Raw genomic sequence first — 66,440 nt, forward strand, 5'->3', positions numbered from 1 at the left:
CTGCTGGGCACAATTGTCCTTAAAATGTCTGGTATTTACACACACACACACACACACACACACACACGTTTTGTCATTTCCCCCAACCCTAATCACGTGCCAACAGGTACAGGAGTATTGCGCAGAAGGACGCTGTGCTAGGTGTTAGACTTAAGTTGTTATGAAACCAGGAAAGGAGATATGCCAAGGTTTATTTCTTGAGTGGGTGAATTTTTCCTCAAATTTTCTTCTTGTCAATAACCAGGATGTCAGTGAGCTGTAATTATTGGCATTACCTGTGAGTCGGGGGCATTTAACTAAAATGTTGGTGTGATACTGGTAATTACCTTGTGGTTCCTGATTTGCTAGAGGGCTTTTGAAACCTTAACAGGAGGTCCTACCTAAAGCTACTTACTTCCAAAGTAGGTGCATTCATATGAGAAGACACAATCTGGTTTTCTAGATAAGGCACTGGAAGATACATAGGGGATCTTACCTGGCCCAGTTTGTTTTCTGACTTGCTGAGTGACTGGGTAGATCACTTCTCTGTGCCTTGGTTTCACACAAACACTGTGAGGATGAGTCAGAATCGAAGTGGTGCTCTCAGTGCTGACTTTAGAACTGTAGGTACAGTCACTATATGGTCGTGACGTAGTACAGAGAGGAATGGTCTTGAAAAACATGTTGCAGATCATAGTGTCACACATGATGCAAAGGCCCAGATCCAAATATCACCAAATGAGAGTTTTACACGTAGAGAAAAAGCACTGTGTAAAGGAAAGAACTTTTGGATTCTTAAAAATAAATAAATAACACCATATAGCTAAGTGGAATTAAAGCAAACACAGAAGCCAAACCTAGTAATAGTAAAGAATGGTTCTTCCAAATTTCAGATGATCCTCTAGAATATAGACTCATCTCTGTATTCTGGAATAAGTGGTCATGTTGCTCTTTGAGGAGGAGCAATTTCCAAGATTCTTTATTGAGCCCTTTATTTATAGTCTTCTTTAAAAAAAATATGTTTTTATTGATTTGAGAGAGGAAGGGAGAGGGAGAGCGATGGAAACATCAATGATGAGAGAGAATCATAGATTGGCTGCTTCCTCGCATCCCCCACTGGGGATTGAGCTTGCGACCCGGGCATGAGTCCTGACCAGGAATCGAACTGCAACCTCCTGGTTCATGGGTTTACGCTCAACCACTGAGTCACACTGGCCAGGATACTTATATTCTTTTTGAAATTATGCCAGAGAGGGAAATTGTTTCATATTCTAAAAACCAGCAAAAGAAAACTGGAGGTGGAGGTGTGGCAGAGATAATGGTGGAGAATGGATGTGACCATTGTAACAAGTGCCCAGAATTTGCCTCGGGGCACCATGCTGAAAGTTCTCACAATCCAGTTCTTACCACACAGCTTTGAAGTGGCCCAAGACCTTCACTTTTGCCCCCTTTGAACATCCTGTGAAGTGAGGTGAGGAGGAATGGAAAGTGTTGGAGGAAGCTTTTGTTTGGTTCATTACTAAAGACACAAGCGGGACACTTTCAGATGGAATCACACATGAAGCTAGCCCAGTGTCCTGCTCAAGCAGTGAGCAATACTTACACCACATCTGGACAGGAAGATGGAAATTTACTTTCGGAAGCACATGGACTTTGAGTCTTCAATGGGAGCAGTAAGCAGGACTTGCCAAAGGCGAACAGTCTGGTGTTTAAAAGGCATATAAGAACGCAGCTTGTGTTCATGCCATTCTGTAACACCTACTACTTATTCCCCCGCCTTTAAAAAGCCCATTGAAACACAGAGGTGACTGACTCTTCATAAGGAGCTATCTCTTGTTTACCATTAATTCCCCAGTAGCCCATGGTTTAGCAGCTCACACAGGGTAAGCGCATAAATACTGGATGGAGAGAGGGATAGACAATAGATGGATGACGAACAAAAAAATGGTAACCGGGGTAAATCTATATAAAATAGATCAAGTGGACAGGCCTCCATTCATTCAACACATTGGTATTGAGTACCTGCTATGTGCCAGGCACTACCCTTGTTGCTGGGGAGACATTCTCTGATCATTGACCCCAGGAACCATTTACGCTGCAATGTCATGAGCCGACACCTTTATTTCCCCATTGGGCTTAATTACCTTCCCATCCTGGTATCCATTTACAGGCAGACCTGATGGTTCTAATTTCAAGCATTTTCACTTTCCTGAGAATACTCCATCTGCCAACCAACCATCATCTTGGTTGTTCTCTTTCCCTCAGAAGAACCTTGATTAATCAGATCAAATTCATAAGGTCTTGTACATAAGCTTTAAATTACAGTCAAAAGAGAGAGATTAATTACCTTCAAGGGCATTGGTCTGTGTTCCCTTTAGCAGAGGCAGCATAAATAATGACCATGGACCTATAGAACCATGCCTCAGGCTGTGCAGTCTCACGTCACCAAGATGGGATCAGTTCCATCATTCAACTGTTCTCGCTGAAACAAGAAACTCAACGTTTCAGAAGCATTTCCAGTTTTAAAGTCCCAACAAAAAGATTTCTGATCAACACTAAATCGAGGAGAAAGTTCAGTGAACCAGAATATCCCACTTCTTAAGGCTTCCAGGTGATGGGGGTGACAGAGAGGTTGCTGTGGAAACTTGCCAATTTTTTTTTTTCACCACAGGACAGCATCTCCACCCCTGACACATTTGGCAGAGGAACATAAGGAAACTTGGCATTTCTTGGCACAGGCTGGCTAGGGGCTTTCAGGGTCCCAGCAGAAAACTCATAGTTCTGAAAATGTTGCTTCGGCCTTATCTGTGACACATTTGGCTTTGGGTGTCAGATGCAGCACCTACAGGATTACACCCGGTCATGTGTTTTGCAGAAGAGCATCTTGCCTGCTCACGTGTCTGTGCTCTGTCTCACGGAGCTCCCAGGCAGTCTCCACATGCGCCTTCTCCCAGCCCCTGCCTCCACCACACGCCCCCAGCCTGGCGCTGCTTTGGTTTCTCATAGGTCAGACTGGGACGGGGTGGAGTTAGTAGTGGACTTTAGGATATAGAAGGAGAGAGTGGTTTCTCTCTGAGGAACACTGGTAGTCATTGTTCCCAGTGTGATTCGTCAAATATTGTCGTGTCCCACATGAGCACAAAAACCTAGGCCAAAGTGATTTCTAGATTAGGTGTTATTTAGCCATGTTTGATGGCACTTTTTTGTCAGGCATCTGCACAATTCACCGGACTGGCAGAAAGTTGATCTAGATCTACTATATTTGAGTGTGCACATGCACACACACACACACACACCGGTAGGAACCAATCCCAGCATCAGCATTCTTGCAGAGGGAGGAAGCCTGTGGCCATCTTATTTACCTGGAGATAAGCTCTGGTAAAACTGAGCTGCCCCGTGATGGGGGTCCCTTGATTCACCTACCTCCAGCCCCAAGGCCCCTTCAGGCTCTGGCCTATAAGCCTGGTATCTATATTTCCCTAGTCCCATCCTTGAGCCCCAGGGGTGTCAAAGGCTTTTCATACTGCTGCTACACTTCTCCTTCCTTCTACTTGGTGTGAGAGACTGGCTGGGAAATGGAATTTCAAAGCCAAAATGTTGATATCCGGAACATAGTGTGAAAGAATGCTAAATATCTACAAAATTCTGAAAGTCCAATCCATGGGGTCACCATACCTCCAAGGCAAAGCGTTTGGCAAAGGAGCAAGAGTCTTGATGTATTCAAACAATTACTAACTGTTCCACATGCCCCTCTCCTCATCTGTAAGATGGGGACAATAAATTCTACTGGGTAGGGAGTTGTTAAATGAGCTAATGCTTGGAAAGCAGCACAGTCCTGGCAGACAGCATTCAATCTGTGGAGACTGTTATTCTGAACTTCGGAGGGCGGAAAGGGAAGGAATGGGGTAGGTTGAACTTCAGCCAGGTGGTATTGGTGGGCACCAGGCTCAGGTGACAGCCTTTTGTGGCTGTCTGTGTCCCTGGCTGTGTGGCATTCCCCCAGCCATTCCAGAGGAAGGGGCTCCGGAGTAATGGGTCCCCAGGAATGTGCTGTAGTCTGTGGCTGGGGGAGGGGAAGGGCGTACCTTGTTTACCAGACGTTTGGCAATAACATTGACATCTGATTTTAATACTTGAAATGATGCTTAAAATGACAGGAAATTTCAAAATTTGCCTATCTTTCTTGGGGGAAAGATGCTGTGTTTCTGTCCTGGTGAAACCCAAATTCTATGGAAGCATCTTTAGCAGAACCAAGTGGGAGAAGCTTTGGGAGAACTACTGTTCTGGGGGCCCTGGTGCTGCAGGATGTGGCACCTGGCAGGGAATCTGAGATGAACCGCCATCGTAGCTGTGACCACATGGGAATGAGGAAGAGGGTCCAGGACAAGTCCGATGTGGGAAAGGGCTGATGGGCTCACCGTAGGAAGATATTGGAGCAGGAAGGAGAGGTAGGTGTGCAGTAGCATCACTTCATCCTCAACAAATGACTTCCTCTGAGAAAATGCCCAGCCTCCTTTCCTGCCACCCCCACCCCCAGCCTACAGACAGCTGCATGGAGGTCAGCTGCAGGACTGGGTTTGTAAAAGCCTGTTTTCCACTCTGAGGTACTGCACAGGTCAGCCGGTCCATGCTAGCTCTCACTGTGCATTGAGAAGTGAGGACACAGAGTCAGACAAGATTCCAGGAGCTCACCTGCTTTGTCATCTTTCTATTCTCCTTGGATACCCTACAGGGAGGCCCCAGTGGACCTTAGAGGCTTCCTGAGCCACCAGCAAAATAGTAGAGTAGGCAGACTGTGCCGCCCACAAACATATGCTTGTTCGAAGAGAACTCACAAGGTGAGCAAAACATAGCCAAAGGGAGCAATTTGCTAACGCTGGGATTGCAGGGCTAACGATAACCAATGTGTACTAAGCATTTACATTGTGCAGATGACTGTTTTAAGAACTGAATCCTCACAAGATCTCTATGAAGTAGGTACACTATTATTCCCACTTTACAGGTGAGAAAATGGAGGCACCGAGTTTAAGTAACTTCTGCAAGTTCACACACCTAGTATTGGGCAGAACTGGGATTGGATTCAAGTTAGTCTGGCTGTATAGCAAATGCTTATAACTAGTGTACTTGGCTCAGCCAATAGCTCTGGCCTTACACTGCAGGGTCTGCCTCCATTGCCACAGGTAGGTTGAGAATTCTGCCTGGGTTCCCACTTCCTGCAGCTGTTGGTGGTGAAACTGTACCAGGTATTGCACCTCAGTTCAGCAACCTTGGTACTTGAGTTCTGGCTAAGAAATAATTCAAATCCAAGACTCAAACTAGAAGAGAAAGTTTATTTAGAAAGTGACAGAGGTAGAAGAAGTGAGTCTTAGAAGAAATGGGTTCATAAAACAAAAGAAGGGCCCTTGGAGCTTAGGAGAAAGAGAGAGGCAAAAGGGAAACACAAAACCACGCCTGGGGAAGGGAGTAGGGAAAGGCACCAGCATGCTCCATAGAGAGGGCCATGCTGGGTTCTCTGTCCTCAGGGCTTTTAAGGGATTTTAGGGGAAGTCCGGGGGAGGGGGGGTCTCAATAGAATATTCATCCGCTTTCCAGGCTGTCCTTTCAGGGTCCTGGTTTCCACTAACTGGTTGGTGCCAGGGCAGGGGGGTCATTAGCCAATGTCGCTGGTCCTGAGGCAGCCATGGCATCACTTGGCTGGTTTTGCTGCTTTTCTGGATCTGGAGCTGAAAAGCAACTGAGGCCTGGATGTCATCCCTAGGGGTTAATGCTTAAAGGAGTCGTCATCCAAGGACCCATATGGGAGTCACATGAGGCCACTCTTCAGCTCCTTGGTCCTCCTCCAAGAGGGTCTACCACATGACCAGAGACACGCCAGGGGAGGGGAGCCGGGGAGGGTCCAAGCCGCATGACCATCAGTATGAAAGGTGAGGGGTCTAATCCACAACCAGCAACATGCTAGGGGAGGAAAGGCTGACCTGGGGACCAGGTCCTAATTTTCCCAGTTTTGCCTGTTGCTGGGCACTCACTCGGGGCTTTCTGCTCTGGTGACCACCTTCTCAGCTCATGTCTGTCAAACTGCCCACCACACAGTCGCTAAAAGAAGTGAAAACAAACGACAGGGAGGGAGGGAAGTGAACTTCCCTGGGAAGGGAAGGAATGATCTATGAATGGCTATTAAAATAAGTAAAAGCGTCATTATGTCTAAGAAAGGAGAGAATGCAGTGAGCGCATAGACATAAATTAGGGGAATAAAAAGAGAGAGGATTGATCAGACCCAGACTGTCAAACCTCAGAGGGAAGGTAGGGGAGGGTGGGGGTAAGGGGGAGAGATCAACCAAAGGACTTGTATGCATGCATATAAGCCTAACCAATGGACACAAACCACAGGGGGGTGAGGGCATGAGCGGTGGGGGGGGGGGGTGAGGGCAATGGGGCGATAAGGACACATATGTAATACCTTAATCAAAGAAAAAAATGAAAGAGGGAGAGAGAGAGAGAGAGAGAGAGAGAGAGAGAGAGAGAGAGAGAAGAGAGAGACTGTGGAATACTAGGATGAATTCATAGACAGAAAACTCCAGGCAGGATCTGAATGTTGTGAGCACATGAGCATGACTGAGAAAGTCACTGCCTCAGCGGAGGAAGACAGGCTGCTCGCTGCAGCCACCGGAGGCGGCCGAAGAAGGTCCAGGGAGGAGAAAGCAAGCCGCTACCTTAGAAACTGATAGTTGTTCTTTAGGTCCCGACTCAAAATGTGATCATAGTCTACATGTCAGGTCTACATAGGCCAGGGGTTGGAAACTTTTTCCTCCCAAGGGTCACTTGGATGTTTATCATATCATTTGCGTAACATAATTCACTGAATATAAATGGATGTTGCTATGAAAAACGCTCCTAGATTTATTGAATTTTGAGTCCTGCCTGCGGTTGCCTTGGCAGGGCCCAGACCCAGTGGTTTCATGGGCCGTATACGGCCCACAGGCCTGACGCTCCTCACCCCTGACATAGACGATGGTAGGCAAGCTGACTCGAAGGGGCTTTCTAAACGTCACCAAAACTCCTAGCAAAAAAAAAAAAAAAAAAGTAACAAAAGTAACAAAAGCATACAAGTTTCTTGTGCTTGTGATTAAACCAGTTAACAAATCCCGTGAAATCTACTAGAAGGTACTTTTAAGATATTTCCTCTCTGTTTGGGCACCAAAAGTGACCGGGTGCCTGCCTCAAGTAGCAGAACACATATACAAAGCTCAAGGGAAAGGCAGTGTGCTTCGTGACCTTGAGGGAGTGACCTTGAGGCACATCATTGGGAAGGTGACTTAAACTGTACACAGAGTGCTAAAAATTAGAATGGCTTAGGCTATATTTGTCAGGCAAGAGGAAAATCTATTACTGATTTTCTTTAGTGTTCTTTTCATCTAGTCCTGAAGATGCCAGATTGACTGGAAACTTTCAATTAGGCTGAACGATATGGAATTGTTGATATTCAACTGTTTTTTGAGCTAAAAAAGCAGCAGACAACGGGGTGACTGGTGCCCTAAATGGACTGTCTCAAGCCCTCACAGGAACGGGGAGTAGGAGTAGGAGGGAGCTGTCCAGGTGGCTGGGGCATCCAGGCTCATGTGGAAAGAGATGTCCTATAAGGAGCTGGCACAGACAGGTCAAGGGCAGCCTGCTGGTGTGCACAGGCAAAGGGCAGCATGACGCATAAATTTATGCCAGTGCATCTAAATAGGAGCTCACTCAGTCTCCCGCACAGACTGGGCTGAATGGCAGTTCATTTCCCTAGAACCTGCAAACTTTTCTGCAGAGGCTGTCGCCTTCTGCCTGATGCATGCTCCCAGGAGTCCTCCGGGAAGCAAGTTGATCGGCAGCTGCTGCCTGTCCAGAATACCAAACAGCCACAGCAGTGCAGACTCCCAACTCTCTGCTGCAGCCGCTACCCCGGCACCAGCTCCATCCGCTGTCTAAAAGCCCTTTGTCTCCATCCATTGTGGCTTTTCTACAAACCCACTTGTTTCAAGGTGGTAGAAATAAGCCCACAATTCAACAACATGTTTCTAAAAGTTTCTCCATGACAACGCAGGGCCGCAGGCTGCCAGCTGGGAGTCAGTCAGTGAATGGCCCTGGGGGCAGACAACATGGAGACAGCACAGGGCAGCCTGAGATGCCAAAACTGCCTCGGCAGTAAGGCAGTCCCGGGTTAACCTGCCCCAGATTCTGGGAAGCAGCGAGTACATACATGTCTATGGATGCCCAACAATAATAATGCATAAGCCTTGACTTTAGCACAGAAGACAAATAGCCCAGAGCAACGTGGACTTCCTTTTGTTTCTTAAATGATGTTTTGCATCTGAACAAGAGCTGGGCATAATGAGACTGCAGAAAAGGGCTGCCAGTGCTTTGTGATGGACAGTTTCTTTATAAATCTCAAGTGTTGTCCAGATGGTGTGTCTCGACAGATGTCACCTCCCCTGACCCCCTCCCGGCCGCAGCTGATCTCACGTGGCCAGAGCCCGTGAACCAGGATCTCTCCCCCCCCTCTCTGATATTTGATGACAACAGTAACCTTGCACGGAATATCGGGCAGCAGAGATGGCTGCTCAAGGCCCACGGAGCAGCTTCCTAGGAGACAGCGTGTAGCTGGTAGTGGGTGTGGGTCATCAAGAAAAATCACAGCCCTGGCCGGGGTGGCTCAGTTGGTTAGAATGCCATCCCGTGTATGGGAAGGTCTCAGGTTTTATTCCCTGTCAGGGCACAAACCTAGATTGCGGGTTGGACCAATCAATGTTTGTTTGTTTGTTTGTTTTTCTCTCTTTCTCCTTCATTTCCTCTCGCCCTCTCTCTCTCACTTTCCTTCTCCCCCTCTCTCTCCCTTCCTCTGTCTCTAAAATCAATTTTTTAAAAAGAAAGAAAAATTATAAACAAATGAGAAAGCCAAAGGAGCAAGGTAGGGGCTTATCTGGGAGTTGGAAACAGAAGTGAAGACAGGAGCCAAACCAGATGGCACCGATTTTCCTTCCCAACTCTGCCCTTTTATTTAGTTTCTTTATGACTAACTGAGAAGCACGGCCTCCAGACTTGCGAGCAGCCTTTAGTGGGAGTCAGGGGCTTCCCCTGCCTTCCTCATACTGCACCCCTACTCCCAGCCTCCAGCCTTCACTCCACCTGTTTAAACAGAGCCCTCTTCACTGGTTGGTGGTTCAATGATTTGGTTTCAAAACAAGGGACACTAAAGGCTCTCAACTCCAACGGAATGAGAAGGACATACACCAGAGGCACTGAAATCAGACCATTTGCCACCAGTTCAGGCACCAAGCAAATCCAACTTTAAGGTGCCTTGAGCCACCTATCCCCATACTCCTGGGATTTTCACATAGGACCAGGGGTCCCTCCATCTCGGTTCCCCTTTACTCTTCTGATGGGGTCAATGCTGAGCTCCTGCTCTGACATCAATACCCTCTTTCGCTGCAGGGTGGGGTGGTGGACGTCTCCTTTGGGCAGCTTTCTATGGTCAGTTACTCTCCACACAGAGTTGACAAGGGGTGCATGTCAGCTTTGACTCTGGGGTAACTAATTCATGGCTGTGGCTACTCTATGTCATAGAGGGTTATTTTTATCTCCTAAGTTACAGGACCAGTTACATAACTTGCTGTCCCAGTGCAAAATGAAAATGCATGGCCTCTCATTCAAAAATCATGAACAATTTCAAGACAGAGCATTAAACCAAGTACAGGACCCTGCTGAGCCCAGCGTCCAAATCGTTGTACCTGGTAGAAGAGGCTGTAGCCGAACATCAGGAGATAAAATTTCTAGAGTTTTAAACTTTGAGAGGAATTAGGACTTTCACCGTGGCAAAGCCAGACTCATTAGCCAGAAGAAATTCAGACACTCTATCTTGCTGTTTTTCTTTACCTAATTCCCCTTCAGCTCCTTCCCTACACATGAGTACAACGGTTGGGGAGTGTTTTTCTATGACCCTCAGACACGGGTGATAGGACACAGCCTTTCCCAAAGTGGGAGAGCCTGGTTTCTGCCCATTTCACTGAGAATCAGCACTCTTGCAAAAATTGTTTAGTGGTTAAAATTATAGAGTCAGACACACCTGCCCTTAGGGCCACCTTGGGAAAAATTATATAATTTCCCTGAGCTTCTGTTTCTCCATCTATAAAGTGGGGTCAATAATGGTACCTACTTCACAGGTTGCGCTGAGGAGTAAATGAAATAAAGCTTTTATGATTATTCTCTCTCTCTCTCTTTGAATGTTTGGTTTGCATTTACTGTGAAGTGATTACCACAATAGGCTCAGCTAACGTATCTTCTCATATAGATACCATAAAAAGAAAAGAAAGAAGAAAAAAGGGAAAATAATATTCTCCTTGTGATAAGAATGCTTAGGATCCCCTCTCTTAGCTTTCTATATGTTGTACAGCAGTGTTAGCTGTAGTGATCACGTCGTACAATACATCCCTACGACTTATTTATCTTATAACTGGAAGCATGTATCTTATGGCCACATTCCTCTACCCCCTCCCCCCACCCCTATACCTCTGGTCACCACACATATGATCTCTCTGAGTTTGGGTGTGTTTCGTTTGTTTTTGTTTTAGATTCCTCATAGTGAGATCATATAGTATTTGTCTCATTCTGCCTGACTTATTTCACCTAGCATAATGTCCTCAAGTCCCACCCAGGTTGTCACAAATGGTACAATTTCTTCCCTTTTTATGGCTGACAATAATGCCCTGTGTATATACAGTATATACCACAATTCCTGTATCCATTCAACCAGCAATGGACATTCAGGTTGCCTTCATGTCTTGGCCACTGAGAACAATGATGCCATAAACATGGGGGTGCAGACATATTTTTGAGTTAGTGTTTTTGTTTCCTTTGGACAGTCCCACAAGTGGAGTTGCTGGATCACACAGGGGCAGGCAAAAGTAGGTCTATAGCTGTTCACATGGGAAAAGACCTGCATGTTATGATTATAATAATAAAATAATAAAATCTGTGTTTCACGTACTCACAACTATGAACCTACTCTTGCCCACCCCTGTATGTTCTACTTTTAATATTCTTAGGATCCTCCATACTGTTTTCCATAGTAGCTGCACCAATTCACACTCCCACCATCTGTCCATCTCCACATCTTCCAAAGCATTTCTCTCTTATCTTTTTGATGATGCCCGTTCTACAAGGTGTGAGGTGATATCTCATTATGGTTTTAATTTAATTTAGTCACTAATGACTAGTGATGATGATCATCTTTTCGATGTTAGCCTCTTGTATATCTTCTTTGAAGAAATGTCTATTCAGGTCCTTTGCCCATTTTTTAATTGGGTTATTTTTATTTTTGCTATTGAGTGGTATGACTTCTTTATATATTTTGGGTCTTATTAGATATATGGTTTGCAATTTTTCCCCCCATTCCGAAGGTTGTCTTTTCACTTCGTTGATGGTTTCTTTTGCTGTGCCTGAACTGGCTCCCGCACACACAGGGGAGGCTGTGCAGCCTGAGCCGCGCTCCCTGGGGAGGCAGCACGGCTCTGAGGCCATAGGCAGCCCCTGGGGAAAGGCTTAGTGGCACCCCAGGGTCTCCGGTGCTCCCTGAGGGGGCATTGGGCCATGTGCTCCATAGCAGCATCTCCCAGCCGATGGGCCCTCACTCCATTGAGATCTGGCTCAAGGGGCCTCTTAATCTTCTTTTTTAAGTAGGTGGTTCTAAAAGTTGAGCTCGGTTGAAACAAAGGTAACCAACCATGAGCTGAATTATTTTTTTTAGTTTCACTTTCAGAGAGAAAATGCTGGAAAGGATGCAGGGAGCCTGGCTAGAGGTCTCCACGTTCAACCCAAATCACAGACTCTAACAGTCAGTCCATTGGGGTGGGGATCATTCACCCTCAAGCTCTGGGGGTACCTGCTCCATCAAAGCTGAATAAGGGCAGTTCTCTTCCTAATTCTCAGACAAAATTAAGTCAAAACATAAAACTGTCGATTTTAGATTTCTTCCAGTGCGGTTTTTCTTAAGACCTTGGTGCATGCCTCCCAATAACTATACTAGAATGTAGTGCAAAATGGCGACCACTTCAAACCAACATATACTGAGTATTTTAAAGTTTAAGATCACAAGGATTCATGACTTCCACCTGCTTTGTTACCTGGACAAGACGAACATGAACTTTGGAATAGTCATCTTGCAGCAACATTAGCTAATGTGAATCCATGAGCTGAGGGGATTAGTGGCCCTAGAGTGTGGCCCTGTTTGATGGCTTATTTGAGAGTGGCCTCCCCTTCTACCCCACCTTCCCCTGTGCTCCCCTGGGGAGGAAATCAGAGCATGGAAATCTGCACTTAGGAAGCCTAGCCTTTTATATCCCTCCACAAATGTGTGGGATTCTGACTCAAAGACCAGGTAATCTACTTGTCACAGTACAGGTCATGCCTGGGACAAATGTGGGGGTTGAATGCCCTGCTCTGAGGTGGTGGCACCTTCTTCTCCAAAGCACCAGCCTCATTCTTCTTCAAGGGGGCTAAAGGACACAGCCCCCTTACTCTGGGGGCGACCTCAACCCCTACAGACCTACTTATAGCCCAGACTGAGCGTCCCTGGGCCCACTGAGCCCTAAGGAGAGCGGACGGTGTTTCTGAGCCCGCTGAGCAGTGGCATCACAACTGTGCGTGTGTGGAGGTCGGTTTGGGGGTATGGATGGTGCTGTGCATCCGGTCCCCGAAGCCGAGACTAATGGGTGGGGAGGCAGGCAGACTGCTGTTCTCAGCTTTCAGGCTTCAATGAGAACTGCGGTTTGTACAAAGAAGCCCAAAGAAGGATCTGGCAAAAGAGAAGCAAGCACTAATAAAAAGCAGCATCTAATGGATGCCAAGGCCGATGCTCTTGGGAAGTGTCTTCAAGGAAAGGCTGGCCTGGGGCCAGAGCTCCAGCTTTCAGCATCGGCTGCGAAGGCCTTGGTCCATCGGATGGTGCAGAGTTCCCTCTCCACAGTGACCAGAGACAGTCACCAGACTGCCCCCTCCCAGGCTTGTAAACAGACCTCCATAGCTATATATAAATCAGAAACAAGTGATAAAGGAGTTTGCACACCTTTTCTAATTAAAGTTGATTATGGATCCTCTCGCCCCAGCCTCACACTGTTTACCAAGAGGCTCTTTTCTTCCCTAGATTTTCAAGGCAAAAATAAACTAGTGAGGGTAACTTCTGCTGCACCTCACAGACCTCGGCAAGAACCAAGGCAGTTTGCAAGTGTGTGATACTACCATTGATTTATTCAACATTTACTAAATGTCTACAGTATTCCAGATTCTAAGAAGAGAAGGCAGGTGATGTTGTGGGCCCTGCCCCAAGGGGCTCCCAGTCTGGTGCGGGTTGCAAACAAGCCAACTAGTCTTTTAAAGGACCCTCTGACAGGTGCTCCAGTGAGGACATGGATAAAAGCTCACAGGCAGTGCTGGTCCTAGGAGTGTCTGAGAGAGCTTCCTAGGGAAAATGGAATCTACGCTGAGGGCAGAAGGCTGGAGGAGGCTTGCTTTTCTTTTGCATGATCGTCCACAGGTAAGTGGATGGTCCAGGCTCAGTAGGTGGTCCCACGGCACAAGGCTGTCCAGGGTCCAGCTTCCTTCTCTCTTGCCTTGTCTTCTAGGGTGTTTTCCTCATATGCATGATCAAAGCTAGCCCACCAGCACCACTTCCACACTCCAGGAGAAAAGAGGACATAGGCGGCCAACAATTTCCTCTTGTAGAAAGAAGTTGCATTGATCACCTTTGCTTCCATCTCACCAGCCAGAACTTAGTCCAGTGACCACTTCTGGCTGCCAGTGTGGCTGGAGACTATAGGCTCTGGCTAAGAAGCCATGTGTCAACCTAAAACTAAGAGGGGATAATGGACACTGTGAGCAATTAGAAATCTCTGTCGCAGCAAGGAGAGAATGGTCTATGGAATAGCAAATACCACAGTCAAGGGCAAAGTCCGAAGAGAGTGCAATGGATTTGGGGAAGGATATGCTATGCATTATTTGTACTAAGTAACTTATCTACATTATTACCTTTAAACCTCACCCTATATAATAAAGAGCTAATATGCTAATTAGACCAAATAGCCAAATGACCTTCCAGATGTCCTTCCTGATGACCTTCTGGATGAAGCTGGGGGCTGTGAGGGCCGGCCAAGGTTGCGAGGGCCGGCCAAGGCTGCGAGGGCTGACCAAGGCTGCGAGGGGTGAGCCCCTTGCACGAATTTCGTGCTTGGGGCACCTAGTAATCCTATAAATAAGGACTGTCACCATTTTCATCTTACAGAAGAGAAAAGTGAGGGTCAGGGAGGTTAGGGGATTTTTCCAAGGTCACACAGCTGTAATGGCAGAGCTAAGATATTAATCTAAGTCCACTCAGCTCCAGACCTGTTGGTCTCTCCACAAGGCTGCACTTCCTCTCTGTAAAGCCACCTAGAAGGTAGGAGAGGCTATGGGAGACTCCAGGAGTCACTGGCAGAACGGTGCCAACAGTGGGGCATGCAGGGAGTAAACGAAGACTAGGAGGCAGGAAGGGGATTGATAAGAGCTGGCAGGTAAATCCAAGAAGCAACCTCTGATAGAGCCAACCATTTTTGGGTCTAAGAGAATCAACGTTCAGGTTTTGCTTTGAGACCAAATTATTCTTAGTACAAGTAGTTGCATTCTAGAATTTCAAGATGCTCAGATGTGAGGATGATCTTGATTCCCAAGCTGATCAAGGGGTTGACTTTGAAGGATCATTCACAGACATCTCCAATCCCGCCCAAAGATGGAGCCCCTCCCACAGCATGCCTGATGGCTGCTCAGCCTTGCCAACACCTCCAGCTAGAGTCCCTGTCAGAAAACTCTGGCTCCCGTGGTCCCCTTCTAAAGGGTCCAGCTAAGAGGAAGATGGATTCCACACAGGTGTAGGGGTTGGGTGAGGCCCTATCTGCTGGTGTGTTTAATTCATCAATCCACAGGTTATAGAATTCCGGAAGACCAGGGTTCAATCCATGCAAGGCCAAGGCTGTGTGAGTCTCTGCACAGATAATTTCTCTTCACTGTCCTTGGCCCAGGGCCTCATGAAATGGAGACCTTGGACTGTCTGATTCTTTCTTTTTATATTTTTATTGATTTCAGAGAGAAAGGGAGAGGGAGAGGGAGAGAGAGAAAAAAAATCAACGATGAGAGAGAATCATTGTTCAGCTGCCTCCAGCACACATCCCATCCCCCTGGGGAACGAGTCTGCAACCCGGGCATGTGCCCTGACTGGGAATCAACCTCAGTCTCCTGGTTCATAGGTAGACGCTCAACCACGGAGCCACGCCAGCTGGGCCAGACTGTCTGATTTCTGATGGCATTTCTAAACTCTATGAATGTTAGGTGTGTTCATTAATCTTTTCACCCCATAGCCTCACAACCACAACCTTGAAGAAAAATCACTCTGCAATTTGCAATGGATTTGGCCTATGAATAATTCAGCATGGCTCACAACTCAGGGGAAGTATTCGGTTTCTGATGCTTCTGATCCTACGGGAGACAGTGGGTAGCTTGCCACAGGGATGCGTCTGCTTAGATTTGAGTGAATGGATGGGAGGAGAGAGGGAGGGAAGGGAAGATAAAAGGAAAGAGGTCAGGGGAGGATGGAGAGGAGGGGAAGGAAAGTTGGATATAGAATCATTTTCTGCCTCAAGCAGTCTTCGAAGCTCCCAGGGACTTTAGCTCATGCTGGGTAACAAGCTGTGGTCAGACTGTGGGAGCTGCCTCGGGTGACAGGACACCCTGTCTCCCAGGGCAGCTGCAGGAGAGTTGATGATTGAGTGTGCAGCTCAGGTAGGAACCTGGGATCAGCAAAGCACCTCACCGAATGTTGGAGGCTGCAGGACCATCCCCTATGCGGGGTTGGCACTGTGCCAAGACTAGAAGAAATAGGGACCTGGGTCCAGAGGCTGAGTTCCAGCCCCAGTTCTACCCTTCATGGCAGTGGACCTTGGGCAGGTCACCAGTGTGTGGTATGAGCAGGGTAAGGACAGATGGCAGTAACTGGCTAGAGACCCTGTATCCTCCAACCCTATCCCATCACAGGGCAGAAAAATGCAAACCCTTCATGACTGAAGCTTGTTTGGTGGTGGACCAACCTGCCCTTTGTGAGAAAAGGTAGGCTGAGGCCTCAGTGAAGGAGCCTATTTTTCATTTCTCTTGAATTCACAAAACTACTTAACACTCCCATAGTGAGGAAAGGTGAGTCCCAACAAAAACACATCAAGGAAAAGTGAGCAAGAATTTCTGTCCAGGATCCAGGCAGAGCAGCCCCAATCCACACACCTCTAGGCCTACACGCACTCTGGGAGGGAAGTCCTGGGCATGGAGAAGGGCCCACAGAGGCCCCCCTCCCCATCGCATAAGCCTAGAGTATTCATCACTCCTGGCATCTGTTTTTTTATCATTAATATATGTCTTTTAAATAGATTTTTATTGATTTCAGAGAGGAAGGGAGAGGGAGAGAAGGATAGAAACATCAAAGATGAGAGAGAATCATTGATTGGATGCCTCCTGTGCGCCCCCTCCTGGGGACGGAGCCAGCAACCCGGGCATGTGCCCTTGGCCGGGATTGAACCCGGGATCCTTCAGTCCACAGGCCAACGCTCTATCCACTGAGCCAAACTGGCTAGGGCTGTTTTTTTTTTTCATCTTTAAAATGGAAACTGTAAAAGCACCAGCTTCTGTTTCTTCATGGGGTGACTGGTCGTTGGGGAGGGTAAGCTGAGGCAATGGAGGTGAAAGTATGCTATCAACGGCAAGGAGTCTCATAACATTGGCTATTGTCAGTCCCTGTTTCAGAATGCCCTCTCTGGCCTGGAGATGGAGAGTGAACATATGGAGGCTGCAGCAGGCCCCCTGGGGGCACACAGGGTATGAAATACAGTCCCGCCTGCAAGCGGCTACATGCTTGTTGGGAACAAAACACATTCCTGCAACACCCTGAGCAACAGTACAATCTGGAACAGGTTCACTGCCGCAGCTAGATGGCTGTATGCAGTTAGCGTGCTTGTTTTAGAAGAGTCCCAACGCCTCCTCCAGTCAGGCACCCGCATCCTCCCCACCTTGGTGGAGTCACCACAACTCCCAGCCCGGTCCTTGACTCCCACGGTTCCAAATACCCTTTCAGAGACGGAACCACCCGGGGAAAGAGGTTCCTGTCAGTCAGCCCCCAGTCCAGGCGCCAATGCATTCTCTACAGTGGAAAAGTGTGCTCATTTGCATAAAGCACACATCCTTCTGAGATGGTGTAAATCCACTCAAGGGACCAGAAGGTTTCCTTGTAAAAAGAATGAAACCAGAGGGTACTAGTCAGCTTCACGGGGCATCACCTATTGCTCCATCACAATTGCATGGTGATTGCCTCCCACGCCCTTCTCATCCAGTCTCCTTCTCTCTGGGTGTCTGGGAACCCTGAGTCCCCATTTGGGTGGGAACAGTCACTCTCCTGGCAGTCCTGTGCCTCTCCTCTTTCTGTCCTCCATGACCCATTCTGCAAGAAAACACACAGCAAGGTAGATCGCATTCACCTGGTGGTGTTCCCACATTGGACACGGGGTCTCCTTACTAAGATTTACTGCGAGCCAAATCTCCAAGAGCTACCCCACCCTGTCCCCAGGCTTCCAGCCCCAAGGAACAGCAGTTCAGATACAGATATAGATATAGATATAGATACAGATATAGATATACCAGTAGATAGATATAGATATAGACGTAGATGTAGATATAGATATAGATATAGATATACCAGTAGATGGATGTAGATGTAGATGTAGATATAGATACAGCTACAGCTACAGATACAGATATAGATATAGATATATAGATATAGATATAGATATAGATATAGATATAGATATAGATATAATTAGTGATTTCAGTGAGGAAGGGAGAGGATAAGAGAGATAGAAACATCAATGATGAGAGAAGATCACTAATTGGCTGCCCGCCCCCACTGGGGATGAAGCCCACAACCTGGACATGTGCCCTGACCTGAATCAAACCGTGAACTCCTGGTTCATAGGTCGACACTCAACCACTGAGCCATGCCAGCCGGGTCCTTTCTGTGATTGGCCAAGCTGTGGTCACTGTCCCAAGGACCAACTCTATCCTTCAGGGGAGATTCCATTCTCCCAAACAAAGGAACTTACCAGCGAACAGTTTCATAGGCTCCGATTCTCTGATTTGAACACTCATAGCCCACCCACAGAGTCAGTCACGCTTTACTACTGCCTGTGGTTTGATGAAAACAAAAAAGCTAGATTCTTATTATTATTTTCATTTTAAATTATATTTGAATATTGGATGTATTTTCAAACTCAGTTCTACCCAGTCCACCTGCTGACACCCTACTTCCTCCCAAAAGAATGTTCCCTTCCATTCCCACTTTGCCGTGAATCACTGTTTGAGGGTCATCTCTTCAAATGGACCTTCTCACGTGCACTACAGTGGATCAACTGTCTCAAGCATTGGGGGTGCCAGTCTTGGTGCTAATACTGCCCACCTTTTTAAAGGTGCAGGAGGGTAGGGAGAGGCACAAAACTCAATAGACGGGTTTTTTTTTCTTATTCTGTTTTCAAATTCTGAGGGTGGATCTGGGGTGAGGGGTGGCACCTCACTGAATATAGGAAGATCTATTCTGCAACAGAAGGAAAGATAAGGACCCTCCACAGGGAGCTGAGGGATTCCTGAAGAAGGGGGCCTGGTGTGCCCTGGCCGGACCATCAGGTGCCTCCACGAGAGAGATAAGGGAAGCAAGGGCCGGTGGCCTCTCCCGAGCTCCACCTTTACCGTCTGCACAGAGAGCCGAGCCCCTTCACTGCATTCCCCCCCACCCCACCCCACCCCCACCGCACAAGGCAGGTGAAAGCCTGGAGTCTCACACTAACGGTGTCCCTCTCCTGCGGCATTGGGAGAACTGGTAGGGCATTTGAGGGAGATTTCTCATTATTAATTATCCTGTGATGCTCCCAAGGTTTTGGCCCCAATCAAGCCAGCTGCGGTGGCAGAGCGACCGCCAGCCCGAACCCAAACCCACACACCCTCCCCTCAGAGTGAGACCGATTCGGCTCTTTGCCAGAGAGGACTCGCTTACAAGCATCATTCAAAACATTCCAGCTTACTCTTTTCCTGAAGACCCGCCCATCAGGCTGTTGCCATGACAACCACTGCTGACCCCGCCTTCAGGAAGCGGCTGGAGCCCAGGGAAAATGTGGTCCTGCGGTGTTGCTGCTCCTCAGCATTGCTCACCCCTGAGAAGCAGAGAGGGAGCCACAGCCCACCGGCAGGGGGTTGCATGTGCATGCGTTCTCTCTCTTCTCTTCTCCCATCCCCTCCCCTCCTCTCCCTTCCCCTCCCCTTCTCTTCTCTCTCTCCCCTGCCTCCATCCCCTGCACATATTCTTCCCAGCTTCCTCTGTACTTGTAGATTGCCTGGGCAATTATAGATCTCCCCGCCCACAGCAGTGATTCAACCAAGTGGTGGGCATATGACCTGAGCTGCAGGACCAATTTATTCCCTGTGATGAATACAGGGAATGTCAAAAAGAAGCTCTCTCCTTGGCCAGCATGCTCAGTGGTTAGAGCGTTGGCCCATGCACCAAAGGGCCTTGGGTTGGATTCCCTGTCAAGGACGCATACCTGGGTTGCAGGTTCCATCCCCAGCCCAGGTCAGGGTCCGTGTGGGAAGCGACCAATCCATGTGTGTCTCTCACATTAGTGTTTCTCTCTTCTGTCTCTCTCCTCCTCCCTCCCTTCCTTCCACACTCTCTGAAAAGCAATAGAAAAAATATCCTTGGGTGCGGATTAACAAAACAAAAAAGGCAAAGAAAGGAGCGCTCTCTCCTCTGGGGTGCCAAGCTGGGGCTGCCCGTGGTCATATCCTCTCCTTATCCTCTGCAGGGGACAGAGCAAGGCCAACACACAAGGAGAAGCGAGGAGAAGCAGAGAGGGAGCCACGGCGCCCTGGCAGAGTGCCCAGTCCTAGGCCCTGAGGTGCTGGTTCCTGTGGCTATGACACTCGGATTCAGAGTCCTTCTCAGCCTCGTAAGCCTTGTGTTCTGCCATCACAGCTGGACGTGTCCAGGTGGGTCCTTCTTTCCAAGGGACTTCATCGCAGTTACCACCATCCCCTCTGTGGCTGAAGAAAGCCCTTCCCTCTCTGTGCATGCTTTGCACAGCTCCCACATGGGGAGGGTGCATCTGGTTCCCAGTCTCTCTTCACTCTAGTAGCTGTTAAAGGAGCCAGAGGAGACAGGAAGGCTTAAAAGACCTAGAACTCAGGAATATGTCACAGGATTCAGGGAATGACAGAAATGGTTCATGTGAAGAGAGGAGGAGGGACAGAACGGAACCAACCCACAAAGCTGAGGAGGGGAGACAACGCTGTGTGCCGTGGCACTTGGCATGTGGGCTCCTCCTGGCACTGCCAGCCACTGCCAGCCACTGCTAACAGAAAATGCATTCTCTGATCACACAGGGTGAGAGGGCAGCCACAGCCCCCAGCTCTCCTCCCTTTCCCGAGATTTCCCCACTAATAATAGGCCTCAGCCTCGACTTATAGGCTTTGCCCTGAACACCAAATGGAGCAAGCTGCAGTGCGTGTGTGTGTGTGTGTGTGTGTGTGTGTGTGTGTGTGAGAGAGAGAGAGAGAGAGAGAGAGAGAGAGAGAAGTGGGGGGGGGGGGCTTTCAAACAAGTGCTTAGAAATGATAACAGATGTAGTGAGCATGAGCATAAGCAAGACCACGTGACTCACTTAGGAGGGTTCATGCGGCCCGTCCTAAAGGCAGATGCTATGTTCTCGTCATCAACACAAGATAGTGTTAGTATAAAGCTTTACAATCCACAAAGCTCTCCCCTAGCTTCAGCTCTCTGGATCCCCTCAACCACCTGTGAGGTAGGGGGGCAGGTATTATGGCTGCATTTACTTTTGAGCAATGTACTTTTACAACTGAGGAATCCAAAGGCCAGAAACCTTAAGTAATTTACCCAAGTCACGCAGCCGTAGTTGGTGAAACCTGAACTCCTCCCCAGGATGTCTGACTGCCTCTGTGCGGTCACCTGGTCCGTGTCCTGGTGGCTGGAGCCCTGCATTCCCAGCCTGGCACACACTCTACTGAGCAAGCAAACTGTCCCCCCAGCCCCCTGTGCAGGCGGAGTGGTGGAATCGGCGGTGCTAAGTGCTGGGCCTCACAGGCACTCCTGAAAAATCTCTTCTGCCCTAAAATATCTCAAGTAGAGATTCATGGTTTAGGATAAGCACCACGGGTTCCATGAACTGTGATAGAACCTGGTTACCCACGGGGTTAACATCTTCCTATCCAATGATGTGTCTGACATTTGGGACAGCTTCCCCAGAGACAGTGGAATGGCTCCAGACTGCTGGGACTCCCCCACCTCCACAGTGTGGCTTACACTGTGTGGCACAGACTGCTTGCTGCAGCCCATCAGCACCAATATTTACCTTTTTTCTTGGGCACTCAGCCAGACTACATTTCCCAGAATCCCCTGCAGGGGAATGTGGCCATGTGACTGAGTTTCAGCCAATTAAATGAGAACAGAGGTGGTCTGGGCCATTTCCAGGCACAATGAAGAGGAGAAAGAAATCCTTATGGGTGGCTGAAGACTCTGACCCCAGGGCTAAGCCTCGGCTGATAACAGAAAAGTAGCTGCCAGGTAGGCCCCCAAATGACGTGTAAAGGGCCTTCTCCACAGCCAACCTGTACAACCAGGGTTCTGACTCTTGTTCACTGTTGTATCCCTGGCACCAGAACAGTGCTTGGCATATACTACATATCACCCAACTGAAGACATCATTGAGTAGAAGGCACACCATTACTTTATGTAGCACTAAGAAACCAAAAATGCTGCCAATTAAACCATGACACGATGCTTTCACTCAGCATTTTTATTTTGCAGTTACTGAAGGAGCCCTTGTAGACGTGGTTAGTACAGATTTTCATCATAAATCACTCTCGTGCCTAAGACAATGGGGAACAGAAGTGAAGTAACTGGGCTAAGGTATTTCTAGACGTTCTCATTCCAAATCTGAGTCCTGCCTCTATGAGAGCAGCCAGGACCATCTGTTCTCACACGCTGCTGTCCGCAGGCCTCAGAGTGATGCAGCATTTCTCAAAAGAATCCGTAAAAGAAGGAAGTGTCCTATGTGCTGGGCTCTGAAGCCAGCCTTACAACGCTGTGGGTCTGGCTATATCACAAGTGCTGCCAAACATATCGGATTTCCCACCTTCCCCACAACGATCGGTTCTGATTTATTGTGCGCATGCTCTGTGAGCATTGGGGGATTTATTATTGTATTTTTGCTAAACTATTGACATGAGCTCTGCATGTTTTGATGCTGGAACTTTTTTGATGTCTGCAAAGGCAATGACAGTCTCACCAAGAAAGTCACATGGCCAGCAGCAATCACAAGATGCCATCAATAAAGATACATCTCAATTTCAGGCATTTTGAGTTATGGGAAGGAGATGTGTCAAATAATTTTTTAAAACATGATTGGAGGTTCCCCATAAATATTTGTTGAATGAATGAATAGATGAAGTCTAGTGAGTGAAAAATGCTTTGACCTCCTTAAAAAGAGGCCTTCAACCCTGGGGATCACACAACAATTCTGAAAAAGCTAAAGTGACTACCAATTAGGCAGCTCTTATTTGGAAATAACAGAAAATGAATCAAAGGGGCCTAAACAATAAGGAAAGATAAGTTAGCTCACATAACAAGAAATCCTGAAATAGGGCAGATCAAGTGTTGGTTGACCCACTGACAACTCAGAAAGAAGGGCCAACGCCTCTCACCATCTTTCTGCTCGGTTACCCTTGGCACTCCGGCTTGGTCCTCAGACCAGCTGCCCTCATGGTTTCAAGTTGGCTTAGTTCTAGGTGTCATATCCGGGCATGAAATGTCCAGTGGAAGTAAAGGGATTGTATCTTCCCTATGACCTTTTAAACGTGAGAAAACCTGTCCCAAGAACCCCCAGCAGACTTCTCATCTCATTGGCTAGCCTGGGTCCCATGCCCACACCTAAAGCAATGTCCAGCGGAGAGGAGCAACCCAGAACTGGAGAAGAGCTATGAGAGCATCTCTCTTCACACTGTCCTTTTACAAAGGGGAGGTTGGATAGCTTGCTCCTCTCTGTTTAATCACTGGCACTACAGGACCACCAGGACTCTAGATTCCCAGCCCAGGACATTCCCATTGGCTGCTCTCTCCCCCACCCACCAGAGGACTCCTCTGTTCCAGAGGACACTGGCCTGGGAACGCCCTCAGGGCAGGGCAAAGGATTATGAAGGTCAAAAGACTGCAGCCTAAAAGTGGTTGGAGGCAGCAAGAAAACGCCTGGTTGTTTTGCAAAGTCCTTAGGACGGGAGGCCTGGATCCTCAGGCCCTGCTATGTTGGTCTAACCAGACCTCCAGACAGGAAGAATTCTCTGGAAACTGTCAGTTACCAAGCAGCTGAGTCATCCCTTAAAACTCATAATAGAAAAGATCTTGGTGGAGATTCTATAACATAGAGGAACTCAATATTCTTGTGGAAGAAAGGAAGGGACCAAGGGAAGGAGGGAGGGAGGGATAAAAGGAAGGGAGGAAGAAAGAAGGGAAGGAGGAAACTAATTTAAAAGGTTCATAAAATAATTTACATATTAATATGTAATTATTTGGATACTTGTATATGCTAGAAAGGACATAGGTCCTTTTTGGTGTTTCTGTTGTGTTTATTTTATTCATTAGATTTCACATATAAGTGAAATCATGATGGAAATTTTAACTTGGGAGTTTCTTCAGTTTGATTTATCCCCTGAAGAACTTTGGATCCCTCGTCTTTCTGGTCCTTATGAAGATATGATGATGAGTTTCAGAGTTTTACTTTAGCTTTGGCCTGGCAGCTCCCTAATTCCCTGTTTCTGGGAATTTCTCCTGGGCTCCATGCTGTGTAGCCCCAGGCAAGATAAACCATATGTGCACATCTCTCGGGGAGGGGTGTGTGTGTGTGTGTGTGTGTGTGTGTGTGTGTGTGTGTGTGTGGAGAGAGAGAGAAAGAGATAGATAGAAGAGAGAGAGAAAGAGAGAGAGAGAGAGAGAGAGAGAGAGAGAGAGAGAGGAAGAGGAGGAGGAACGAGGAAGGTAAGAGAGGAGAGAAGAGCACATTGGTCTTGAATTCAAATACCTGAACCTCCACTTAGAGCTGTGTGACATTAGGCAAACCCCTTAACCTCTGCGGGTTTCATTTATCTATAAATCAAGGAGAGGGATGTTGTGAGAACAAAAAAGATAAGTCATTGTGAAAGTGCTGGTATACAAGACTCTTCATAAATGATGGTTGAAGTGAAGGTTTTTGTTTCACATCTTAAAGGAGAGAATAACTGGGAGATTCAATGCAGAGCCTGGGCAGCGTCACAATGCCCTCCCCCTCCCCCCTTTCTCCAGCAGCTACAGCTCTTTCCCACTGGAGTTTGCTGGCCCAGCTCAGAGCATGCTGCCATCTGCTGGGAGGAAGGGAGAGTGACACCAGAGCATTAACACCGGCCATGGTGAGGAACAGCCTGGGAAACGGGAAGCATGGGACCCAACTCCCCCTGGGCTGTGATTCTTATCCTTTAAGACAGGTGCCCCTCTCACCCTGGCCAGCAGTTCGTCAGAAAAATGAGATTTCAATCAATCTTTCTTTTGAAAAGTGACAGGATATGATTTAGCCTTAAAAAGGAAGGAAATTTGCCCGCTTTCTCCAGCTGCCGGTAAGGTGCTGGGTTCTTCCGAGGAAGCTATGGCCGCGTTGGGGTGAGGCCCTGCGGAGACTAGCACCGCTCCCGGCAGCACTCGCCCAGCACTCACCCTCACCATGGCCGCAGTCTGGAAGCTCGCCTGCATCTACTCGGCCCTTACCCTGCACGACGATGAGGTGACTGTGACGGAGGATAAGATCAATGCCCTCATTAAAGCCGCTGGTGTAAATGCTGAACCTTCTGGCCAGGCTTGTTTGCAAAGGCTCTGGCCAACGTCAACATTGGGAGTCTCATCTGCAATGTAGGGGCTGGGGGACCCTGGTCCTGCCCCCTCCACCGCTGCTGCCCCAGCTGAGGAGAAGAAAGTGGGAGCAAAGAAAGAAGAATTTGAGGAGTCTGATGATGACATGGGCTTTGGTCTTTTTGACTAAACTAGCTCTTTTGTAACACATTCAATAAAAGCTGATCTCTGTTGCAAAAATAAAACAAACAAACAACAAAAAACAACAAAAAAGGAAGGAAATTCTACCCTGGCCCAAGCGGCTCAGTTAGTTGAGCATCGTCCCATGCACTGAAAGGTTGCCGGTTGGATTCCAAGTCAGGGCACATACCAGGGTTGCTGGGCTCAATTCCAGGGAGGGGGCATGCAGGAGGCAGCTGACAGCTGCTCAGCTCTCACATCAATGTTTCTTTCTCACTCTCCCTCTCCCATTCTCTCTAAAAACCAATAAAATTTTTTGTAATAAAAGTCAATTACAACATGGATGAACCTCAAGGACATTGTGTTAAGTGAAATAAGCAGCTAGTCTCTCTCTCTCTCTCTCTCTCTCTCACACACACACACACACACACACACACACACACACACGACAAATAAGGACAATTCCACTTTCATGAGGTAACAAGTAGTCAAATTCACAGAAACAGAAAGTAGAATGGAGGTGGCCAGGGGGTGGAGGTAGGGAGAAACAGGGAGTAGTTTAATGGATGTAGAATTTCAGGTTTGCAAGATGAGAAGTTCTGGAGATTGGTTGCACAATAATGTGAATATGCCTTACATTGTTAAACTGTACAGTTAAAATGGTAACTTTTATATTATGTATATTTTACCACAATAAAAAAAAACACATCAATAAGCGATAGGGATGAGCACATGGTCGGTGCTTGATTTCCTGACAGAATTCTGGTAAATATTTACTGAATGAAGAAGAAAGGAAGTGATGCTGACAGATGGCCACAGACAACAGGGTGAACATGAGAATCGACACCTTTCCTTTCCCAGGAAAGCCTTCCAAGCAAAAGCCATTAGTCACAACGACCTTGTGGTGATAAATCAGTCTCTTTCCTATTCTCACCTCGAAACTAAAACAAAATTATTTTTTTTATTTCATCTGATAACAGCATGGCACCAAATCCAGCCTGAGCCAGAATGTTCTATTGATTCCAGGGTTGCAAGTTCCCAGATCACAGAACTTCAGAACTGTAGGGGCTCTGAGCAGCTGGTGAGACCTGAGGTGTATATCCTACTTAATAAGAATTTTATGAATATGTAAGATATTTAATTTTTTTAAATTTTTAAATATATATTTTTATTGATTTCAGAGAGGAAGGGAGAGGGAGAGAAACATCAATGATGAATCATTGATCGGCTGCCTTCTGCACGCCCCCCAGAGGATCGAGCCCACAACTGGTTCATAGGTCGACGCTCAACCACTAAGCCACGCCAGCCGGGCTGTATATATAAGACATTTTAAATAATCACTGCAAAAGCCACAGCTGGAAAGAGGTGAATCCAAGGCCTGACCTTTTACCTTCAGACCCCACACACACACACACACACACATACCTCCCATTCTTCCACTCCCACAGCAGCAGGCAGAGCATGGCAGCTTCCTCCCCTCAGCTGCTAGTGGACACAGTCACTGCTCTGCAAGGGGAGTTTCTCCTTGTGGTCAGTGACCTTTGAGGCCCATCAGCCATAAGATAAGAGGGCAGTTGAGTCTGTTCACAGCCGGGCTCAGCCCTGAGGCAGGTGTCAGATCCTCCAGGGGAAGTAAGGCAGAGTACAAAGAGAGCAGGAGCCCCGAAGGCACCCCAGCTGGCTCTGCTACTGCCTGGGTATCGCCTGGAGGCCCTGAAGTCCAGCCTTTGAGCAGCCCTGTCTCCCTCCAACTTCCCCACCTGATTGCCTGACTGTCCAGTCCCACCCAGAGGTAGAGCCAGAGGGACACAGAATACCAGACTGTAGAGGACGCGTAGTGACAGTGCAGGGAGAATTCACCCCAAGGGGATCTAGTTTATTGACCACGACCCCTAGGATTCCTGGGCTTGGAGTGCTTCCTGGACTGCCCCTGAGCACGTCTAACCCAGCAGGATGGAGAGGGGAGCTCATGAGTGGAGAGCCCAAGTCTAGGGAAGGGAAGGGGAGAAGGGATGTGCAAAGAACTAGGAACTGAATGTGAAACATTACATCACACCTATCCACACCTGCTAGGCAGTTTGAATAACCAGTTGCTTTAGATGTCTGGGAGTGGGTCTGTTTCCATGTGTCAAGAACACCGTATCTTCTCCCAACGCCTTGCAAAGGAGATTCCTTCCCCCTCATCCCCAGGGGACATTCCTTCCCCCTCGTCCCCAGGGGTGGGGTGAGATAAGAGAAGTCAGCAGCTTCCCCACCCACGCTGTCAAACCTGCAGGGTTTCTCACTTTGGGGAACCCTTGCAGTGGCTCAGGGGTCTGAACAGCACCATCCTGGCTCATCACAGAAGCATAAGGTTCACCAGGGGCTGCTGGCCTTTATCTGAGGTCTCCAGAGCAGCCCCCTCATCTGGTGGGTTTGAAGAACTACCTTCTAATTACACCAAATCTGACACACCCAGAGACTTGAGCAAGCTTCTGTTCCTCCTCTTTCATGAGGGGCTCCAAATTTCATGTGGATAGTATCTGAGCACCCACAGGGTGCCCAGGTTCTGTGGAGGTGGGTGGGATAGGATGGTGGGGGGGGGGCAAGAGTTACATCCTCCAGAGACAAGTACAGAGAGTGGACCCTTCCCAGGGGCAGAACCCCGTATTTTACAGGTCTCATGCTTCACCCATTAACATGTCATTGGGGAAAAGCAGGTGACCACGGAACTCTCATCCAAACTGGAACACTTAGGATAGCAAACGGGGAAGCCGTTCTTAATTTTCTGAGACACAGCGCAAACCAAGACAGTCCCGGCACGATGACAGATCATCTATTGCATCCGGAAATAAACCACATAGGAGAAACCAGTCATTACTGTTTCTTGCTCTTCCTTACATGATTACAACACCAAAGCGTGGTCTGTGCTCAAATCAGGACACCCAGCTGATAGCCCTTGTTACATGGGGACATCCAGGACCTCAGGCGGGAACATATTTTTCAGTTAATTATTTAGAAGCCACTCCTAGGAGGTGCAGCAGCTGGGAGTACTTCCTCATATGCCGGGAAACTTGGGTGCATGTCCGAGTACAAGCCAGCATTTCTGTAATTCAACACTTGGCCTGCAGGTGGCAACATCTCGTCAGCAATGACCAACCACAAGCAATGCTGCAGGAAACATTTAATGGGCCAAGGAATAAGGGTTTTGTTGTTGTTGTTGTTTTAAAAAAAAATCAAATCAATATATTTCCAGTAAGCAATTTCCACCTTTGCATATTTTCATATAGTATTTTTCTCTTTTTCTATTTACAGTGCTAGGTACATAGTGACTTTTTAACAAATAAATACTTATGAATTGACCAGTTGGTTGAAGAGAACCAAGGGTTGCCTGAGGCACGGTCAAGTACAGGATGAAACAGAAGGAAAGAAACTAGGGATTTCTGAATGTGCATGGAAAACATTTTCCTTTCTGACTAATAATTTGCCTGGAGGGACAGCGGGAAATCATTTGAAATTTTCCAAAAGATCTTTCTCCCAAGAGCAAATCATTATTAATCTAATTCTTTAAAAACAAAGAAACAAAAAAATAAAACAGTAATCTTGCTTTTATCAACCTTGCCCCTCATTTCAAAGTCCATCCTACATACATAATAGATAAGTTATTTGCAGGTTTATGCAGCTTTCTACATGTTTAAAGATTTTACATTTAGACTCCGATTTATTTAGATGCATTGATTCTGAAGCCTCCCCCCTAAACTCCGAAGAGACTGGCTGAAGCCATCAAAGTCCACCCGCCCCCGGGGCGGGACCACCGAGGTTAGTTCCACCAGGCAGGTCTGAGCACAGAGCAGTGGACACGAGCCAGCAACACTCCTCTTCCCCAGGGACCTGCGCCTCACGGGACGTCCCCTGCAGCCATCTGTCTATCTCTCAGACTGGGCTCCTCACTCGGTTTTCCAAGCAGCAGAGAATCAGCACCTTTCATACCACCAGGGTCCCTGAGCACCCCGATCCCACAGACACCCCTTTCTGGAGAGACCAACAGACTCAGGAAGCTTTGGAGGGTGGCCTAGAGGGAGAAGAGCTGGGTAGACTGTCCATGGGTGAGGGACACACACAGCCTCAGCCTCATGGAGGGTGGTGGTTTTCCACAGAAGCTGCAATGGATGTTTCAGCTTCATCCCTGATGACTCAGGGCCAACCAGTGGCTACTGGCCATTTCACAGGCCCAGGCCCCCATCTTCCAGGGTTCATGGTCACACTGCTTCACTGGGTAAAGCCTCTGCAGGGAGAGGTGGAGTAAGGCCACCAAAGCAGGGTCAGCTGGAGGGAGTGGTCTGTGACCCCACGGACCAGCAGGGCCGCCGTAGCCAGAGGGAGCTGCCTCCCTGTTCAATCAAGAGAAGACAGTGAAGGAGCCAGGGCCGCCTTTATCCACTCCCTGACTTGCCCTGCATCCTCTGGGAGAGCTCTCAGTGTCCCTGTTGCCCCAGCTCCCAGCCAGGGCCCAGAGCCCCAAGTACCTAAGCAGGCGGGATGCAGCGGGGAGGTGAGGGGTGCATCACCCTCATGGGTCTGAGGCTGTAGATGGGTGAGCTCGCCTGAGGAGGGGAGTGAGCGGGTGATCCCAAAGCCAGGGCCCAACCTCAGGAAAGGTGATACTGTGGGGTGGAGTGTGCCATGCACCCAGAGCTGCTGCGCTAGGTCTTTCTTCCTGCCTCACAATGTGGTCAACGCGAGGGCCCTCGACTGAGGGATGTCTGTGGGTCGCTGAAGCAAAGAGAGTTAGGAAGCCCCCCCCCCCCCCCCCCCCCCGGGGAAGCAAAGGTCAAGGTGGGGAGGAGAGGCCTTCACACACCAGGACCGGCAGGTGGCGCGTCGCAGAGAGGTAGAGTGGGCACGACAGAGAGCTGTGGGCCTGCCCACCTCACTCCCCAACCGAGAAAACAGCCTCCACATGCAACCAGGCCTTTTCCTGGCCTCATCCTGACAACCGGGCATCACCCAGCTGGGGCCTGCACGGGCCGGGCATAGACCCAAGGGCAGGGTCTGGGGAGGGGGGGTAAGGGAGGTGGCATCCCTGTCCTCTGAGGGTGAGGTGCAGGCCCGGAGGAGAGCTGAGAGAAGCCAGGTAGTCAGCCTCCCCCTGCACATCTTCCCAGCCCCACCCAGGAAAGACCCGGGAGGCGGGGAGGAAAGCCATCACTTTCCACCCCGCGGGAGAGGAAGCGCTGAGGACGGTCCGGGCTGCGTCACCATGATGTGGTAGATGGACTCCCGGAAGCGCTGGTCTCGGCTCAGACGCTTGGCCACCTCCTTCAGCTCCTCGATGTTGTTGGCTTCCAGCTGGGAGGTCATGAAGGACTGGGACGGCTTCACTGGGGAGGCGACGGCCCAAGGCTGGTGAGGTCCTTCCTCCACAAGGCGTGGCCCTGCCCCCAATCCCGGCCCACAGCCCCTTCCCACCCCCGGGCTCCCCTAACCTGGGAAAAGCCCAAGGCTGGTGGGCTGGCTCAAGGCCACACTGTCCGGCCTCAGAGCTGGGCCAGCCCTCCCACCCTGCCCTCTTCCCGCGTGTCCCTGCGTCCTGTGACCATCCCCACCCCACGGGGCACACACGCCCACACTCACTGTCATTCCAGGAGGTGCTGGACCGGCGCCGGTGGAAACGGCAGCTCTTGATGCGGCGCGTGGCTGCCTTGTGGATGTACACGGAGTTCTTCATGATGACCGGCATCTTGGCCTCCAGCTCGGCGTTCCGGATGCACTCCTCGAAGAACCCTGCGCCCGAGTTCACTGCGTTTCCCCTCCCGCCGGCCTGCCCCGCCTCGCCCATCCCCGCCCAGGATCCAGGTGCCAGGAATCAAGAAACCCTTAGAGCCCATCCTTTGGGAGACCAGAGCCACCTGCTGGAGGGGGCAGACCTGCAGGCCTTCTCCCCTGCCCCCTCCCCAGGTCCAACAGCTGAAAGGAAGCAGCATCAAGAAGATGCTGGCAGGCAGGAACCTGGAGACACTCCATCAACATCTAGACCCGTGGTCGGCAAACTGCGGCTCGTGAGCCACATGCGGCTCTTTGGCCCCTTGAGTGTGGCTCTTCCTAAGCCTTAGGAGTACCCTAATTAAGTTAATAACAATGTACCTACCTATATAGTTTAAGTTTAAAAAATTTGGCTCTCTAATGAAATTTCAATCGTACTGTTGATATTTGGCTCTGTTGACTAGTGAGTTTGCCGACCACTGATAGACCATCGAATGCACACCAGGCCCTGTGTGGGGCCCTAGCCCTTATCCAGGCTCCACAGGCTGAGGTGCTGGGCACCGAGGGCAGAGCTTACTTTTCAGATGGCTCACGTCGGCCCGCATCCTCTCCTCCTTCTCCTTGTTCCGCACCCTGGAGTTGAGTCCTTGTTCCAGGCTCCTCAAGGCCGCCTCGGCCTCCCGCAGACGTCTCTCCAGGTCCATACGGACCTTCACCTCGGCCTGAAGGGAGAGGGAAGGAGAGATGTGGAGTTCTGTTGCCATCTCCCCTGGAAGCCTTGCCTGATCACCCCTGACTCGAGTGGGCTTGCTCGCCTTTGGATGTGGGTGGAAGTTACTACCTCCTGCCTCCTGTCTTACACCCTTGCCCAGACGGCCTGCACTTGACCCCACACCCAGCAATGGTGCCCCACAGAAGTGGCAGGCTCACTGCTTCCCCTCGTGGCTCCATCCCTGCCCCTGGCTGGTCAGGTGGGCAGGGATGATTCAGGTAGTTGCTGGTGAAGTGCAGGGACGTGAGGGGAGTCCCCAGGTGAGGGAGCACCTTGAGCTCCTGCTCGGCCTGCTGCTTCTGTGCTGTCAGCTCCTGCAGCGAGTTCTGCAGCGCCTGGGACTGGCTGGAGTAGAACTCACGCTCCTCCTCCAGGGCCCGTGAGCGCTCCTCGTTCTCCTTCATCCTGCCCGGGAAAGGCACTCAGTCAGGGCTCACTCACCAAAGGGGGTTTCCGCTGGGAGGACAGCCCCTCAGAGAGAACTGGCTGAAGAAATCTGAGGCCCAGGCTGCAGGAGCCCCCAAACATTCTGGGTGCCGTCAGTCAGGTGATGAGGGGAGCCCGTCTTACGTTCAGAAAACCTGAGTCCTGGGTCCAGGTCTTGCTGGTTCTGTGACCTCAGAAAAGTCCTAGAACTCTCAAGGCTCGGTGTCCTCATCTGTAAAAGGGATCTAAGAGGACCTTCCCAGCAGGCCACAAAGCACTGTTATACGGACCTAGTGACTGTCTGTATAGCTCACACCTTTGCAAGAGATAATGATCCAGTCAGTTCTGGGTAGTGAAGGTTCTCTTCCCATTTGCCTGGTGGGAAAACTGAGTCCTGGGCAGAAGGGAGTGAGTGACCTATCTGGGCAATGGCAACTAGAACCCGAAAGTCCAGGTGCCCAGTTCAAGGAAATTACCGATCCCCAAGCCCATCATGGACCCCTGGGTCCAGGGCTCCTCACCGCTTCTCTGCCAGGAGCTTCTCTTCCCAGAGCTGCTGCATCTTCCCCTCGATCTGCCTCAGGTTGCTATGGAGACCCCCACTGGGAGAGGGCTGCTCGCTCGGATTGGCCAGTGTCTCCAGTTGGTTCTCATTCTCCTCCAGCATTTCCAGGGTTTTCTTCTTCTCTATGGAGAGCTCCTGGCATGGAGGGATGGGAAGGAGGGAGAGAAGGAAGAGAAAGAGCCTAATTTAGGTTCCCCACCATGGTTGCCCTCACCTGCCTTCCAATTCCAGGGAGTGGTGCCCTCCACGCTCAGTCCTGTATGAGGGACACCTGGAATGTCTCCATCCTTCCCTTGAGGTAAAAGGCCAACCAAGCTCTCCTTCCTCACAACATGGCAAGGTTACCCCTCCATCGAGGGAGTCAGAGAGGAGCCCAATGAGGCTTCCAGGGGAAGTGACCCAACTATAACCAGCGGGCACCAAGACCCAAGGGCACCATGACCCTCTGGGTTCTTGTTCCTCCAGCAGCAAGTGAAGGAATGTGTTGGGGTCACGTGAAAAACACCCAACAGGACCAGACTAAGAGCTGGCTTATGTTCTCCCCGTTTATCAGACTGGGATCTTGCACACCCCGGAAATTCTGGAGTTGAAACCATTCAAGGGAACCACCTCCTATGATATGAAATGGAGAAAGATAAATAAAGGCACCACAAACGAAGCCCCAGTCAGCGGAGAGAGAAGAGAAACCCTTGCAGTCTGCCAGGCAGTTCATTAATTCAGTAAACGTTAAGATCCCCCTGACATGCCAAGCTCACTTGAAGTGCTGGGCTTGCAAAGGCCTTAAGACACTGCCTAGTGAAGCTCACAGTTTAGAAAACACAGCCTCGTGTGCTCAGTGCCATAACAAAGTGCTGTGGGAGCCCAGAGCTCAGAGCAAATTCCTGCTACGCAGAGGCAGGGAAGCTTGACCAGAGTGATGTCCAACCTGTCTGCACCTGAGAAGGATGAAAGGGTTCTCCAGGCAAAAAAGAGGTGAAAGGACATTGTGTAGAAGGGACCGTATGGGCAAAGGTGTGGAGGATGAGAGCACTTGGTTTGGGGGGGGGTGCATAGGAATAGGGGGCGGGGTCTGCTCTGGGTGTGGAAGGGCAGCAGAGGGCAACAGTGGAGGAGAGCCTGGGGCCAGAGTTTGCACTTGCATGCCATCCTGGAGAGTTGGCTCTTTGTCCTTGACACATGCCACCTCCCCCCCAGTTTCTGTGGTATCAAATGGAGGTGACCTGGCAGCCGATTGCCCTTCCTGCTCAATTTCACCCGGATCAGCTCAATGAATGAGCCACAAGAAGGAAGTGGTGGGCGGCCCGCCTCCCATCCTGATCAATCCTCCATCTGTAAAAGAATGTAAGCGCTGAAGAAGGTGGATTTCCTGAGGCCATGGTCATAGCAAGGGCAGACTTGAGTCGGCTAGAGTTCCCAAACGCCCACAGAGAAGAGTCCCTTAGGTCAGTGCCCTTTGGCGCCCTGTTACCCTCGCAGATGACTCAGTAACTAGGGAAACAGTTAGAAAAAAACAGAATCCCGCGGCCTCACCAACCAGCCCGCCAGCGGCTCCTCACCTCCAGCGTCTGCTGCAAGGACTCTGTGAAGTGCCTCAGCTCCTTCTTCTCTTGCTCCACACCCTTGAGGCATCTTGCAGTCAGTTCTAGCTCCCTGTGGGGACACAGGGTATGAGTATGGCCACGCTCACCCCTCCTAGTGCCCTCTGTACCTAGAACAGCTTGTTTCACCTCCCAAGAAGGCTCAGTGGGGTCCTGGGAAGGCCAGCCCCTCCGCATGGCTGGGTCCTGCCAGCAGATGTAGGGACCCCGGGCTGAAAGGAGATCCCCGCCAAGTGGGGCTGAAGTCACTTGCTCTCGATACTCATGCATTTGTCAGTGGGGTAAACCCAGGGGCACCCACAGGCAGAGAAGCACTGGGGGAACACAGGGGTCTCACCCTGTCGTCCCTGCTAGAACCCACACACTGACATGGGACGTGGCAGAGGCCTTTCTCTGGGGTGACAAACTCTTGCTGCTTTCTTAACAAGCCTGGGCCACCTCAGGCCTTTACACCTGGTCTCCCCTCCTCCTGCTTGGAGTGCCTTTCCCTTTCTCCTGCCCAATTTTCCAAATCCATCTTCAAGGCTCAGCTCAATCCAATCTCCGTTCAAGCCCATCAGGATTATGCATGTATCTTAGTTCCTGGAACAAAGGGCTGCCCCGTGCCTCCGAGCACTTGGTTATATATTATTGTGCTGATGGTTCCTGGGTGTCAGTCTGGTTTTCCCCACCACATCTTCAGGGAGAGGACTAGTCTTCTATTCCAGGGTCTGGCACGATTCTGAAAGTGAGCAGGTGTTTGGCTATTGACTTGGTAAGATTCTCTGAGCTTCTCCCTCCCTCAGTTTTATGTCAAATGACTTCCTTTGTAAGATTGTTGCAAGGAAAGTCTGGGCTATCATTAATGATTAATAATGATGAGGATAATCATACCATCACCGTCCCCAGAGCAGGGATCCCCACATTCCTGAATAGGCTGCATCAGAATGATCTGGGGGCTTCTTAAAAATATAGATACCACCCTGGCTGGTTTGGCTCTGTGGATAAAGCATTGGCCTGCGGACTGAAGGGTCCCAGGTTCAATTCCAGCAAGGGCATATGCCTGGTTGCAGGCTCGATCCCCAGTAGGGGGCATACAGGAGGCAGACAATCAATGATTCTCTCTCATCATTGATGTTTCTATCTCTCTCTCCCTCTCCCTTCCTCTCTGAATCAATAAAAATATATTTTAAAAAAATATATAGATACCTGGGCTCTACCTTTAGGAGACTCTAATTCTGTTAAATGATCATAATGTGCAACTGGTTTTTACACCATGCACAGGACTAAAGATCCCAAGGGATATCACTAGCCAGAATGTGAAGGGATTGCGCAAGAGAGACAGGGAATGTTGGGGATCTTGGCTAATGGCACCTGCAGACCAGTTTGCCCTGTCTGCCCCGGGAAAGGAAGGGTTGACAGCAGCAGGAGGGCTTGTTGCTTGGGGGAGGCCTGTCTGCACCTGCCCAGGCCTCATGTCTCAGTGGGCAGAAGTGGCCCATTTGTGTGGGAACTACAGCTTTTTCTGGGCACACCCCGAGGCCTGGAGCATTGGGAAGATAGACCAAACCAAGTCATCAAGTAGAGAGGACCTCCTGGGCGGGGGGCCTCCCCAGGGCTGACTAGGAGCACGGTTCCTGATGCCATACTAGCCCAGATGCACCGCCCTCCCGCGGCACCACCACCACCTCTTGATCTGCTCCTGCTCCATTCTCAGCTCCTGCACCACCTCCTCAAACTGCTGCTTCTCAGCCTCCAGCACCTGGTTAAGGCGCTCGAGCTCCTGAAGAGAATAGAGAGAAGCAAGAGTCACAGGCAGCAAAGGGAACCCCCACTCTAACCCAAGGGACCCTCTGGGATTCAGCACAGCCTGGGGCATGCGCTGGACCAAACGTGAAATTGAGTCCTGCTGAGCCCTGGTCCCCTCAATGACAATTTCCAAACCAAAACCTGTGATGACCTGGGCTCACTCAGCAAGCTGAAGGCAGGGTTTAGAAATGATCCCAGCATTACTTCCTGTGACTGGACACGATGATAATTCTAGATGTCACTCACACCCTAAGGCACATTGTCTGGCCCTCAAGCCCTGGAGAATAGAGTGGGGAGTATGCATTTCCATTAAAGATCCCTGAAATGACATCAATTAGAAGTGGCAAAGAGAAGCCATTCCCACCCCAAAAGTCAGAGACTAAGAATTATTTTTTCTCACAGCATCTTTGAAGCAATGAGCACAGGTGGCTGCAGCCTCCCCTCTACTCAGCTCCAAGGGAACAGAAGAGCCAGAAGCCCAGGACACTCTGGCCCCAGGGGCCCAACCGGTCCCTCCAGGAATGCTGGCGCAAGTACAAGGGTGTTTCCATCAAGCAGGTGGCCTCAGGGCTCCTGTTTTCTGACTTCCGATGGCAGGGGGTGTAGGGGTACACTTCAAGTGAAGCTTGGCTAGAAAGAAGCCCATTTGTGATGACTGCTTTGCTCCTCCACATTTCACACTGGAAGGATATTACTTCAAATCCACTTCCTTTCTCTTCTTCTGGCTCCAAATGATGCTCTCATTTTTCACCCAGGGGCTTTGTTCTCAAGGATCATGGAAACCCCACCAAGGAGTGGGGCTGGCTGGCGGGAGAAGTTGCCATTGGCTTTGAGAGATACAGAGAAAGAATAAAACCTAAAGGAAAGGGAAGATCTGATTCCAAACCTCAAGCCCTCCTTTCCTAACCTTCTTACCCAAAGAAGTTTTTCTTTCTGATCATTATTGTCCCTCTTGGTGTGGCTCACCGATGGTCACTGAGGGCTGCTCCCTGGCATTCTGATGTCCCTCTGGGCACACCGCACAGCCACAGTGCGCCTGCAAAAGCTGGCGGGCCCATGGGACTGGCTAAGGCCAACGGAATGTGAGCAGAAGTATGCCTTTAAGAGACAGGGCCTGACACGCTATATTCCCTTTCCTCTTCCATGGTAGCCACTGTTGCTGCAAACGATGGAGGCTTGATTAGCCTGGATCCCTGAGAGGAGATGTGGAGCAGAGCCCCCAGCTGACCCAGGTAGCTGAGTGAGAAATAGATGGTCACTGTTAAAAGCCACTAATATTTTGGAGATTTGTGTCATTGCAGTAGACATAGCCATATATAGACATAATATAAATATAATTAAATTTTTATGCTTGTAAATGCCCCCCCTTTTTAAAAATATATTTTATTGATTTTTTACAGAGAGGAAGGGAGAGGGATAGAGAGTTAGAAACATCGATGAGAGAGAAACATCGATCAGCTGCCTCCTGTACATCCCCTACTGGGGATGTGCCCGCAACCAAGGTACATGCCCTTGACCGGAATCGAACCTGGGACCCTTCAGTCCGCAGGGCGACGCTCTATCCACTGAGCCAAACCGGTTAGGGCACCCCCTTTTTAATGAAAGAAAAGTTCAGAGTTTCAAAAAGTTTGAAAAACCTCTATTTTTGATACATTCTCAGTAGCTGACACTTGGTATTACTAGTGATGATAAACCTCTCTGTGGCCTCTGCCTGCTGTGGGAGGGCTGTTCAGGGGGCCAGGGAAGTTATAGGCTGCAAGCATCCCTGAGTTTAGACCTGAAAAAACACCAGGGAAGCTAGCTGGCCCTTATAGGCACCCGGCTCTTGTAGGCGCCTGGCTTCTGATGGTGCAGAAGAGGCCACCCCGGACCCAGCTGGAGGATGCCACCCACACCCTCGGTTTCTTCTCCCCGGAGAGCCCCTTTCTCCAGGGCTCTGAATACAAATATTTCATGGTCCTTACCATGACACTGGGATATCTTTTTATATACAGATATATTTTTGTTGATTTCAGAGGGGACAGGAGAGTGATGGAGATAGAAACATCAATGATGAGAGAGAATCATTGGTCAGCTGCCTCCTGCACGGCCCCTACTAGAGATCAAGACCAAAACCCGGGCATGTGCCCTTGACAGGAATTGAACCTGGGATGCTTCAGTCCACAGGCCAATGCTCTATCTACTGAGCCAAACCAGCCAGGGCGGGGATATCTTTTGTAATTGAAAATGGGAGAAAGTAAATTATTAAAATGCCATGAAAATGTCCATACACTGCTAATAAGAGTGTACTGGTAAATAGGTACAAAGTTTCTGAAAAGCAATTTGGCAATAGGCATCAGGAGTCTTTTTTCCCCTAAGGGAATGTGTTTCCAGGAAACGAGCTCATCTAATCAGGAGTCTTAAAGGTTTTTGCCCTTTGCATCAGTAATTCTACCTACAAGAGTCTATCCTAAAGATATTAGCCCAGCCTGTGTGGCTCAGTGGTTGAGTACTGACATATGAACTAGGAGGTCACAGTTCGATTCCTGGTCAGGGCACATGCCCGGGTTGCAGGCTCAATCCCCAGAGTGGGGCAAGCAGGAGGCAGCTGATCAATGATAATCGCTTATCATTGATGTTTCTACCTCTCTCTCCCTCTCCTTTCCTCTCTGAAGTCAATAAAAGTATTTTTTTTTTTTTAAAAGAAATAATTGCCAAAACCGGTTTGGCTCAGTGGATAGAGCGTCGGCCTGCGGACTGAGAGGTCCCGGGTTCGATTCCGGTCAAGGGCATGTACCTGGGTTGCGGGCATATCCCCAGTGGGAGATGTGCAGGAGGCGGCTGATCGATGACTCTCTCTCATCGATGTTTCTAACTCTCTATCTCTCTCCCTTCCTCTCTGTAAAAAATCAATAAAATATATATTAAAAAAAAAGAAAAAAGAAATAATTAGAGGCCCTGGCTGGGTAGCTCAGTTGGTGAGAGAGTTGTCCCAATACAACAAGGTTGCAGGTTTGATCCCCAGTCAGGGCACATGCAAAAATCAACCAATGAATTTATAAATAAGTGAAACACCAAATCAATGTTTCTTTCTCTCTCTCATCAATAAATAAAAATAATTTTAAAAGAAATAATTATAAAAGTAGATCAGGATTGATGTATAAGGATGTTCACTGTGGTGTAATTTATAATAGTGACAACAGCTGAGATATCCAAAAATAGAAGATTAATTAAATGAAACATTACATATTAACGAATCAGTACATGGTCACTACAACAGATGTTTTCAAAGAATGCTAATGACATGAATAATTGCTGGATGTACAATGTTAATAAAAGTATAATGAAAAAGCAGGCCATAAAACGAAATATCTGATATGATCCTATTAAGCTTAAGATATAGATATAGATATAGACATAAATATATAGATAGCTACACTAATAAAAGACAAAGATGCTAATTGACCGTACCTTTGCTACGCTCAAGCCACGCCCACCAGAGCCAATCAGAGCAATTATGTGCAAATTAACCCAATCAAGATGGTGGCTGGCAGCCACAGAGCTGGAGCAAGCAGGAGGCTTCGTTGACCCAGCAATGGAGGAAGCCAAGCTTCCCGCCTGCTCTGGCCAGCTGTGGCCTCCACAAAAGGCAACAAAGTTTCAATTATAGAAGCTAAATAAATCCCAGATACCTGCTTCCAGCCAGCCTCCACTGGGAGCTTGGATGGCTAGGGGCCATGGCCAGCCTGCAAACAGCCATCAGCCCCTCACCCAGGCTTGCCAGGCACCCCAGTGGGGATCCCTACCCTGAAGGGGCTGTGGCCAGCCTGCAAACAGCCATCAACCCCTCACCCAGGATGGCCATACCCTCATGGGGTAAGGGTCCATGCTGGGTGGCTTGGCCAGCCTGCAAACAGCCATCAGCCCCTCACCCAGGCTGGCCAGGCACCCCAGCGGGGACCCCCACCCTGATCCGGGACACCCTTCAGGGCAAACCAGCCAGCCCCCACCCATGCACCAGGCCTCTATCCTATATAATAAAAGAGTAATATGCAAATTAACCCTAACAGCAGAGCAACTGGGAATCACTGGTCACTACAACACACACTGACCACCAGGGGGCAGACACTCAATGCAGGAGCTGCCCCCTGGTGGTCAGTGTGCTCCCACAGGGGGAGCTCTGCTCAGCCACAAGCCAGGCTGACGACTACCAGTACAGCGGTGGTGGTGGGAGCCTCTCCTGCCTCCTCAGCAGCGCTAAGGATGTCCGGCTGAAGCTAGGCCTGCTCCCCGCTGACAAGTGGACATCCCCCAAGGGCTCCTGGGCTGCCAGAGGGATGTCTGACTGCCAGCTTAGGCCCAATCCCCGGGGAGCGGGTCTAAGCCAGCAGGTGGTCATTCCCCGAGGGGTCCCAGACGGCGAGAGGGTACAGGACAGGCTGAGGGACCCTCCCAAGTGCACAAATTTTTGTGCACCGGGCCTCTATTGTGTGTGTGTGTGTGTGTGTATATATATATATATATATATATATATATATATATATATATACATACACACACACATACACACACACACAATACATTTTTAAAAGACTGAAAAGAAACACAGAGAAGTTGACAGTAGCTGTCTGTCAATGGTGAGATTAAGGATAAGTTTGTTTTCCACAAAGAGCATGATTTCTACCATTAGTAAAAGGTTATGTATTAAAGAGGAAAAAGAAAGACACTCTCCGTCCCGGCTGCTCACTTCTTTTCCACCTTTCAGTTCACCTGTACGGCTCCTAAATGAAGCTGATGCCCAGGTGCAGCTGATTAGAGTGAAACCCCCAACCTATAAACTCGGAGTATCCAGAACCTTCTGTTCCTGCAGCCCAGGATGGCATGAGTGTTTGTAGCAACCTTGCCACAGCTGAGGTCAGCCAAGACCTGCTTCAGCGAAAGCCTTTCTCCATCATACAGTGTTTGTTCTGACCCTTAGGCCCGACTTAAGTTGCAGGAGTAAAAGGTTGGAAAGAAGTCACTGGATGGCAAATCCCAGCTCAATGAAAGAAAGAACTTTCAAGTAACGGAGCCATAATGCAAAGGTAACGGTCACAAGATCAGGATCAATATCCATCAGGAAGGTCAGCAAAGAGCCTCTCCTTGAAGTGGGAGGTATTTTCCGACTCCAAGAGACTGTGTTCTGACTGGAGCACCCCAGGTAGCGAGAACCCTGCCTCACCGCCCCTCGGCACTTCTGATTTCCCATGAGCCTGCCCATGTGCAAGGCTGAGCACTCACAGTTCGGCCAAAAAAGAAAAAATAGGCAGGCTGCCCTCCTCCGGGGAGTGAGAGAGATAAGGACACAGGGAGCCAGGGACACCACAGGGACCTGGGACTCAGAAAGAACATGGTCTTCTGGCCCCGGACAGATGAGCCCAGGTTGGCTGCCCCTGCACTCTCTGCTCATGCCCTTTCTGCTACATGGAAGGTGTCAGGGCTGCACCAACTCACAGCACACATCTGCATAGCCTTGCCAGTTCACCAAGCACTCCCTGCTTTCTATTTCATTGAGCCTCACGGCGACCCAGGAACTAGGTAGTCACAGCCACTACTGTTATCAGAGCATCACAGATGGAGAAACTGAAGGTCCGAGAGAATAACTTGTCCCAGGCTATACAGTCAGTGGTAGAGTTGAAACTTGATGCCCGACTGGCGTGGCTCAGTGGTTGAGTGTTGACCTATGAACCAGGAGGTCATGGTTCGATTCCTGGTCAGGGCACATGCCAGGGTTGTGGGCTCGATCCCCAATGAGGGGCGTGCAGGAGGCAGCCGATTAATGAATCTCTCTCATCATCGATGTTTCTATCGCTCTATTCCTCTCCCTTCCTCTCTGAAATCACTAAAAATATACTTTAAAAAAACACAAAACAGCCCTAACTGGTTTGGCTCAGTGGATAGAGCATCAGCCTGCGGACTCAAGGGTCCCAGGTTCGATTCTGGCCAAGAGCATGTACCTTGGATGCGGGCACATCCCCAGTAGGGAGTGTGCAGGAAGCAGCTGATCGATGTTTCTCTCTTATCGATGTTTCTAACTCTCTATCCCTCTCCCTTCCTCTCTGTAAAAAATCAATAAAATATATTTTTAAAAAAAAACACAAAACAAACAAAAACACCTCGAATCTGGGTCTCCTGATCCCACACCTTTAGGCCAAGCAGCCTCTCAGAGCACAGAGAATCTCCATCTCATCACTGGGCCATTGTCCCAAATGCCTTTCTAAGTGGCACAAGGCACACCCAGACAATCTCCGTGACCTGGAGTGGACAGGGGAAAGGTGCAGGGGACAGGCAGATCCATTATATGGATGATTAAGTGAAGGAAGGAAAAACCTTGACAGAAGGACACAGTGAGTTCTGTTCCTGATCTGGAGCAGGCAGCTGACCCGGACTGCGAACCTGGGCACAGTCCTCTCCCTCCGGCCTGCCCAGAGCAGCCTTCACCTCGGGAACCAGCTGGGCCCCGAGTGAGGCTCACTCACATTCTGTACCCAAAATCCAGGCAGTTCACAGCTGATAGGCTTCCCTCCTTCAGCGTGCTATGGCTTTAAGCGAGGCCTGTGTGCAGTGGGTCCCCACTGTCCTCATTTCCTGGCTAAAGACCTAGATAGAGTGTCTAAATTTTCCTGCGGCTGACTGCTGCCCCAGATTTAGCCTCTCTGATGGATAAGTCTGTCTCTCTCCCTGCCAGTGGCTGTGTCTGTCACTCCATCCCATCCCCTGGCTTCCTGAGTTACCTGTCTTTACGTCGCTGATAATCCACCAGAAGGCTCACTTCTCAAAATGTACAGAACGGCATGGAAAAACTCTACGGCGGAAGCTAGAATGAGAACCTGGAAACACGGAGGCCCCACCGCTGCTGTCACCATGCCAGTCCTCAAACCCATGCGATCCGAACACAAAGCCTCAACAGGTTTTGATTTGGGAGTTTTGTTTGTTTGGATTTGGATTTTTTTTTTTATCCTTACCTGAGGATATTTTTCCATTGATTTTTTTTTAGAGAGAGTGGAAGGGAGGGATGGGGAGAGAAAGAGAGAAAGAAATCTCAATGGAAGAAAGGCACATTAATTTGGTTGCCTCCTGCACCTGCCCCGAGCAGGGCAGGGGATCGAACCTGCAACCCAGGTACGCACCCTTGACTGGAAATCGAACCTGTGACCCTTCAGAGCACAGGCTATGCTCTACCACTGAGCCACATTGGCCAGGGTGAATTTAGATTTTTTTACTGTTGTTAATTGACAACATGATTCTGAAGTCCAGCTGAAAGAATAAATGGGCAAGAATAGCGGATAAAATTTTGGAAGAAAAATGAGGGTGAATTGTCCTACTGGATTAGTCAAGATGTAAGGTAAAATAAAAAAATGCTCATTCATTGTTAAAGGGTATTCTTTAGGAAGAAAAAGGCCCTAACCAGTTTGGCTCGGTGGATAGAGTGTCGGCCTGCAGACTGAAGGGTCCCAGGTTCGATTCCGGTCAAGGGCATGTACCTTGGTTGTGGGCACAACCCCAGTAGGGGGTGTGCTGGAGGCAACTGATTGATGTTTCTGACTCTCTATCCCTTTCCCTTCCTCTCTGTAAAAAATCAATAAAATATATTAAAAAAATCAAAATAAATAAAAAGAAAAGATAAAAATACGAATAATAAAATGGCAATAAATACATATCTATCAACAATTACTTTAAATGCAAATGGATTAAATGTTCCAACCAAAAGATGTATACTAGTAGAGGCTGAATGGATAATAAAACAAGATCCTTACATATGCTGTCTACAAGAGACTCACTTCAGATTGAAAAATATACACAGACTGAAAGTAAAGGGATGGAAAAGTATATTACATGAAAATAGAAACAAACAAACAAACAAACAGCTGGGGTAGCAATACTTCCACCAGACAAAACAGACTTTAAGACAAAGAGACAAGGGAGGACCCAGCAATTCCACTTCTGAGTATTTATCCAAAGAAACCCAAAACACTAAATCGAAAAGATATACATCCATATGTTCATTGCAACATTACTTACAATAGCCAAGCTATGGAAGCAACCTAAGCTTCCATCAATAGATGACTGGATAAAGAGGAAGTAGTGTACATATACAGTGGAATAAGATTCAGCCATAAAAAAAGAATAAAACCTTGCCATCTGCAACAACATGGATGGACCTAGAGGTTATTGTGCTGAAATAAGTCAGACAGAGGAAGACAAATGCCATATACTTTCACTTATATGTGGAATCTAAAAAAAATAAATCAATAAATGAAAAAGCAGAACAGAAACAAACTCATAGAGGCAGAGAACATTTCGTCGGTTGCCAGATGGGAGCGTGTTGTGGGGATGGGTAAAAAGGTGAGGGATTAAGAAGTACAAATTGGTGGTTACAGAATGGTCACAGGGATATGAAGTACAGCACAGAGAATATAGTTAATAATGTTGTAATAAGTATGTATGGTGTCAGACGGGTACTAGATTTATTGGGGTGATCACTTCATTATATAATGTCTAATCACTGGGTTGTACACCTGAAACTAGTATAACATTGTATGTCAACTATAATTGAAAAATAAAAAATTATTTAAAGTTAAAAACATGTTCATTCACTGAGTCACTCCACAAACATTTATGAAGCACTCAGCCTGGGCCAGGGACTGGGAATGTCTGGGGTACTATGGGGACATGACTGTACGGCCTGTTTCAGAGACCAGTAAGGGGAGGCTGGGAAGTGAGGAGTAAGCAAGAGTCAGGTCGAGAGACAGGCGCTGAGCCAAGGCTGATGGCCCAGCCCTGTGACTGGCCTGGGAGAGGACAAGGAGAAGTGACTGGGCAGAGAGCAGTGGCCTCCCTCTGTGGGGTTCTCTGGGCAAGCCACCCTGCAGCTTTGGGCCTCAGGCAATTCACGTGCAAGGTGGGCCCATAATTAATAACAACTGATTGTAACACTAACAAACACAAATATTCATTAAGCACACATTATGTGCCAAACATTTTATTTTATTACTTATTTATTATTATTATTTTTTAATCCTCACCGAGGACATGCAGAGAGAGAGAGGAACATTGATGTGAGAAACACTGATTGGTTGCCTTTGTACATGTCCTGTCTGGGACCTGAACAACCTTTCGGTGCACAGGATGATGCTCAATCAGCTGAGCTACTCTGGCCAGGCAATGTACCAAGCATTTTATATTTAACATCTCACTTAACCCTCACAACATCCCTAATAAGATCAGTTCTGTTATTATCCCCATTGTTTTACTTTGTTTTTTAATATATTTTTATTGATTTCAGAGAGGAAGGGAGAGGAAGAGAGAGATAGAAACATTAATGATGAGAGAGAATCATTGATCGGCTGCCTCCTGTATGCCCTACACTGGGATCAAGCTCAAAACCTAGGCATGTTTCCTGACCAGGAATCGAACTATCACCTCCTGGTTCATAGGTTGATGCTCAACCACTGAGCAACACCAGCCGGGCTATTATCCCCATTGTTCGCGTGAGAATATTGATGTTCAGAGAGGTTAGGTAACTTGCCTAAGGTCACACAGCTAGAAGTGGTGAAGGTCCAATACACAGCCAACCTGGCTCCAGAGCCCCCACTGCTAACCACCACTCTACTCTGCCTTCCGGGGGGAAGTAATGATTCCTCAGAACAAGCAAGGCCCAGTGATGCACGGAGATTCCAAATGAAGTGGACTTTACCGGCTCCCCACCCTGAAATGAAGCAAGGGCCTCTTTCAACCCATGAGGCTGCCTCAAGCCAATGCTTGGTCCCCTCAGGACTTGCATTATCGACACTTCGAGAATGAAGGAATCCCTGAGATCATCCAACCCAATCACTCTTAAGGTGCCAGAACCCCCCCTATGACTCATAGAGGCCACCCAGCCTCCTGTGACTATCATCAACGGCAAGCAGCTCATTACCTACCAACGCAGCTAATAACATTCGGGGTGGCTCTTTCTCTAGCAGGTGGTCACCTCCCCCTTTACTTTCCTCTCCAGGACGTCACCAGAAGACATACACTCCCTGCCAAGAAGCTACGGCAAGTTTCAAGCACTGTCATCTCACTGGCCTCCCTGCTCTGCGGTCAGATTTTCCAGCCAGTTCTCTGGGTGCACAGCTCCCCGCCACCACCCCCGAATGCCAGGAACATGAGCCAGGACACCTTGGCTCTGCAGGGGTCCATGGACAGGGCAAAGGTGGGAAAGGGCAGCAATTCTGAGCGGCCTCAGTGGGCGCCTACCTCTCTCTGCTCCCTCTGCAGGCAGAGTTCCTCCGTCTCTTCCATCAGTTTGTCTGCCAAAGAGAACACACACACCCTCAGGAAAAGCCCACTCCAGACCCGGTCCTGAGGGGCTGATGGCGCGGTCACCTCCGTCACCCCCCGCATCTCCCGCGGAAGAGGTCAGCACAGCCGCACCGGCCAAAGGGTGGGGCCAGCTCCTGGGGGTTGATGGGTTTGGAGCAGGCAGAGGGGAACCAGTGTTGGGGCCCCAAGTGTCTAAGGAGGAGGCAGGGAAGAGGGTCCAAGGAAAAGGACCAAACCTCAGACTCAACTTCTTTCCCAAACAGCATGCTAACCAGCCAGTCAGGGCACAAGGGCCTGGAACCTTGTGGTCAGGTTTAAAGTGGGCTGGGGTGTGAGAGCTGGAAGCAAGTCCGGGATCTGGGGTCCAGGGCAAGGCAACCACATCAACTCCGTTTATGGAGCCATTACTGCGTGCCTGACAGTGCTTACGGGCATTTTCTCACGTAACCCATCCCCACACCACTTCCAACAGCCAGGGGCTATTTCTGTCCCCATTTCAGGGAAGAGGAAATTGAGGCTTAGAGAGGCTGTGCTGCCTGAAGACATACACAGCTGGTCGATAAGTGACAAAGCTGGGTCCAGAGCCCAGGCCCCAAACCACCAGGCTCTCCTGCCTCCTGTCATGCTGGCCAACAGGACATTGATTATAAAGCTCTCCAGGCTCCAAACTGGTGTCTGGCTCCTCAGAGCCCGCTAAGCCCCACTCAAGACACCCCCCTGGGTCCTCCAACAGCCCCTGGCCCTGACGTGCTACCATCAGGGAGCGTCAGCCCAGACCATCCCTCCAGCCAACCTAAATACTCCTGCTTCTCCTTGGCCAACTGCAGCCCCTGGGCCTCCAGGCTCTTGATCATGGCCTCTCCCAGCTGGGCGTTCTTCCAAGTCCTGGGGAGGGAGGGCAGATGGGACAGAGGAGAGAAGAGGAAGAAACACAAAATCATGAAAACAGGGTAGAGGAGAAAGAGAATGTGCGTGTTTTGTACTCGCCCATCCCTTCTCTCCAGGATCCCAGCTCTCATCCACCCTGGCACCCCTGGCTCTGGGCATGCCACCAGCAGGGATCAGTTTCAGTCCCCGGAGGCTCATCCAGCCTGCAAAGTGGGCCACCGTGGGCTGGGCCAGCAGCACTTTTGGAGCAAAGAAGAGATTGCTTCCTGGCTGCCTTCTACAGCACTGAATGCCCACCATCCGGCGCAGGGCCTGGCACGGGGCACGCACTCAGTGTTATTTGTTGAACTAAAAGCATGACCCAGCTTGAACAGGCAGGCGCCAGGCCCGGGGTTTACGTGTGAATGAACTGTGTTGGGCTGGAGGTTTCTGTGATGTGGACCCTGATTGCAAAGCTCTGGTCTGTGCTAGGATTCATGGTGGGCCTGGGGAGCTGAGATGGGGGTGGGAGGCAGCCAAGTCCTACTGGTGATGCTGGATTCACTCTGAGAATGGGAGGCAAATGGAGTCCACGTCTGCCACCTGTGGCCCTAGGCAAGCAAAGTTCACTTAGGAGACCCCTCACAGATGCTCTTGCCCACCCTACCCAACTCCCACAGCCTTGTCCTCAAGGAGGCCCAGACATTTTCCTCCCCACCCTGCCCTCTCCTGGGGCCCTCAGTGCCCGCCCGGGACCCCCAGCAGAGAGAGCGAGCAGGGTCAGTCCAGCCCACACTCCTTCCCCTTCTGCACCTCAGGCTGCCCTCCTGCTGGGAGCACTTACACCTTCCCCGACTCCTGCAGCATCTCCAGCCACTGCGCCTGTTCAAACTCAGACTCCGCTGCCAGCAAGATGTTCCCCTGCCAGGAAGAGGGGCCACGGTGCACCTGAGAGAAGGCCGCTCTGAGGACACGGAGGCCGCCCCAGGCCTCTGCAAGCCCAGTGCTGCTCCCCCCACCCCGCAATCCTATGGCACTGACACCCCTCCCAGGCCAGGCCAATGGAGGGGTTGCCCCCAGGCACCTGGAGGATCCCAGAGAAGCTGCTCTGTCCTGGCTGAGCCCGGGCTGAGATGAGAGCTTTACTCACATGGAAGTCCTGGTGGGAGATTTTCATGGCATAGGGCATGCTGGGCTCTTCCTTGGCCTCCACTAGGCAGCCCCCGAGAGGGATGACGCCCTGAGAAAGAACCAGAACAGGCAGCTCTCACCCCGCCCAGCCCAGGTCACTCAAGGTCTGTGGGAGCCTTTAGCCAAAGCCAGGTCCTGCTGAGGGCCCCAGGCTGGGAGCCAGACGAGAACTCTCCCAGAAAGGAGAGGCAGGGCGGGGCAGGCTCCTGGGCACAGGAGGTTGGGGGCCCAGCCCAGGACGGGCAGGGGGTCTTGTGCCCCAAGAGGGATTAGTCCTTCAGACTCTGTTAGAACACAGACCACAGTCCTCCACCCTAACACCCTCCCTCAGTGTCCCACTGGCCCTCCCCACTGTGGCCCTGGGGAGAGGCCCCCTCACCTTAGGATGTATATTGAAGTGTTTATTGGTTTCAAAGCTCTTTTTTTCACTTTCAGAGTAGTAAAGAAGAAAGCTCTCTTTGATGATGAAAAACCTATATAGCAGGTGGTGAAGAAAGAGGGACAACCAGGAGAGAAGGGTGAGGATTCTTGGAACAACAAGAGCGTCCTTGGGGGCCCTGCACTCACATGGGGAGTCCAGGGGGCTACCAAGACTCAACCTCACCAACCCAGTTCCACATCTGGGCAAAGGCCTCAGCTGGCCAGCTGCCTGCTGCCCTAGGCAGCCCGATCCTGGCACTAGTGGGCAGCTGAAGTGGGAAGCCCTCAGGACTGGCTCCTCCATCCCTCTTGAGCCGCCACCCTCAGCACAGGAGGGCACCTGTGGTACTTCCTCGTGGGTACCATCGGTCCCCAAGCCATTGTCTCAAGTCCCTTAGGGTCCATCCCAGGAGGGGCAGAAGGAGAGGTGGGGGGATAGGGGGGAATAGACAAAGATTCCAAGCTGGGTCTTTTGACAAGTGATCATGAAGGCTGGCGATCAAATGACTGTGGGAACCAAGCTCTGGGGCCAGGCCTGCAGCCTGTACGTCGCATCTGCACTCCTTTCTCTCCATAACCTCCTTCTGGGAACCAGGTCTAACTTAGGGTCTCTGGGCCCCTGGTGCTTTCTGACTGTTGGGAGGACGACAGCCTTGATGCCCATATCTGGAGCACTTGGACCCACCTGGGGACCCTCGCAGGACTAATGACTGGAGCTGACTAAGATAAGATGATCCCATTGGGCCTCAAAGCCCCGGGGCTCAGGGACACCCAGGGTAGCTGGCCCCTTCCCCCCAGGGTCCCTGCTAACGCCACTGGTGAAGTGATGGGCCCGGGAGAGCTGGGAACAGTGGTCAGCTGGAGCATGCTCAGATGGGCTCACAACAGCCAACAGTGCGACTCTCCTCTGCTCTGAGTTCAGTGACTTTGTGTTGGTAGCTTGATATCAGTCACAGTGGGAGTATTTACACCAGGAAAATCACCAGGTGCTACAAAGCACTGTCCCACCCCACGGCACCCCACGAGAGTCCGCTGTTAACCACTGACCAGCACACCTCTTGTGAGGAGCTTGGAAAGTTGCTGGTGGGCATGATGAGGTCAGTGACTCTCTGAAGATTCCCCCAGCCCTGTGATCTTTCCTGAGGCCACAGCTCCTGTGGGGAGGGTCCCGGGACTGCTGCCAGCCGCCATCTGGCCTCCCCAGGAAAGTGAAGCACACTTTGTCCTCTGGTGTGTCTCACGCCCACCCATGTTCTCTATTTGCACTCACCCTCCTGGCCCAGCCAGATGCCAAATGGAGCTGCGGACCTCAGAGGGGACCTTTTTACCCCTAGTGGGGAAAGAGCACATGAATACCACCCTCTGCAGGATGGCGAGAACATTCAGGGCCCTCCAGCACCTGACCCTTGTCCATTCTCAGCTTTCCCCCCACTTCTGCCCTTCAGCCTCTGCTCAGCCAGACACTGAGCTCACTGCTTCCCACCTCACTACATCCTGCATGATCCTGCAAAGACCATGCTCTTCTCCCTGGAATGCCCTCCCTCTCGCTCTTCATCTGGCTGAACCCCTCACCCCTGATGACCAGCCCAGCCCGTACTGCCCACTGCCGTCTGAGCTCCTTCTGCACTTGCTGATTGGGCTGCGCACTGGACTTAGAGCCCCTGCCACACCTCGTGTGCCCATCTTGTCCCAAGGATCATGTTGGGCTCCTGAAGGGCAGGCTATGCCCCCTCAGTCCTGTGAGCTGATAGATGTTTCTAGGGAACGTCAGTCATTAAGAACAAAGATTTGGCATCACACAGACCTGACATTTCCCAGCTGGGGGGTCCTGGGCAAGTAAGCTCACTCTCTGAGCTTCAGTTTATTTGCCTGTAGAATGGGGGCGACGATACCAACCGCATCTGATCATTGTGTGGATCAAATGAGATTGTGCTTATCACTCTACCAACTTGTAGAGGCTCTAGGACAAGACTGAGTGATGCATCCCTGTGGTCTGAATACATATCACCCACAGGAAAGTGTAAACCCAGCAGCACAGGTGGCCTCCTGGGGGTCCCTCTCGTCCCCTTCAATGATGTTATGGACTGAACTATATCCCCTCCCCCAATCCATATGTTGAAGCTCTAACTTCCAATGTATGTCTGGAGATGGAGTCTTTAGGAGGTGCAGTAAGTCCTCCCTTACTGTCATTGATAGGTTTTGCAACTTTAAGCAAAATGACATGTAACAAGTCAATTTCACCTACTATAATAAGGTTAAATGAGGTCAAAAGAGTGGGACCACAATCTGACAGAATCGTAGCCTTATAAGAAGAGGAAGCAGCCTTAGTCGATTTGGCTCAGTGGATAGAGCATAGGCCCGCAACTGAAGGGTCCCAGGTTTGATCCTGGTCAAGGGCACGTACCTGGGTTGTAGGCTCGATCCCCAAGCCCTGGTCTGGGGCACATGCCAGAGGCAACCAATCCATGTTTCCCTCTCTGTGTCTCTCCCCCTTCTTCCACTCTCTCTAAAAATCAATGGAAAAGTATCGGGTGATGATTAACAAAAAATTAAATAAAGAAGAGGAAGCATTCTGTCTTTCTCTGGCACATGAAGACACAGTGAGAAGGCAGACGTCTGCAAGCCAGGAAGTGGATCCTTACCAGAGCCTGACTTTGCTGGCACCTGACCTTGGACTTCCAGCCTCCAGAACAGCGAGGAAATGAATTTCTGTGGTTTCACTGAACAGTTTAACAGATGTTGACGTCTATGGTATTTTGCTATGGGAGCCTGAGCTGACGAAGACAAATACCTTCGTGCTTTCCCGACTTCTGGAGCCTCCTCCCGACTCAGGGCAAAGCACCGTGTCAGGGACTTGGGTTGGGGGTGGCAGGCAGATGATCACTAGACACATGGGCAGAGAGAGAACACGGGCTCTGGAGTCCAATGATCTCCCTCCCTCAGCCACAACCTCAGGCAAGCTCCCAGGCTGGCTGAGTCATCCTTTCCAAGCTCCTCTATAAAATAGGGGTGCAAATCTCTCTCATGGGGCTGCTGGGAAGATTCATTCATTGATTTAACAAACAAGCCCTGCAGAGTTGGGCTGGCTGTGCAAGGGCGGGAGATAGTCACCGTTAGTTTAGGTCTCCTCCTGTGCCGGCTGCCGTGCTAAGTGCTCTACAAGTATCAGAGTATTTGATCTATGTAACTCTCTTGGAAGGTAGGGCTTCTTGTTCCCATTTTACAGAGGAGAAACTGAGGCTTAGGGGTTAAGGAATGTGTGCAAGGTCACACAGCTAGGGAAGAGATGGAGCTGAGATTGGAACCCACGGCAAGAGTCCCTGCTCCTACTCCGCACATCACAGTCTGCTTCCTCCCTCATGTTGGCACCTGGGCAAGAAACAGATGGACCAGAGGCGGTAGGTATCAAAGCTGGGGTAGTCAGGGTCAGAGCTCTGCCGCTTACCAGCAGTGTGACCAGGGCAAGTCACTAATCTCCCTAGGCCTCAGGTCCCTCCGTGTAATTTGAGGATAATAATAGTAACTATTGCTCCTAGGATTGTCCAAATAATTAAATGAGCCTGTTCACATAAAGTCTCAGAACACTGCGTGACATATGGTAAATAGCCAATACCTTTGACTTTTATTAGTACTATTATTATCCATTATTACTAGGCCCAGTGTCTGCTGCAGCCTGCCCTGACCTTTCTCATTTGTGCACACACAGTTCCTACCGGCGGGAGCTCCTGGCTCCAGCCCAGCTGGCCAGCTTCCTGTCCCCCAAACACACAGCACTTTCCCTGCCTAACTCCAGTCCTGGGCAAGGTTCTGTCTTAGCCCCAGCTCTTAGGACTCTCCTTGTCTTTCCCATGGGGCTGTGGTAAAGGCTGGAGAGTGTGTGTGAGGTAAGGGGTCCATGTCAACCTTGGCTGCCTCCTCTCTCTAGTCTTAAAAAATGGTATTTTCACCTCTAGATTAAGGAGCATTTACAGGTGCCAAGACACACACTTTGCTAAGTGTTGTATTGACATTATCTTATGTAAATCTCTCACAATAACTCTAAAGATGGAGCTATTCGTTTTCAAGTTTTACTGATGAGGAAACTGAGAGGCACAGAGAGATTAAGCAACCAGTAAGCGGCAAGCTGGGAACTCGGTCTGCTGACAAGCCCACGTTCTCTGTGTTGTGCTCGGTGATGCCTGGTCCTCCTCGTCCCCTGGCCCTGCTGTGACTGCAAGCTTCTGGTCGGCTCTGGACAGAGAGCGTGAAGGAATCACATGGTACAGCCAGATGCTTGGGTAGGCCCTAGGCTTGAGGATTCCCTGCCCTCAAGGAGCTCATAGTCAAATGAGGGAGAGAGAGAGAGTGAGTAGAAATCAATAATCTAAAAACTAACTAATGTTTACTGAGCTCTTTCTTTGTGCCAGGCCTTGTTCTAGTAGCATCATGATGCATGTTAACTCCTTCATCCCTCACATGACCTGGGTGAGGTAATGAGCACACAGCTGGTAAGTGGGAGGCTGCAGCAATTATAAATGTTTACTGCAAGACTGTAAAGAGCCAGGATACCCCAAGGCACCATAAAGCACCAGGACACACTGTGACATTGTAAAACACCCAGTACCTGGTGACATTATAAAAGTACCCAGACAGGGGCACTGATACCCTGAGACACTGTAAGTTTGGATGAGATACAGGAAGAGTTCAGACCAGGAGGAACGAATGGTTTAGGTGTCTGGCCAAGGGAATTCTGAGAGGAGGGTTTTGAAGAATGAATAGGAGTATCTTAGGAGTAAGTGGAAGGGGAAGATGCATTCCAGACAGAGGAACAGATGGGGGTCTGGGGGTGCAGCCCCCGGCTCCATGGTTCCCCTGGCACTTAGGAGATACTGTGAATCAGCTCCCTGAGGCAGTTGCTGTGCTGCACACAGGACCCACGGGCCACCTTACACCTGGGGGAAGGAGGGACAGGAGTGCAGATGAGTTCACCTATGTGCTGGACCAGCCCTCCATGGGGCTGGCACTGGCCGAGGCTGGGACATTCAGTCCTTTCCTCCTTGCCTCTGAGCTGCCCAGGTTTTTGCCAACAGCACCTGTGTCTCGGCTGCTCACAGAGTAAGCCGGGGTCAGCATCAACCTTACCCCCTAAACACCTCTCCCTGATTGTCTATCTCTGAGAAGTAATGTTTTTGATTCCTTTCTCCTCTTGTTGCTCATGGGGAAAAAAAGCCGGCCCTTTGGCTCAAGGGCATCTTCCCGGCCCAGAAAGGGAAGAGCTGCTTCGGTGGCAGGGACTGGAGGCCCTGAGACAGACCTGAGCGGAAGAGGTTTTATGAAACCCAGCTGGTCACAGCTGGCTCCATCCTGCCCATCCCTTATTTATGCAGCCCAGGAGCCTTTCCAGGCCCCCTCCCCTCAGCTGCCTAGCGAGGGCATCGATCGCCCTAATGGCCCAGCTCTGCGGTTAGGGCCTGAGCTGCCCCCTCCCCAAGCCTTCCTGTGTCCGCTAATTAGCGGAGGTCTAGAGACTCCATTTCACAAATGGGGAACTGGGGCCCAGGGGGCTCTGCTGGGAAGTGAGGGGTCTAAGTGTAGCACCGTGCTTCTCCCACCCCCAGACTCTCTCTGGTTGGCTCTGTTGCTGACCCAAGGCTACTAAACCATGTGTGTGTGCATTTCCACAACTGGGAACATGGACAGAGGCCAGAGTGGGCAGAGAGATGCTAGTTCTTTCCTGAGCCCCAGAGGAAGGGGAGTCTGCACAGTGGCAGCTCTAGAATTCTTAGACCAGATGGTTTTTGAGTGGCTGTGGGGACACTGAGGGAAATTCTCGGGGTAGGGGGTGCTACAGCTCTCCAAGCCCTCCCTGGCTTCACTACTGTGCTTTTAGCCAGGAGCCTTGTCCCTGACAACCGCACAGCCCTGGAATCAACTCTGGGTGCCGGAGCCAGGTCCCCACATCGTGGGTGAAGAGGGGTCAGGGACGTACCCTGGAGGGTCTCAGGCTCCTAACATTCACTAGGGATGGAATCAGGTGAAAATGCCTGGCAGGAGAAGTCTTGGATGACAAGACCAAGAAGCAATACCAAGGACAACAGCCAGACCCAATGGAGGAGCGTTGGCCGCCTAGAGCAACAGAGGCAGAGGAGAGAGGGTAGGGGGGCGTGCTGCTGATGGTATCTGAACCTACAAGCATCTTTCTGCCCCCACTGGAGTGTCCTGGTAGAGACAAGGCTGCTCCGGACCGACCCCATGGGGCCTACAGCTCAGGCAGAACAATGCTGGAAGCCCCTCCCAAGATGCTCCCCGGGCTGCCCCAGGCCTCCAATTAGGGGATCAAAGAGAAGCTTAGCTTTGCAGGAACTCAAGGAGCCTATATCCCACTAAATCCCAGAGAGAAGCCTGGCAGGGCTAATAAAAGTGTGTGCGTGAAAGCAGCCGCGTAAACTGTGAAACACCACCCACAGCTCCATTTGTTCTGTGGTCTTGTAGAAATATTAAATTATTCATCAAAATAGGCCATCAGAACCACCACGACCACATCCCCGTGATCTGCGGTCCTGGGGACATTAGCGGCCCCTGCGCAGGGGCTGACTCATGGTGTGGGCTGGGAAAGAGCATTGGGCAGGGAGCTGGGCCAGGGTCGAGTTCTATAGGCCACTGCAGTATCGAATCTCAGGTCTGAGATTGCCTTGAAGGGGGAAACTGTCCAGAAGATGATCCATTGCTCCCAACCGACATACCTTTCAGGCCCATTCCTAAGTGGAAAGTGGCTACTGCGACTGGGGAGTGGCCTCTGAGTTGGGGACCAGGAAGCTAGTGCCCAAAGACTAAGGCTGCTCTGACCCCCACCACACCTTCCAAGGGATCAGTCCTTCTGATGGGACCATCCATCGCTCCCTCACGCCCCTCAATCTCGGCTTGATCTCCCCCCCCCCTCAGCTTAGTCCTTCCTTCAGTTCCAGCTCCTCTGCCTGAAGTGCTGGAATCTCTCTCTCTCTTGTTAATCCTCACCAGAGGATATCCCCCTCCACACACACACTCCCCAGTGATTTTTAGAGAGAGTGGAAAGGGGGGAGTGGAGGAGACAGAGGAAAGAGAGAAACATCGATGTGAGGATGTGAGAGAGATGCATGGATTGGTTGCCTCCCACAGGGGCCCTAACCAGGCCGGGGATGAACCTGCAACCCAGGTACCTGCCCTTGACTGGAATCAAACCCCTGACGAACCCCCAACGCTCTAACCACCGAGAAACACCTGCCTGGGCTGGATCTCTTTTCCCACGGCCCAGGTTTTATTTAAAAAAAAAAAATTATTTCAATGTCTAGTTGGAGGGGTTGCCAACATTAGCTCGTCCAGGCTGGGACAGATCCTTCCTGGCCCTTCCGCCCTGCCTGAGTCTGTCAGAAGCGCCCTCAGTGTGCCCGGGTAGGGGGCAGGCAGAGGGTGGGAGGTAGGGCACCCCGAGGCACCTCCGAGCCCGCTCTGCGGCCGGGGGGAGGGGTGCTGTGAAGACGGCAGAATTGGCCGAGGGGCCCCAGGAGGCTACCCCTGGCTGGAGCCGGAGCTTCTCCTTCCGCAGTGGAGTCTGCTCGGCTCCTACCCCGGCCGCGAACTCTTTCAGCCCACACCAGCCTCCCCCCCAGACTGAATCCCTTCCACGGAGAACCCCCACCGCCCCAGGCCAGCGGCGCCCCCAGCTCCACCAGCCCCGGGGAAAGGGACGGATCCCGCCCGGGACCCACAACTTCCAGGGCAGCCGGCTTAGAGGGAAATGGGGCGAGGCCAAGGTCATAAAGGGAGGCGAGGCAGCACGGTGATGAAGGGAGTGGTAGGGGGTCCGAGGCCCTGAGCCCTGGGATCCCTCCCGGCGGTCCGCGCGCGGCGCGGGAGGCGCACTCACCGCCGGGACCACTTGGCGGACGGCCGCCCGAAGGGCCGCTTCCACAGCACGCCGTACAGCTGCACTTTGGTGCTGATGTCCAGCGCGTCCGAGTCAGCCTGCTCCAGGGACGGCGAGGGCGACACCGAGTTGGACTTGGAAGTGAACATCCTGCCTCAGCGGGGCTGCCCCGGGCCCGGCCCACCCACTCCCCGCAGGGACGCTGCGCTCCAGACCAGGGCGGGCGCGCGCGGCGGGCGGCTGGGGGAGGCGGCGTCGGCAGGTCGCTCCGGGCGCCGTCGGGGCGCGTCCCAGGCAGCGGACACGGGGAGTCGCCGGGTCGGAGCTGCCGCATGAAAGCGCGCGGGCCGGGAGCGCAGCGCCGAGGGGACCCAGGGAGCGGGGCGCGCAGCCGGCGACTTGCGCTCGGGTTGGGGCGGGCCCGACGGGAGCTCGGTGGGAAGAGCGCTCAGCCTCCCGCAGGCAGCATCAGCCCCCTCCCCGCACACACCCCCCCCTCCCCCCAGGACAGCCCCGATTCCGGTGGCCCCGATTGGCTGGGCGGGGCAGGTGAGCGAGCGAAGGCCGGCCGCGAGCGCCAATCAGTGCGGGCGCCGGCGAGAAGGCCGGGCTCCGTGCGTCCGGAAGATCCCGGCGGGTCGCTCGGCCGGGAAGCGGTCACTGCGCTTCCCCACCCCCACCTCGCGCGCGGATCTCTCCCCCGGGGTCCTTCTCGCGTGCACCGCCTCCCTCGGAACTGGGGACACGTCTGCTTTGTGATGGGCGTGGAGTCACCGGTCCCCTCCTCGCCGCTGGGTGAGGGAGAGTAAGCCGCAAGGATTGGGGTCAGACAGCCGGGCTCAGTCCCAACTCAGTCCTTACGTAGCTCCGTGAAGCGGCGAGGAGCCTGGGTTTTCTCACTGGAAAGCGTAGGTGCCTGCACCTCCTCGGGCAGAGCGGTGGCCCAGTGAGACTAAGGCAGCTGTCCACGCGCCCGCTCAAGAGCAGGCTCCGTCCAGGCCGGCGGCCGCTCCCTGCCCTCCCCGCCCCTGCAGGTGGGTTTCACTTTGCACCGCCGCGGCCTCGCCAGGGTCAGGTTTCTTTCCCCCGAGCTAGGCGTCGGCGGCGTCTGGCACTAGGGCCAAGCCCGAAGTGCCAGCGCAGTGGGTGTCCGTGATTTAGCTGCGCACCAGACCGGTGCTTCCTGGGGCCCGGCGCGGCACCCACTTCCGCTCCTCTCCGCCGCTTCAGGTGACCATCTCACTTTCAGGCTGGGGCGGAGACCTCAGTCCGGCCCCTGGGGACCGCCCGCCGGAAGGCTGTGCTCGCACCGTGGCCTGCGGGCCCCGCTCCAAGGCAACGGAGTGAGCTTGCGCAGGAACAGGCCAGGCTGCAGGCTAGACCTCGCTGTAGTCATCCTTCTCGGGCTGACCGGCTGCAGGCCATCTCAGGGCCGCCAGGAGCCAGTCACCTGCGCCCTGGAGAAAGCCACTTTCCCTCGGCTTGGCTCTGTGATTCCTCGTATTGTAAAGAAGTCCGAAGAGAAGAAAAGTAGTCCGAGAGCCAAGTCACCTCTCGAATCTAGATAGACTTAAACTCGTCCAACTTTAAAAATGAGGTGAAATTACTATATGGTAAAACGCACAGATCTTAAGTATTTATTTGATGAAGTTTATCTGATGAATGTATGCACTGAGGAACAACCACCCAAAGCAAGATGCAAAACATTTCTATCACTCTAGAAAGTTTCCTCATGCTGCTCCCCTCTAGTCAACTCCAATATCCCCCATTCCCTCCCAGGCAACCACTTCCTGATTCTTAACATTTGCACACCTTTTTTTTCAATTAAAAATGTTAATGTCTAAAATGGCATCTTCTGCAGAGCCACCATCGGTTGCTCAGCCTGATTCTCGCATTTATTGCCTGCCTGGCTCCTTGTAGGCATCTGACTGTGTATCCTCACTAGATGCGTTCCCAGGCCTTCCCAGGTGTTACATTTTATGAGTCTAGTTAGGAAGGGGCCTCCCAAAGGGCTCCACACCCTGACACCTCCCTCTAACCAACCCTGGGCTTCCCAAGCCTAGGCAGCATCCCCTTGCTGCTCACTGTCTGAAGGGCCCCAACTGAACTCACTGTGTCCCTGTAGAAAATTATAGGCCAAGCCTTAACACAGGGCCCAGGGTGTGGGCTCAATGATCGGAGACAGGACTAGGAACATGATGAGAGCCTATGGCTAGAGCGCAAAGTAGATACTTCACATGTCTTTGGCTATTTTTGACATGTTCTAATGCTTGGAAAATTTTCCACTGTAGGAGTCCTGCTTTTTCCAGATGGAAGCTAGAAAACTTGTGTGGAGATCAGGAGCTCCAGGACAGGACTCTGAACTCAAAGTTTAAAGTTGCAGGTGACAAACGTGAGGAAAAACCATGCCCAGGCAACAGTTTTCTCAGGGGAAGGCGGTACTAGAGGCATCTGACTTGCTTTGGAGGCTAGCTGTGGCTGCAAGGTTGTTCCCAATGCAGCATGCAGCACTTGCATTGACTGCTGTAGCAGCCACACAAAAGGCAGCTCTAGTGCGCTGTGATGGCAGCAGCATGGTTTTGGGTAGCATTCCTGGAAGCTTCACCTCTAGTCAGGCGCCTGGTTCTCTAGCCCTGCCAGTATCCTTTTTTTAATTTTAATTTTTATTTTTTTATTGATTAAGATATTACATATGTGTACCCTCAACCCCCCCCCCCCCGCTCATCCCCTCACCCCCCCCCCCCCCGTTGTCCGTGTCCATTGGTTAGGCCTATATGCTTGCATATAAGTCCTTTGGTTGATCCTTCCCCCTTGCCCCCACCCTCCCCTACCTTCCCTCCAAGGCCCGACAGTCCAATCAAAGCCTCTCCGACTCTGGATCAGTCCTTGTTCATCAGTTTATGTTGTTCATTATATTCCACAAATAAGTGAGATCTTGTGGTATTTATCTGCTCTCCAGTTCCATCGATGCTGTGGCAAATGGTAAGAGTTCCTTTTTCTTCTTCTTCTTCTTAAAGAATACCTTTCAGCATTTCATATAATGCTGGTTTGGTGGTGATGAACTCCTTCAGCTTTTTCTTATCCGTGAAGCTCTTTATCTGACCTTCCATTCTAAATGATAGCTTTGCTGGATAAAGTAATCTTGGTTGCAGGTTCTTGCTATTCATCTCTTTGAATATTTCTTGCCACTCTCTTCTGGCCTGCATGGTTTCTGTTGAGAAATCAGCTGACAGTCGGATGGGTACTCCCTTGTAGGTAACTGACTGTCTTTCTCTTGCTGCTTTTAAGATTCTCTCTTTATCTTTTGCTCTTGGCATTTTAATTATGATGTGTCTTGGTGTGGTCCTCTTTGGATTCCTTTTGTTTGGGGTTCTCTGCTCTTCCTGGACTTGTAGGTCCATTTCTTTCACCAGGTGGGGGAAGTTTTCTGTCATTATTTCTTCAAAAAGGTTTTCAATATCTTGCCCTCTCTCTCCTTCTGGTACCCCTATAATTCTGATGTTGGTACGCTTGAAGTTGTCCCAGAGGTTCCTTACACTATCTTCATATTTTTTGAATCTCTTTTCTTTTTTCTTTTTCGGTTAGGTATTTTTTGTTTCTTTGTATTTCAAATCTTTGACTTGATTCTTGGGGTCCTCTTGTCTGCTGTTGGATCTCTGTAAATTATTCTTTATTTCAGTCAGTGTATGCTTAATTTCTAGTTGGTCCTTTTTCATGTCCTCCATGGTCTCACTATACTCCTTGAGGGATTCATTAAATTTATCGGCGGTTTCCATAAAATTCTTGAAAAACCTTATAAACGTGGCCTTGAACTCTATATCCAGTCGTCTGTCCTCCTCCGTTTCTGCCAATTGTGACCTGTTTCTTTGTCTCCGCATTTTGGCTGCTTTCCTGTGTTGATAGAGTGGCCCTGCGCGCCAGGTGTCCTGTAGGGCCCAGTAGCTCAGCCTCCCCAGTTACCTGGGGTGGACACTCTTGGTGCACTCTTGGTGCCTTGGTTGATGTAGGATCACTGGGAGGAATTGACCTCCAGGCCAATTGGCTGTGGGAAGCAGCTGTGTCTGAAGTGGGAGAATGGTCCTCCTCTGACCACTGGGTACAGTGGCTCCTGGATCTAAGGAGGTGCTAATTCAGCCCCTGCCTGAGGCCTCACAGCCGGGGCCACGAAGAGGCTCAGCTGTGAAGCAATGCAAGCCGCTGCGGGGCCTTGGGCCTTCTCTTGGAAGTTCCGGGTCTGCTTGGCTGGGCTATAGTTAGGTACATTCACATGCAAAAGCCTCTGCTGCAGCCTGGGTGGGGCGGGGTCTCAGGGAGTCAAAAGGGCGGAGAAAGAAGCAATGGCTGATTCTCCGCGCCCGGAGTCGCGCGTCTCAGTGTCCCGGTAACGGCTGCAAGCACCTCTGAGGGAAATCCACCCTCAAGTTCGCCCGCTGCCACCTGACAGAGCAGCCTCTCCCCGTATGAGTCCTGAGTCCCCAGAGACTTCCCAGAACCGGAGATCAGAGCAGTTGGGAGCTTGTGATTCAAAAAGACAGCCGCGTCCTCAGGTGCCACCCCCTCTCCGCGCGCGCGAGCCGCCGCCGTACCTCTGCACTCAGCCTCCGCAGCTCCTCTGGCTCTCAGCGTGCTTTTCTTGTCTTCTAGTTGTAGAAATTACACTCAGCCAGCCTTCCTGTTGTTCTGGACGATGTTTGCTCCGTCCTTTTGGATAATTTTCAATTGCTGTGGGAGGCGACTATTTCCCGGTGTTTATCTATGCCGCCATCTTAGTTTCTCCTGCCAGTATCCTTTTAATAAACTAATTTCTTTTCTGCTTAATCAGGTCAGTACCAGCTTTGGCTGCTTGGGATGTAGGACTAGGGATGAGCTCATGAGTCACAGATGGGAGAAAGGCAGGATACCTGGAAAAATCATTCTTAAGGCAATCCTTTCCAAGCAGAAGGGCAAGGTGAGCCCAGATGGTTCCTGTGAGATTCAGTGTCTTCAATCGAAGAAAATAGAGCACAAGTTTCTTCAGTGGCAAAGAGAAACCAACCTTGCCCATCCCCACTGCATACAGGACATCTGACAGACCTTAACTAATGGCAGGTAAGGCTGGTGGGAAGACTGCTCTGAGGCAAACAGCATGGGTCTGAAGGAACACTAGATACTTAAGTGGCTTCTGCTTTGCTCAACTAATCAGCCGAGGTGATGCCAAGGCAGGCCTGGGAGAAGCTGCCTCTGCTTCCATTGTGCTCTCTGGCCCAGCTGGTGTGAGCGCCAATTGCCTGGCATAGTTCTGCAAAGACAAAACAAGCTGGGTGCCAATCCAGTGCTTCAGACCAAGTGTGGGTCAGGGCTGCCTTATCTTATCGGGAATTAGATGAGGCCAGTCAGGGATGGAAACTCAGGGTCCTGAGAGCCCTACAGGCTCAGACACAGAGCTGATGTTGTAAATTTATTATTTACATCTTATTTATTGAGGTACATATTACTTTTACTTTTTCCAGATGAGAACAATGCAGTGCAAAAAGGTTGTCAGGTCACTCAGCTCGTCATTTCCTGGAACATGACAGGCCCTCAAATGTGTTGAATGAGGGCAAGTGGCAGGATCGAGATACAGTTACTCGATTTGGTCTGAATCCTAAGCCCATGGCCATCAAGCTGCATCATAGCGCCATGTGAAGTGCAGTCTGGGAAAATGCTAGACCTCTCTCTCAGTCTTTCCCTTTTTTTCTAGTAATTTCTCTCACTTAAGACTCAAAGTTTCTGCAGAACTGAAGATGCAATTTTATGTGCACTATGAAATTCCAGCCTCTCAGCTGTTTATGGATAGACACCTAATAATGAACACACATTTTCTTTTTCTTATAGTTTTTATTTCCCCCAGCTTTATTAAGGTATGATTGAAAACAAAAATGGTATATATTTAGGTTGTACAACATGATTTTTTAAAGGTATCAGATGTGATGATTTAATATACATACACACTGGGAAATGCTTACCACAATCAACTTAGTTAACACATCCTCATTACTTAGTTTTTTGGTGTGTGTGGAGGACACTTAAGATGTACTCTTTTACTGTATTTCAAGTATACAATACAGTATTAACTGTACATTAGATCTCCAAAACATATTCTTATAACTGGAAGTTTGTACCCTTTGACCAACATTCCCTCATCTCTCCACCCCAGCCCCTTGCAACCACCTTTCTACTCTCTGGTTCTGTGTTTGACTTTCTTAGATTCCACGTGTAAGTGACATCATATAGTATTTGTCTTTCTGTGTCTGGCTTACTTCACTTAGCTTATGTCTTTATGTCAGTGGTTCTCAACCTTGGCTGCACATTAGAATCACCTGGGAATCTTTTTAAAATCCTGATTTCTGGGCCTCATCCTCCGGAAATTGTTTCTTTGTTATGGGGTGGGGCCACATTAGTAACAAAGAAACAGAATTTCCAGAGGATGAGGCCCAGAAATCAGGATTTTAAAAAGATTCCCAGGAGATTCTAATGCGCAGCCAAGGTTGAGAACCACTGGTTTATGTCCTTTCCAGATCGAGCTCCTTGAGGACAGAGTCCAGGGCATGTAGTAGACGCTCAACAAATGCTTAACCAAACTGTCTTTACTTGGCCCCTGTTCAGGTGCTGCCGTGTCTTATTTGTTTGCCAACCAATGGAGACTGCCCTCTCAGGCCCTCAGCTTCCCCCGTCTATAAAACAGAACCTGCGAGGTGGCTGAGAACTTATGTGAAAGCAATCTTTAGACGGCTGACTTGTCACCTGCTTTTCATGCTAAGATGGGTTTAAGTCCAGGCTCTGGACTTAAGTAATGAGGATGTGTTAACTAAGTTGATTGTGGTAAGCATTTCCCAGTGTGTATGTATATTAAATCATCACATCTGATACCTTTAAAAAATCATGTTGTACAACCTAAATATATACCATTTTTATTTTCAAGCATACCTTCATAAAGCTGGGGGAAATAAAAACTGTGTGAACTCAAGACAATCACTGGACTTGTCTGAGCCTTCCAGCTTGCTTCACGTCATCCTCTTCTGCTTTCCAAATGCCTCTCCCATCTATCTACAGCAGGATCCACCAAGAAATCCTCGCTCCCCACCATCACTCATGTGATCTTTTCAAGATCCAAAGATGATGTGAGCTTCCGACTTAAAACCTTTCGCTGGTCCTCCATTCCTTGACTCCAGCGCCCAACTACTGACCTTTGACTACCACACCCTCTACAACATGGTCCTGACCTATTGCTGGGGCTCTCCCTTGTTGATCCAGCCACGCTGGATCTAATATTCTGAGAAGCCACCATGCTCAAATGGCTGCATTTCCCAAGGCCAGGGGTAGGTCTTAGGCTCCTTTAACTGTTGCAGAGCCTGGCTGTGCCCAGGGGACCCTGAGAGGGAGAGGAGGCGAGGTAGAGGATGTCATATGCAGATTTGAAGCCAGTAGGCCAAAGGATTAAGGGGGTGGAGGGTCAAAGGAGAGCATGTCCCCTAAATAAAGGAGACCAGAGGATACAGGGAGAAGCAAAGGATATAAGGGGAAAGTGGGCATCCCTCCCAGGCCAAGGCTGAGCCTCTGTATACCAACTGCAACACAGATGTTCAGAAGTAGAATCAAGGGAGTCCTTGGGCCCCAGCCATGAAGTGGGGGAGATAAGCAGGGATAAGGATAAAGTCACTCATCTCCACCTTGAGGTGCCAGAGGAGCCACTGGTACAAGGATCTGGAAACTGACCTACCATGTCCATGAGTCATCCATGTGGTAACAGGACCTCAGAGGTCAGCCCAAGACTACACTTGAGAAGGGGATCCAGTTGGGGTTGAGTCAGGAATTACAAAGACCCTTGTTAGGCCCAATTCTCTGTCTGTCTGCAATTTTAAATCTGGAAACTTAGACAGCATCCAGGGAACTGACAAATCTTGCACACCACTGTTGCCTCCCCTCTCCCTCAGCCATAGGCATTTTTACACAGAATCCACATTCTTGTGCCACCAGGCCTCGGCCCACATGAGTCCTCTTGGTCAGAGAACCCTTCCTACCTTCTTCATTCTACCCAGCCTTTGAATGTAGCTCTGGTCTCATCTCCCTCTGGATGATCTCCCTGAAGACCCACTCTGGGTTTCTTGCCCCCACATGTTCTCTGAGCACCCTATGCTTCCTTGTCTCCAGTGCTTACTTATTGGCAACTGTGTTCTCTTGTTTGAGTCCCTCAAGAACCACAGCTCTTTAAGGACTGGCACTAATCCCCACTCCTTGTAGGAGTGCCTGGTTCATAGGAAGGGCTCAATTAACTAAGAGGTGAACAATAATAAGTGGAGGAGAGATGGGGCTCAGTGTACTTCACATTCTATCCTCTGGCAAATATAGGATCCATGCTCTCCTGTATCTGACAGCCATTGAGTATCTGATGAGGGCTATCAAATTCTGCCCCCCAAGAGCCTTCCAGTTCCTTCCAGGCCTCCTCGGGGTCCTGGTTTCCATCCCCTCCCACTGGGCTTCCTTCTCTGGTGACTCCTGAATATCAGAATCCCTCTATAAATGAGGCAACCAGAGTGGGACATATGCTTCCACTCACATTCCTATGCAATATTTATAAAACTGAGCAATGGCTAACACTGCAATGGAAATCAGTAGCTGAGCCAAGAATGGGATCCAGATTTCCTGGACCCTAAATCGGTCACACAGTACTTTACTAAAGTTAGTTAGAACTGGATTAGTAACCGGAACCCACCTGTACACTCAGTCCAAATTTTTTTCTGACTCCCAACCTCCTTGCTAATACCCAAGCAGCCCTGACTGTGTGAGACAAAGGCGGAGCTACCACTAATGCCAGCAGCTGGTTCTGCCAGGAATCAGTGCAGCAGCTGGTGGAGAGAGCATAGATTAGAAAACAAGTGCCCCCTCAGGGCAGACCAATTCAGTTAACATACTTTTTAAAAATATATATTTTTTTATTGATTTCAGAGAGGAAAGGAGAGGGAGAGATAGAAACATCAATGATGAGAATTAATGATTGGCTGCCTCCTGCATGCCCCACACTGGAGGGGCTGAAATCGAACCTGGGATGCTCTATCTATGGAGCCAAACCAGCTAGGGCAACATACATTTTTTTTTTTTTAATTATTAGTTAAGGTATTACAAATGTGTCCTCATCCCCCCCTTTAACCCCCAACCTCCCCCCCCCACACAAACTCATGCTCCCATCCCCCTGTTGTCCATGTCCATTGGTTTGGCTTATATACATGTATACAAGTCCTTCTGTTGATCTCTTCCCCTTACCCCCACCCTCCCCTACTTTCCTTCTGGGGATTGATAGCCTGATCGCTGTTTCTCAGTCTTTGGGTCTGTCCTTTTTCATCAGTCTATGTTGTTCTCTATAATCCACAAATGAGTGAGATCATGTGGTATTTATCTTTCTCTGACTGGCTTATTTCACTTAGCATAATGCTCTCCAGTTCCATCCCTGCTGTTGCAAAAGGCAAGAGTTCCTTTTTTTTTTTTTTACCGCAGCATAGTATTCCATTGTGTATATGTACCACAGTTTTCTAATCCACTCATCTGCTGATGGGCACTTAGGCTGTTTCCAAATCTTAGCTATGGTGAATTGTGCTGCTATGAACATAGGGGTGCATATATCCTTTCTAATTGGCGTTTCTGGTTTCTTGGGATATATTCCTAGGAGT

At 50.1% G+C, this 66,440-nt stretch overlaps 2 protein-coding genes and 1 pseudogene across 3 annotated transcripts in view; 2 read left to right on the top strand and 1 right to left on the bottom strand.

Moving 5' to 3' along the window:
- CCDC177 (coiled-coil domain containing 177) overlaps window positions 1–322 on the top strand; it is a 5,134-nt gene extending 4,812 nt beyond the window's left edge. Inside the window, exon 2 of the mRNA XM_081107311.1 lies at window positions 1–322. This exon is cut by the window's left edge and continues 3,798 nt beyond it. The gene's annotated coding sequence lies outside the window, so the exon portion shown is untranslated.
- Window positions 323–24,878: 24,556 nt separating this feature from the next.
- Window positions 24,879–25,206, top strand: LOC308530864 (large ribosomal subunit protein P1-like; annotated as a pseudogene). Its single transcript has one exon. The product of its transcript is annotated as a large ribosomal subunit protein P1-like (transcript).
- Window positions 25,207–28,338: 3,132 nt separating this feature from the next.
- On the bottom strand, window positions 28,339–56,906 carry PLEKHD1 (pleckstrin homology and coiled-coil domain containing D1; the record flags this gene model as incomplete). Its single annotated transcript, XM_081107629.1, has 13 exons — window positions 28,339–30,543; window positions 30,797–30,946; window positions 31,503–31,647; window positions 31,970–32,102; window positions 32,645–32,823; window positions 34,245–34,338; window positions 35,954–36,048; window positions 46,332–46,384; window positions 47,191–47,282; window positions 48,109–48,185; window positions 48,415–48,504; window positions 48,835–48,928; window positions 56,758–56,906. The coding sequence occupies 13 exons, from the start codon at window positions 56,904–56,906 to the stop codon at window positions 30,368–30,370; spliced, it is 1,527 nt and encodes a 508-aa protein (XP_080963755.1). The 3' UTR covers window positions 28,339–30,367.
- Between the last annotated feature and the right edge of the window lie 9,534 nt (window positions 56,907–66,440).

This window comes from Myotis nattereri, assembly GCF_964212035.1.
Source record: "Myotis nattereri genome assembly, chromosome: 1".
Taxonomy (NCBI): domain Eukaryota; kingdom Metazoa; phylum Chordata; class Mammalia; order Chiroptera; family Vespertilionidae; genus Myotis; species Myotis nattereri.